At 44.1% G+C, this 72,089-nt stretch overlaps 1 protein-coding gene across 1 annotated transcript; it reads left to right on the top strand.

The window, feature by feature from the left end:
• The first annotated feature begins 19,634 nt into the window (after positions 1-19,634).
• LOC121544736 (leucine-rich repeat and fibronectin type-III domain-containing protein 5-like) lies at positions 19,635-68,397 on the top strand. The gene is made up of 3 exons (XM_041854845.1): positions 19,635-20,607; positions 62,652-64,059; positions 67,348-68,397. The coding sequence occupies exons 2-3, from the start codon at positions 62,672-62,674 to the stop codon at positions 68,333-68,335; spliced, it is 2,376 nt and encodes a 791-aa protein (XP_041710779.1). The 5' UTR covers positions 19,635-20,607; positions 62,652-62,671; the 3' UTR covers positions 68,336-68,397.
• Positions 68,398-72,089: the final 3,692 nt, after the last annotated feature.

Raw genomic sequence — 72,089 nt, 5'->3', positions numbered from 1 at the left:
CACTCAGACCACTCCCAGACAGTCCTAGCAAAATTCTTGCTTGAGAAAATGCGCTTTGCTAAGAAGCTATTTTTGTTTCTTTTTGACCATTTTAATTGAAAACAATCACAGTAAGGTAATTAATTGTTACCCAGAAATGAATTAATATTGAGATTAAAATATGGCCGCATTGGACCTTTAAGGAAATCAGATGAGATGAGTTTGAAGACCACAGGTGTGTGAGTGAAGGCACCATGTTGGTGTGTCTGATTAATAGGACAGGTACGTGATTTACAGTTATTTTTCCCAATCTCCCTCCCTGTTTGTGATATGTCTTTCCATGAGCAGAACACACACATGTTAATGTAATTCCTTACAATACGGCTTTTATTTCATCATGTGACGGTATTGCCGCAGCATACACTGCATAAAATGGCCTGTTTCCAAGTGTGTATAGATGTATCAACATGTATTTAATCATAACCAGCCAGCCTTTACTTACAGTGCCTTTCAAAACTATTCATCCCCCTTGGCGTTTTTCCTATTTTGTTGCATTACAACCTGTATTTAAATTTATTTTTATTTGGATTTCATGTAATGGACATACACAAAATAGTCCAAATTGGTGAAGTGAAATTCAAAAAATCAATTGTTTCAGAAAATTCAAAAAGATCTATAACAGAAAAGTGGTGCGTGCGTATGTATTCACCCCCTTTGCTATGAAGCCCCTAAATAAGATCTGGTGCAACCAATTACCTTCAGAAGTCACATAATTAGTTAAATAAAGTCCACCTGTGTGCAATCAAAGTGTCACATGATCTCAGTATATATACACCTGTTCTGAAAGGCCCCAGAGTCTGCAACACCACTAAGCAAGGGGCACCACCAAGCAAGCGGCACCATGAAGACCAAGGAGCTCTCCAAACAGGTCAGGGACAAAGTTGTGGAGAAGTACAGATCAGTGTTGGGTTATAAAAAAATATCTGAAACTTTGAACATCCCACTGAGCACCATTAAATCCATTATAAAAAAATGGAAAGAATACGGCACAACAACAAACCTGCCAAGAGAGGGCCACCCACCAAAACTCACGGACCAGGCAAGGAGGGCATTAATCAGAGAGGCAACAAAGAGACCAAAGATAACCCTGAAGGAGCTGCAAAGCTCCACAGCGGAGATTGGAGTATCTGTCCATAGGACCACTTTAAGCCGTACACTCCACAGAGCTGGGCTTTACGGAAGAGTGGCCAGAAAAAAGCCATTGCTTAAAGAAAAAAATAAACAAACACGTTTGGTGTTCACCAAAAGGCATGTGGGAGACTCCCCAAACATATGGAAGAAGGTACTCTGGTCAGATGAGACTAAAATTGAGCTTTTTGGCCATCAAGGAAAATGCTATGTCTGGGCGCAAACCAAACACCTCTCATCACCCCGAGGACCACATCCCCACAGTGAAGCATGGTGGTGGCAGCATCATGCTGTGGAGATGTTTTTCATCTGCAGGGACTGGGAAACTGGTCAGAATTGAAGGAATGATGGATGGTGCTAAATACAGGGAAATTCTTGAGGGAAACCTGTTTCAGTCATCCAGAGATTTGAGACTGGGACGGAGGTTCACCTTCCAGCAGGACAATGACCCTAAGCATACTGCTAAAGCAACACTCGAGTGGTTTAAGGGGAAACATGTCTTGGAATGGCCTAGTCAAAGCCTAGACCTCAATCCAATTGAGAATCTGTGGTATGACTTAAAGATTGCTGTACACCAGCGGAACCCATCCAACTTGAAGGAGTTGAGCAGTTTTGCCTTGAAGAATGGACAAAAATCCCAGTGACTAGATGTGCCAAGTTTATAGAGACATACCCCAAGAGACTTGCAGCTGTAATTGCTGTAAAAGGTGGCTCTACAAAGTATTGACTTTGGGGGGGTGAATAGTTATTCACGCTCAAGTTTTCTAAATTGTTGTGTTATTTCTTGTTTGTTCACAATAAAATATATTTTGCATCTTCAAAGTGGTAGGCATGTTGTGTAAATCAAATGAAACACACCCCCAAAAAATAAATTTTAATTCCAGGTTGTAAGGCAACAAAATAGGAAAAATGCCAAGGGGGGTGAAACCTTTGAAAGCCACTGTATTGGAAGTCGTCTTGCGAACAATTTTCAAGAGTCAGCTATTGGTTATCTCACTGACTCTCTAACCACGTGATGTAGTGATGTGGTTAGTTATCTAATTGATACAGCTTACTCTAAAGTAGCCAAGCACTTTGTCTTTCCAGTATTGTCTATACAATTAGTCTCTATAATGTAATTAACCATAACCTTGTGTCAATTGTTTTGAGAAGAACTGATGTGTCATCGTTTACACTGTAGCTCCAATTTATAGAATGGGAGAGAAAAATACACAATGATATACAGTCCATGACCTATTGTGAAACTACCGATGATCTGCTGTAAGAACGGCACTGGAGGGGATGACTGCTGTTTTACGGGCTCCTAACCAACTGTGCTATTTTGTGTGTTTTTTCGCATTGTTTGTAACTCATTTTCTCTTATGACCGAAAATAGCTTCTGGATATCAGAACAACGATTACTCACCTCGAACTGGACAAAGATTTTTTCTTTATCCTCTTAAGGATCTGACCTTTTTTTTCTCAATTTTCACCTAAAATGACATACCCAAATCTAACTGCCTGTAGCTAAGGACTTGAAGCAAGGATATGCAGATTCTTGATACCATTTGAAAGAAAACACTTTGAAGTGTGTGGAAATGTGAAATTAATGTAGAAGAATATAACACATACGATCTGGTAAAAGATAATACAAACAAAAAAAACATGACTTTTTTTAAATTATTTTTTTCCATCATCTTTGAAATGCATGAGAAAGGCCACAATATAATATTGCAGTTAGGCGCAATTTGGATTTCGGACACTAGATGGCAGCAGTGTGTGTGCAAAGTTTCAGATTGATCCAGTGAAGCATTGCAATACCGGACTATTTTGCATCAAGTCTGCCCATATGTGCCGAATTGGTCAATTGATACATTTTCAAGTACATAAATATAGAGAACACATAAAAATGATATGGTAATCCAAAATGTAAGTTTACACACTCCCAGGAATGTCATTCATGATGGATCATTAGCTTATACACTAACTTTCACACATCTAGATGGCCGGGGGGGTGGGTGTGGAGCCAGAGACAGCAGGTGTTCAAACTGTGGAACCCAGTTCCTACATTTGAATATAAAAATTGATTTTATCAAACAAAACTATGCTACATTATATATCTGGGACCCTTAGGATGACAAATCAGAGCAAGATTACTGAATGTAAGTACATTATTTACCTTCAGGGGTGAATGTATCAAACCAGTTGTCGTGATAGGTTTTTTGTTGTATATATACCAATAGCATGGTATTTTTTCACTGTAATAGCTACTGTAAATTGGACAGTGCAGTTAGATTAACAAGAATTTAAGCTTTCTGCCCATATAAGACATGTCTATGTCCTGGAAAGTTTGCTGTTACTTACAACAGTCTTGCGAATCAAATTAGCGCAAGTTAGCTCAACTGTCCTGTATTCGGTAGAGGTTAATGAGTCCGATGCAACGGATACACTGCTTCTCCAAGACCAGGCCCAAATCCCCGTCATTCGCGTGAAGAAAAGACCGAAATACAGGGGGCGATCGGGATGACCTGTGAGAATTCGTCAGCGAGTGGATAACCCGCCTCTACTATCCATTCTATTGGCCAACGTGCAATCACTGGAGAATGAACTGGATGATCTCCGTTCGAAACTATCCTACCAATGGGACTTTAAAAACGGTAATATCTTATGTTTCACCGAGTCGTGGCTGAACAACTACACGGATAATATACAGTTGGCTGGGTTTTCCGTGCATCGGCTGGACAGAACAGCTACGTCTCGTAAGACGATAGGTGGGGGTGTGTGTCTGTTTGTCAATAACAGCTGGTGTGCGATGTCTAATATTAAGGAAGTCTCGAGGTATTGCTCGCCTTAGGTAGAGTACCTCATGATAAGCTGTATACATCTATACCATCTACCAAGAGAGTTTTCATCTATATTTTCCGTAGCCGTCTATTTACCACCACAAACCGATGCTGGCACTAAGACCGCACTCAATGAGCTGTATAAGGCCATAAGCAAATAAAGAAAGTGCTCATCCAGAAGCGGCACTCCTGGTGGCCGGGGACTTTAATGCAGGCAAACTTAAGTCCGTTTTACCTAATTTCTACCAGCATGTCACATGTGCAACCAGAGGAAAACAAACTCTAGACCAACTTTACTCCACACACAGAGACGTATACAAAGCTCTCCCTCGCCCTCCATTTGGCAAATCTGACCATAATTCTATCCTCCTGATTCCTGCTTACAAGCAAAAACTAAAGCAGGAAGTACCAGTGACTCACTCAATACGGAAGCGGTCAGATGACGCAGATGCTACGCTACAGGACTGTTTGACTCAGTACCGGAACCCCCTGTATATAGCCAAGTTATTGTTATTTTATTGTGTTATTTAGTAAATATTTTCTTAACTCTAATTCTTGATCTGCATTGTTGGTTAAGGGCTTGTAAGTAAGCATTTCAAGGTAAGGTCTACACCTGTTGTATTCGGTGCATGTGACAAATTAAATTTGATTTGATTTTCTCTCTCAGGATGTTTGAGTACAATATACAGTACCAGTCAAAAGTTTGAACACACCTACTCATTCAAGGGTTTTTCTTTATTTTTACTATTTTCTACATTGTTGAATAATAGTGAACACATCAAAACTATGAAATAACACATATGGAATCATGTAGTAACCCAAAAAATATTTTATATTTGAGATTCTTCAAATAGCCACCCTTTGCCTTGATGACAGCTTTGCACACTCTTGGCATTCTCTCAACCAGCTTCACCTGGAATGCTTTTCCAATAGTCTTGAAGGAGTTCCCACATATGCTTACCACTTGTTGTCTAATTTCCTTCACTCTGCCGTCCGACTCATCCCAAACCATCTAAATTGGGTTGAGGTTGGGGGATTGTGGAGGCCAGGTGATCTGATGCAGCACTCCATCACTCTCCTTCTTGGTCAAATAGCCCTTACACAGCCTGGAGGCGTGTAAAAACAAATGATAGTCCCACTAAACTAAAACCAGATGGGATGGCGTATTGCTACAGAATGCTGTGATAGCCATGTTGGTTAAGTGTACCTTGAATTCTAAATAAATCACAGACAGTGTCACCATTAAAGCACCCCCACACCATAACACTTCCTCCTCCATGCTTTACAGTGGGAACTACACATGCGGAGATCATCCGTTCACCCACACCGCGTCTCACAAAGACACAGTGGTTGTAACCAAAAATCTCAAATTTGAACTCCAGACCAAAGGACACATTTCCACCGGTCTAATGTCCATTGCTCGTGTTTCTTGGCCTAAGCAGGTCTCATCTTCTTATTGGTGTCCTTTAGTAGTGGTTTCTTTGCAGAAATTCGACCATGAAGGCCTGATTCACACAGTGTCCTCTGAACAGTTGATGTTGAGATGTGTCTGTGACTTGAACTCTGTGAAGCATTTATTTGGGATGCAATTTCTGAGGCTGGTAACTCTAATGAACTTATCCTCTGCAGCAGAGGTATCTCTGGGTCTTCCATTCCTGTGGCGGTCCTCATGAGAGCCAGTTTCATCATAGCGCTTGATGGTTTTTGTGACTGCACTTGAAGAAACTTTCAAAGTTCTTGAAATGTTCCTGATTGACTGACCTTCATGTCTTAAAGTAATGATGGACTGTCGTTTCTTTTTGCTTATTTGAGCTGTTCTTGCCATAATATGGACTTGGTCTTTTACCAAATAGGGCTATCTTCTGTTCAGTTCCCATGTATAATCATAATGAGGAGACTTTCAGGTTTCACTGTATCTCTTTCATTGTATGCATAACACAACATATGCAATACTATAATGGATTGCCTAAACCTGTGCTGTAAGGAAAGCCTGTGTGCTGCCAGCTTCATGAGATCATGTTGATGGCATTGAACTAAGGAACTCTGACAGTGACTCTTTTTATTCATCAAACCATAATGAGGAGACTTTCAAGCTACTCTAAATGGTATCAGTTTAATTGGTGTGCCAGATGTATGTGCACCTTTTCAATATAGCATAACATCATTAAAGTCCTACACCGGCTGTGAGGAAAGCCTGAGGAGCATGTGTGCTGTCCATGGTGCTGAATCACTCATGGTTGTGAATCCACTATGCATTAATGAAGTCACTGTAAACAGTGTATTTTCACCAAGTTAACATAGGTGATACACTGTGCATTGGAAAGTATTCAGACCCCTTCACTTTTTCCACATTTTGTTACATTACAGCCTTATTCTAAAATGGATTAAATAAAAAGTTTTACTCATCAATCTACACACAATACCCCATAATGACAAAACAATAACTGTTTTTTAAAGATTTTTGCAAATGTATTACAAATTAAAAACAGAAATGCCTTATTTACATAGATATTCAGACCCTTTGCTATGAAACTCGAAATTGAGCTCAGGTGCATCCTCTTTCCGTTTATTATCCTTGAGATGTTTCGACAACTTAATTCGAGTCCACCTGTGGTAAATGTAATTGATTGGACACACCTGTCTATATAAGGTCCCACAGTTGACAGCGCATGTCAGAGCAAAAACCAAACCTTGAGGTTGAAGGAATTGTCCGTAGAGCTACGAGACAGGATTGTGTCGAGGCACAGATCTGGGGAAGGGTATCAAAAACTGTCTGCAGCATTGAAGGTCCCCAAGAACACATTGGCTTCCATCATTCTTAAATGGGAGAAGTTTGGAACCACCAAGACTCTTCCTAGAGCTGGCCGCCCGGCCAAACTGTGCAATTGGGGGAGAAGGGCCTTGTTCAGGGAGGTGACCAAGAACCTGATGGTCACTCTGACAGAGCTCCAGAGTTCCATTGTGGAGATGGGAGAACCTTCCAGAAGGACAACCATCTCTGCAGCACTCCACCAATCAGGCCTTTATGGTAGAGTGGCCAGACGGAAGCCACTCCTCAGTAAAAGGCATATGACAGCCCACTTGGAGTTTGCCAAAAGGCACCTAAAGGACTCTCAGACCATGTGAAAAAAGAATTTTGTTTTGTCATTTTAGCAGACGCTCTTATCCAGAGCAACTTACAGTTAATGCATACATTTATTTATTTGTTATTTTTATTTTTTTCCATACCCCCTGTGGGAATCAAACCCACAACCCTGGCGTTGCAAACGCCATGCTCTATCAACTGAGCTACATCCCTGCCGGCCATTCCCTCCCCTACCCTGGACGACGCTGGGCCAATTGCGCGCCGCCCCATTGGTCTCCCGGTCGCGGCCGGCTATGACAGAGCCTGGATTCGAACCAGGATCTCTAGTGGAACAGCTAGCACTGCGATGCAGTGCCTTAGACCACTGCGCTGCGCTGGTCTGATGAAACCAAGATTGAACTCTTGGCCTGAATGCCAAGCGTCACGTATGGAGGAAACCTGGCACAATCCCTAGGGTGAAGCATGGTGGTGGCAGCATCATGCTGTGGGGATGTTTTTCAGCGGCAGGGATTGGGAGACTAGTCAGGCTTGAGGGAAAGATTAGCAAAGTACAGAGAGATCCTTGATGAAAACCTGCTCCAGAGCGCTCAGGACCTCAGACTGGGGGCGAAGGTTCACCTTCCAACAGGACAACGACCCTAAGCACACAGCCAAGACAAAGCAGGAGTGGCTTCGGGACAAGTCTCTGAATGTCCTTGAGAAGCCCAGCCAGAGCCTGGACTTGAATCCGATCAAACATCTCTGGAGAGACCTGAAAATAGCTGCGCAACGACGCTCCCCATCCAACCTGACAGAGCTTGGCAGGATCTGCAGAGAAGAATGGGAGAAACTCCCCCAATACAGGTGTGCCAAGCTTGTAGCGTCGTACCCAAGAAGACTCGAGGCTGTAATCGCTGCCAAAGGTGCTTCAATAAAGTACTGAGTAAAGGGTCTGAATACTTATGTAAATATGATTTTTTTTAAAGTGTTTTATTTCGTATACATTTGCAAACATTTCTAAAAACCTGTTTTTACTTTGTCATTACATTTACATTTTAGTCATTTAGCAGACGCTCTTATCCAGAGCAACTTACATCATTTTTTTATACTCAAACCCACAACCCTGGCGTTGCAAACGCCATGCTCTATCAACTGAGCTACATCCCTGCCGGCCATTCCCTCCCCTACCCTGGACAACGCTGGGCCAATTGTGCGCCGCCCATGAGTCTCCCGGTCGCGGCCGGCTGCGACAGAGCCTGGATTCGAACCAGGATCTCTAGTGGCACAGTTAACACTGCGATGCAGTGCCTTAGACCACTGCGCCACTCAGGAGACATTATTGGGGTATTGTGTGTAGATTGATGAAGAAAAAAAACAATGTAATCAATTTTAGAATAAGGCTGTAAAGTAACAAAATTTGGAACAAGTCAAGGCGTCTGAATACTTTCCGAATGCGGTGTAACATAGCCATGGCCATAATAACTGTACTGTGGCTGCTATAACCCATTTGTGTGGAGAGGTCTTGAGAGCGTGTTGTATGGAAACTACACAACTCTGAGAAGAGGTGGTCTGTAATATATTATTCTATCCGTGTGGAAAAAGCCCCCTTTCCTTTAATTATTGTCTAGGAATTGTAATATCATCATCATGAGTCTCTGTTTTTGCCGGTGATGATTGAGTATTTGTGACAGAGATCTGCAGAGGAGGCTCATGGGAGGAGCTATAGGAGGACAGGCTCGTTGTAACGGCTGGAATGGAATTAATGGAATGGTATCAAACACATCAAACATGGAAACCACATGTTTGACTCCTTTCCATTAATTCCATTCCAGCCATTACAATGAGGCTGTCCTCCTATAGCTCCAGCCTCCACTGGAGTATTGTTTTAAGACAAAAGAGACTAAAGTTTCACAGTAGTTTGATCACAGGTACAGTATGTCAGTCCAATACATTTGTTTTCTTCCAGGAAGTGTTCTTCCAGGAAGTCTCCCGAGTGGCGCAGTGGTCTAAGGCACTGCATCACAGTGCTAACTGTGCCCCTAGAGATCCTGGTTCGAATCCAGGCTCTGTCGCAGCAGGCCGCGACCGGGAGACTCATGGGTGGCGCACAATTGGCCCAGCGTCGTCCAGGGTAGGGGAGGGAATGGCCGGCAGGGATGTAGCTCAGTTGATAGAGCATGGCGTTTGCAACGCCAGGGTTGTGGGTTCGATTCCCACGGGGGGCCAGTATAAAAAAATATATATATATGTATTCACTAACTGTAAGTCGCTCTGGATAAGAGCGTCTGCTAAATGACTAAAATGTAAAAATGTAATGTAAATGTAAATGTAAAAATGTTCTTTGTGAGCCAGTGTTCCGTATTACAACAGCTCTCCCATCTCACCACATCTGTCAGTGTTCAGGCACCGCAGACCGACACTGAGACAGTCCGCAGGGTAACTCATTAAAATAACCGTCAATGGGTAATCTTTTGACGGTTTAATGACTTGAAAATCCCCAGTAGAGACCATGTAATCAATACAAATAGAGAACCTGGAAGCTCATTGACATAGAATGTACAAGTATCTGATGTAAAATGTGTTGTATAACAAGCACCAATGAGAAAACAGGGAATCCACTTGTGCAGGGTTTCCCAAACTCGGTCCTGGGGACCCCAAGGGGTGCACATTTTGGTTTTTGCCCTAACACTACACAGCTGATTCAAATAATCAACTAATCATCAAGCTTTGATCATTTGAATCAGCTGTGTAGTGTTAGGACAAAAACCCAAACATGCACCACTTGGGTTCCCGAGGACTGACTTTGGGAAACCCTGCACTAGTGCTTGACAAATTTAGGTGATTGCAGAATCTTAATACGTCATTGAACATTAGTTTACACTGATGTGTTCATGAGGCAATGCGACAAAAATGTGCTTAGAAAATGCAGAAACCTTTAGGATGTTAAAATAATATATCCAAGTTCTATACTCGAGTCCCTTGATGCCGTTGTAGAAGTTGGCGCTGTCCCTGGTGCTTAATCGCTCGTGATACTCCAGTATTGAAAAAGCATGGTGTAGAGGTTAGTTCAGTCCATGGTGCTGAATCCCTCGAGCTAGTGGCTCGAGTGTTACAGTTAGCAATTCATTGATGAAGTCCTTGTAAACTGAGTAAATTTCAACAGGTTAACATAGGTTGTACAAGGTTAAAACAGGTTAGTAGAACCTGTCTAGACTCTATGGTCATAATAACTCCACCGTAGATGTAGTTCCCGGCTGCATGTTCCTTCTGAGTGGAGAGGCCTTGGCTTGAAGGCACTCAAATCAAATCAAATTGTATTGGTCACATATACATGTTTAGCAGATGTTATTGCGGGTGTAGCGAAATGCTTGTGTTTCTAGCTCCAACAGTGCAGTAATATCTAACAAGTAATATCTAACAAATTCACAACAATACACACAATACACACTAATCTAAAGTAAAGGAATGGAATTAAGAATATATAAATATTTGGATGAGCAATGTCAGAGCGGCATAGACTAAGATACAGTAGAATAGAATAGAATACAGTATATACAGTTGAAGTCAGAAGTTTACATACACTTAGGTTGGAGTCATTAAAACTCGTTTTTCAACCACTCCACAAATGTCTTGTTAACAAACTATAGTTTTGGCAAGTCGGTTAGGACATCTACTTTGTGCATGACACAAGTAATTTTTCCAACAATTGTTTACAGACTGATTATTTCACTTATAATTCACTGTATCACAATTCCAGTGGGTCAGAAGTTTACATACACTAAGTTGACTGTGCCATTAAACAGCTTGGAAAATTCCAGAAAATGATGTAATGGCTTTAGAAGCTTCTGATAGGCTAATTGACATCATTTGAGTCAATTGGAGGTGTACCTGTGGATGTATTTCAACGCCTACGTTCAAACTCAGTGCCTCTTTGCTTGACATCATGGGAAAATCAAAATAAAAATATTTTTTGACCTCCACAAGTCCGGTTCATCCTTGGGAGCAATTTCCAAACGCCTTAAGGTACCACGTTCATCTGTACAAACAATAGTATGCAAGTATTAACACCATGGGACCAAGCAACAGTCATACCGCTCAGGAAGAGAGACACATTCTGTCTCCTAGAGATGAAGGTACTTTGGTGCCAAAAGTGCAAATCAATCCCAGAACAACAGCAAAGGACTTTGTGAAGACGCAGGAGGAAACAGGTACAAAAGTATCTATATTGTCACGCCCTGGCTCTGGGGACTCTAGTATGTTGAGCCAGGGTGTGAGTTTTCATGTGTGTGGGTATTCTAGTTTTTTGTATATCTATGTTGGCCAGGGTGGCTCCCAATCAGAGACGGCTGTAGCTCGTTGTCTCTGATTGGGAGTCATACTTAGGTAGCCGTTAGGCATTCATTGGGTGTGGTTTCTTGTTCCGTGTTGGTTCGTGTATGTAACCAGGGACGTCACGTTTTCGTTTTGTTGTTTTGTTCGTGTGTTCATTCAAATTAAATAAAATGTTCGCATTCCACGCTGCGCCTTGGTCCTCCTCTGTTCCCGACGAGCGTGACATATATCCACAGTATAACGAGTCCTATATCGACATAACCTGAAAGGCCGCTCAACAAGGAAGAAGCCACTGCTCCAAAACCTCCATAAAAAAGACAGACTACGGTTTGTAGCTGCATATGGGGACAAAGATCGTACTTTTTGGAGAAATGTCCTCTGGTCTGATGAAACACAAATAGAACTGTTTGGCCATAATGAACATCGTTATGTTTGGAGGAAAAAGGGGGGCCTTGCAAGCCGAAGAACACCATCCCAACCGTGAAGCACGAGGGTGGCAGCATCATGCTATGGGGGTGCTTTGCTGCAGGAGGGACTGGTGCACTTCACAAAATAGATGGCATCATTAGGTAGGAATATTATGTCTCAAGATGTCTCAAGGTAGGAATATTACATCTCAAGGTATCAGTCAGGAAGTTAAAGCTTGGTCGCAAATGGGTCTTCCAAATGGACAATGACCCCAAGCACACTTCCAAAGTTGTGGCAAAATGGTTTAAGGACAACAAAGTCAAGGTTGTGAAAGGCTGCCCGAAACGTTTGACCCAAGTTAAACAATTTAAAGGCAACGCTACCAAATACTAATTGAATGTACGTAAACTTCTGACCCACTGGGAATGTGATGAAATAAATAAAAGCTGAAATAAATCATTATCTCTACTATTATTCTGACATTTCACATTCTTAAAATTAAGTGGTGATCCTACCTGACCTAAGACAGGGAATTTTTACTAGGTTTAAATGTCAGGAATTGTGTAAAACTGAATTTAAATGTATTTGGCTAAGGTGTTGTGATGAGTGTGATGTAAAGGAGTCAGGCGCAGGAGGTTAATCACCAAATACAGAGTTTATTCCTTCGTAGACACACAAATGCGCTCAAATAGCGATCAACGAAACAGGCACAAGGGAAACTATCATCCCTGTTAAATACACTGTAACGGATATCCAATAATACATAGGCACAGGGGAAAATCTACCCTGGCAACACAATGTTATGAGTAGCTCCACCCTACTCTCACAAATAACAATCACCCACAAGGACAAAGGGGCAGAGCGAAGACTTATACACAGACTAATGAGGGGATTAGGACCAGGTGTGTGTGATTGACAAGACAAGAGAAATGTGATGATGATTGGGGAGGCAGTGGTTAGTAAGCCGGTGACGACGAACGCCGAAGCCTGCCCCGAACAAGAAGGGGAGGCCGAAGTCGTGACAGTACCCCCCCGTTGACGCACAGCTCCAGCAGCGCGCCGACCCCGGCCTCGGGGACAGCCAGGAGGATGCGGAGCAGGGCGAGCCGGATGGCGACGGTGGAAATCCAGCAACAGGGAGGGATCGAGGATATCCCTCACCGGGACCCAGCACCGTTCCTCCGGACCGTACCCCTCCCACTCCACGAGGTACTGAAGGCCCCCCACCCGACGCCTCGAATACAGGATGGAGCGGACAGAGTACGCCGGGGCCCCCTCAAAGTCCAGAGGAGGTGGAGGAACCTCCCGCACCTCAGACTCCTGGAGCGGAGCAACCACAACTGGCCTGAGGAGAGACACATGAAACGAGGAGTTAATACGGTAATAAGGGGGAAATAATAACCTATATGTGACCTCGTTGATTCTCCTCAGGACGTTGAACGGCCCAACAAACTGCGGGCTCAGCTTCTGGCAGGCCAGGCGGAGGGGCAGATTCCGGGTTGAGAGCCAGACCCGATACCCCGGTACGAAAACAGGAGCCTCACTGCGGTGGACGCGTCCACCTCCAGCGCGCCGTGCATCGTCAGAAGGCTAACGCTGACAGCGTCCCACGTCTCCTGCGCGCGACTGAAACCAGTCATCCACCGCAGGAGCCTTGGTCTGGCTCTGGTGCCACGGTGCCAGAACCGGTTGGTAACCTAAAACACATTGGAATTGTGTTAGGTTAGTAGAGGAGTGGCGGAGAGAGTTCTGGACATATTCTGCCCATGGCAAGAACACCAACCACTCCCCCGGCCGGTCCTGGCAGTAGGACCGCAGGAACCTACCCACATCCTGATTTAACCGTTCCACCTGCCCATTTGACTCGGGGTGGAACCCAGAGGTCAGACTGACTGAGACACGCAGACGTTCCATGAACGCCTTCAAAACCTTGGACGTGAACTGGGGACCTCGGTCGGACACTATATCCTCTGGCAACCCGTAGTTCCGGAAGACGTGAGTAAACAGGGCCTCCGCAGTCTGCAAGGCAGTGGGGAGACCGGGCAGAGGAAGGAGGCGGCAGGACTTGGAGAAGCGGTCTACAACGACCAGGATGGTGGTGTTACTTTGGGAGAGGGGAAGATCAGTCAAAAAATCTATACTAAGGTGAGACCATGGTCGTTGTGGAACTGGTAAAGGTTGTAGCTTACCCGCTGGCAGGTGCCTAGGTGCCTTACTCTGGGCGCACACCGAGCAGGAGGAGACGTACACCCTCACGTCCTTAGCCAAGGTAGGCCACAAGTACTTTCCGATCAAGAAGCGCACTGTACGACCAATACCTGGGTGACCAGAGGAGGATGACGTGTGTGCCCAGAAGATCAGATCACGGATACGGATAAGAGCAGGCACTTACAGCTGGACACTGCGGTGGAGATGGATCTGTGCGTAATGCCTGCTCTATATCCGCGTCCATCGCCCATACTACCGGCGCCACAATGCAGGAGGCCGGGAGTTTGGGGGTGTTGTCTCTGGGCCTCTCCTCTGTGTCATACAGTCGGGACAGTGCGTCTGCCTTCATGTTCTTCGTACCCGGATTGTATGACAGTGTAAAATAAAACCGGGGGAAGAATAGCGCCCACCTGGCCTGGCGAGGATTCATCCTCCTCGCTGCCCGGATGTACTCCATGTTACGGTATCCGTCCAGACGAGGAAAGGGTGTTTCGCCCCTTCGAGCAAATGCCTCCACACGGTCAAAGCTCGGACAACAGCCAACAGCTCCCAATCACCAACGTCGTAGTTCTGCTCCGCGGGGCTAAGCTTCTTAGAGAAGAAGGCACAGGGGCGGAGCTTAGGTGGCGTGCCCGAGCGTTGGGACAGGACAGCGCCTATCCCTACCTCAGACGCATCCACCTCCACTACGAACGGTAGTGATGGATCGGGGTGGGCCAGTACCGGAGCTGAGGTGAACAGACCCCACAGGTCAGCCTCAGCAGACCAGCGGAGCCGGGACGGCTCACCCTTCAACAGGGATGTAATGGGAGCTGCAACCTTGCCAAAGCCCCGGATAAACCTCCGATAGTAGTTGGCAAAGCCAAGGAACCGCAGCGCCCCCTTAAACGTGGTTGGAGTCAGCCAATTACTCATGGCTGAAATGCGATCTCCCTCCATCTCCACATCTGAGGTGGTAATGCGGTATCCGAGGAAGGAGACGGACTGCTGGAAAACCATACACTTCCATGGCTTGGCATGAAGGTCATTTTCCAACAGTCGGGCCAGCACTTTGCGAACCAGGGACACATGCTCGGCGCGAGTAGAGGAATACACCAGGATGTCATCGATGTAGACCACCACACCGCGATCAAGCATGTCCCGAAACACCTTGTTCACAAAGGACTGGAAGATGGATGGAGCATTCATCAAACCGTAGGGTATCACCAGGTATTCAAAATGCCCCGTGGTTGTGCTGAATGCTGTCTTCCACTCATCCCCCTCCCGAACACGCACCAGGTTGTATGCACTCCTGAGATATAGCTTAGTGAAGAAGCGCGCCCCATGAATTGACTCAATCACTGAAGGAATGAGGGGGAGAGGATAACTAAATCTAATCGTCTTTTTGTTCAGTGATCGATAATCAATGCACGGGCGCAGACCACCGTCTTTCTTTTTCACAAAGAAGAAACTAGAGGACGCAGGTGAAGTGGAGGGACGTACAGTGGGGAAAAAAAGTATTTAGTCAGCCACCAATTGTGCAAGTTCTCCCACTTAAAAAGATGAGAGAGGCCTGTAATTTTCATCATAGGTACACGTCAACTATGACAGACAAATTGAGGGAAAAAAATCCAGAAAATCACATTGTAGGATTTTTAATGAATTTATTTGCAAATTATGGTGGAAAATAAGTATTTGGTCACCTACAAACAAGCAAGATTTCTGGCTCTCACAGACCTGTAACTTCTTCTTTAAGAGGCTCCTCTGTCCTCCACTCGTTACCTGTATTAATGGCACCTGTTTGAACTTGTAATCAGTATAAAAGACACCTGTCCTCAACCTCAAACAGTCACACTCCAAACTCCACTATGGCCAAGACCAAAGAGCTGTCAAAGGACACCAGAAACACAATTGTAGACCTGCACCAGGCTGGGAAGACTGAATCTGCAATAGGTAAGCAGCTTGGTTTGAAGAAATCAACTGTTGGAGCAATTATTAGGAAATGGAAGACATACAAGACCACTGATAATCTCCCTCGATCTGGGGCTCCACGCAAGATCTCACCCCGTGGGGTCAAAATTATCACAAGAACGGTGAGCAAAAATCCCGGAACCACACGGGGCGACCTAGTGAATGACCTGCAGAGAGCTGGGACCAAAGTAACAAAACCTACCATCAGTAACACACTACGCCGCCAGGGACTCAAATCCTGCAGTGCCAGACGTGTCCCCCTGCTTAAGCCAGTACATGTCCAGGCCCGTCTGAAGTTTGCTAGAGTGCATTTGGATGATCCAGAATAGGATTGGGAGAATGTCATATGGTCAGATGAAACCAAAATAGAACTCTTTGGTAAAAACTCAACTCGTCGTGTTTGGAGGACAAAGAATGCTGAGTTGCATCCAAAGAACACCATACCTTATGTGAAGCATGGGGGTGGAAACATCATGCTTTGGGGCTGTTTTTCTGCAAAGGGACCAGGACGACTGATCCGTGTAAAGGAAAGAATGAATGGGGCCATGTATCGTGAGATTTTGAGTGAAAACCTCCTTCCATCAGCAAGGGCATTGAAGATGAAACGTGGCTGGGTCTTTCAGCATGACAATGATCCCAAACACACCGCCCGGGCAACGAAGGAGTGGCTTCGTAAGAAGCATTTCAAGGTCCTGGAGTGGCCTAGCCAGTCTCCAGATCTCAACCCCATAGAAAATCTTTGGAGGGAGTTGAAAATCCGTGTTGCCCCAGCGACAGCCGCAAAACATCACTGCTCTAGAGGAGATCTGCATGGAGGAATGGGCTAAAATACCAGCAACAGTGTGTGAAAACCTTGTGAAGACTTACAGAAAACGTTTGACCTGTGTCATTGCCAACAAAGGGTGTATAACAAAATATTGAGAAACTTTTGTTATTGACCAAATACTTATTTTCCACCATAATTTGCATGGCCCCATTCATTCTTTCCTTTACACGGATCAGTCGTCCTGGTCCCTTTGCAGAAAAACAGCCCAAAAGCATGATGTTTCCACCCCCATGCTTCACAGTAGGTATGGTGTTCTTTGGATGCAACTCAGCATTCTTTGTCCTCCAAACACGACGAGTTGAGTTTTTACCAAAAAGTTATATTTTGGTTTCATCTGACCATATGACATTCTCCCAATCCTCTTCTGGATCATCCAAATGCACTCTAGCAAACTTCAGATGGGCCTGGACATGTACTGGCTTCAGCAGGGGGACACATCTGGCACTGCAGGATTTGAGTCCCAGGCGGCGTAGTGTGTTGCTGATGGTAGGCTTTGTTACTTTGGTCCCAGCTCTCTGCAGGTCCTTCACTAGGTCCCCCCGTGTGGTTCCGGGATTTTTGCTCACCGTTCTTGTGATCATTTTGACTCCACGGGGTGAGATCTTGCGTGGAGCCCCAGATCGAGGGAGATTATCAGTGGTCTTGTATGTCTTCCATTTCCTAATAATTGCTCCAACAGTTGATTTCTTCAAACCAAGCTGCTTACCTATTGCAGATTCAGTCTTCCCAGCCTGGTGCAGGTCTACAATTTTGTTTCTGGTGTCCTTTGACAGCTCTTTGGTCTTGGCCATAGTGGAGTTTGGAGTGTGACTGTTTGAGGTTGTGGACAGGTGTCTTTTATACTGATAACAAGTTCAAACAGGTGCCATTAATACAGGTAACGAGTGGAGGACAGAGGAGCCTCTTAAAGAAGAAGTTGCAGGTCTGTGAGAGCCAGAAATCTTGCTTGTTTGTAGGTGACCAAATACTTATTTTCCAACATAATTTGCAAATAAATTAATAAAAAATCCTACAATGTGATTTTCTGGATTTTTTTTCTCTCAATTTGTCTGTCATAGTTGACGTGTACCTATGATGAAAATTACAGGCCTCTCTCATCTTTTTAAGTGGGAGAACTTGCACAATTGGTGGCTGACTAAATAATTTTTTTCCCCACTGTATCCCAGTCCACGTGATCAAAACAATCTTGAAGCGTGGATTCCGATTGGTCAGACCAGCGTTGAATAATCCTTAGCACGGGTACTTCCTGTTTGAGTTTCTGCCTATTGGAAGGGAGGAGCAAAATGGATTCGTGATCAGATTTGCCGAATGGAGGCATCCGGAAGTTGGAGTAGCAGTGGTTGAGTGTTTTAGCAACACGAGTACAACAGTCAGGATATGTGGTTTCCAGTTTGCATAAAGTCCGGTGGAGTTCTTTGAGGACCGTCGTGGTATCGGCTTGAGGGGGAATATACACGGCTGTGACTATAATCGAAGAGAATTCTCTTGGGAGGTAATACGGTCGGCATTTGATTGTGAAGTATTCTAGGTCGGGTGAAGAAAAGGACTTGAGTTCCTGTATGTTATCACAATCACACCATGAGTAGTTAATCATTAAACATACCCCCCCCCCCCCCCCACCCTTCTTCTTCCCGGAGAGATCTTTATTTCTGTCTGCGCGATGAACTGAGAACCCAACTGGCTGTACGGACTCAGACAATATATCCCGAGAGAGCCATGTTTCGTGAAACAGAGTATGTTACAATCCCTGATGCCTCGCTGGAAGGAAATCCTCGCCCTGAGCTCGTTAACTTTATTATCCAGAGACTGAACATCAGCGAGTAATATACTCGGAAGCGGTGGGTGGTGTGCACATCTCCTGACTTGGACTAGAAGACCACTCCGAATACCTCTTCTCCGCCGGCTGTGTTTTTGATCAGCCTCTGGAATCAGTTAAATTGCCCTGGGGGGAACTAACAAAGGATCCGATTCGGGAAAGTCGTATTCCTGGTCGTAATGCTGGTTATGCTGGTGAGTTACTGCCGCTCTGATATCCAAAAGTTATTGCTGGCTGTACGTAATAACACAACACATTTTCTGGGCTAATAATGTAAGAAATAACACATACAAAAACAAAATACTGCAAAGTTGCCCAGGAGCTAGAAGCACAGCGCTCTATCTATCAGCACCATCTTTTCAACACTGAGTTGCATCCAATGAAATTTATTTATTGTAAGAGCTCAAGTTTCTACTGAGAAGCATAAACTTGCGATATTACAATAGCAGTACATTCCGTCCTCCAAAACGGAAAATCTGTGAAAATGTTTAAACCTATTCTACAACACTAGACAAGGTGTGGAGATCATCTGAAACCTGGCACCCCACTCAAAAATGACGTCAGACTCCCATGTTCTCAGCATTGCTGTGGGTTTGAATTGCATATGGCAGGGTATACATAAACATCAGGTGTGTTGTTAGAGGAGCCAATAGCCTACTCTTGCAATATTCAGTGCAGTACAATATTCAGTGCAGTTACCCAATAGACTTCAGTTGCCATTGCTACATTTTAGCAAATGTTTTATCAACTACGTAAAGGCATGAAGTCTGCGAAGACTATAAACTATATTCTAGTCAGTATCCCTCTTAATTGTTAGTGAAAAAATACAACAGTTGTATTAATCATAGTCAATTGTAAAAGTTACGCAACAAAAGAGTCGGGTGCTTGCAGTCTTTTTCCTCCAAGATTATGCACGGGATCCTATTCTTTGACATTAAAGCCGGTCCTATTGGCCATGTGGCTTCGTTCTTTAGGCATACCTCTTTTGTTCATTGCAATACTATCCCGTCTTCGCTGCAAAGGCTCTACCGGTCCCACGGAGTGACAGGCTGAATCAAGGATTGCGAACGAACGTGAGTCTGAGCCAATCCGCGATGACTTCCTCCATTTTTTTTCCAGTCGAAAGGAGAGGGAAAATAGCAACCATCACATGTCCCAGTAACTGCTGCTAAAGCTCGTAGTTTGTTAAATCTTCTCGAATGGTAGAACTGAGCTTTGGGGGTGGTGGGGGAAAGCACAACGATGGCAATGGGGGAGAACCGTTCATTTGTGCAGTGAGCAGCATATATACCATTGAGCAGCATATATTTGGATAATAAAGCGCTGTTGCGGGGCTGAATAGCTGAGAATCAACTGAAGAGGGACTGAAGGAACAAGCCTTTTGATAACTTGGATGGAGGGCAAGCGGCACTCAGTCACTCTGTGGATTAACTCAGTGTAGAGGCAGAGCGGGGGGAAGTGCGTGTAAGGTGCAGAGGTGCAAAGGTCTCCCTGCTGAGATTTGATCCGAGTTCCCCATAGCAGCCACTTTATCGCACTCGGCTGCAGAGACGTGCGCTCAGCTAAATAGAGCAAGCCGGTGTTACTGCGGAGGAAAGCCTCTACTGTTGTGAGGTGTGTCGACGAGCCGCAGGAGAATGACAAGGTCTTTAGCGAGTCTGAGGGAAAAGCAAACGCCCGTTTTTCAGCAAAGGATTCTGTCGAACCGCGTTGGAATTTGACTGTCTCTCCGTGTTGGTTTTATTGGATCTTTTATTTTAAACTCGGAAGAAAAGGAGCACAAGTGGATTGGATTCTGAATGGTACAAACCGATGGCATATTACTCGGGCACACTGAATAGATGGGCTGTGCGGAATTGTGCGCTATGAAATCCAGCGCACCTTGTATCTATATAATTTAGTCAAAATCCAATGGGGCAAAACAAAATAGGAACATGGGAAAATATGAAATGTGAGAAAATTCTATTCCCCTGACCCTCGGTGATCAGAGCAGGACTGGCGTTCCTTCTTCAAGGTAAACTTTTACTGTTTAAATGTTAAGAATGTTTGTACATTTTCATCAGTACTTTTATGTTCTTTAGTTCGTCGTTCGTCAACATACAGAACAAAACAGTGTTACGATGTAGGCTACCATTGTCAAGGCTGAACCTATTGGGTTCCAAAGCAAGATAACCTGCAGGATGTTGTTGAAAACTAGGTATGAGCAGTATAACCATGTATTCAGGTACATCGCAAGGTCAAAAACGAGCCTTAAATAATGGTTTGTTTTAAGGAATTCAGTCTGTCTGACTGCAATATGATCAATTTGAGTGTCTGAGCGTAGATCAAAATTACGCAGTGGGATATTTGTTTTGCCAGGTCGCTGGTTGAAATGTTATACATAGGATCAGTTGTGGTGCTGTGTTGGCTATCTATCGTTAGGACTGTTCTAGCTCTAATTGATTTGGGTGAATGTGGTATATTGGTATTTTACTAGGATCCCCATTATTTATTAGGATCACACCTGGGGTCAAAAATGTGGTTGTATACTTGGGTGGTGGTAATGATGGTGTGTGTGTATGGTATTTGGGTGTGTTAAAGCAGACACCCTCTTTTCATGCCTCACCCTGTCACGAGGGGCTAGACTGAAATCACCTCAATTTATATGCAAGCTGAGTTCCCATGCCAATTCAGCCTGATAGATAACTCCGCTAAATGTCCCCCCTGAAATGTGTGTACTAAATGTAAGCTACCAATGCATGTTACAATAGTCCTCAACCTTGGCATAGGTTCAAATGATTATAGAGGATTTAGGCGTCGTCATCTTCTTGCCCCGTCCTAGGCGATATATCATGCTCACTACCATGGCACCACTGGCTGGCTGCTGGATATATTATATAGTTATAACCACCCACATATGCTTGATGCACTGGCATTACATGTATAGAGATCATACGTAAATGAGCAAAATTATTCTATAATAGTCATTTGGTGAGGCATATGGAGTTTATATTTGCTATGGATAGGTAAAGGCAATGTATGGATGTTACATAGAATGGCAACGATGTGTCCTAGGAAATTCACACCTAACGCAGTGCTCTTGCGCGCGTACTTGTGTTTGAGTTACCTTTATGTATTTGTGGTACCATTTGTGCATCCGAACTATGGCATCTAGTGCGTACAATAGTCTACGTCAATGCCCATTTAAATTCCATATCACAAGGCGTTTCTTTGATTTCAGCAATGCTGGTTGTCGGGTAGGCTATCTTTACGCACGTGCGCTTCTATAAATCGAATCTGATAAACACGACATATTCCAATAGTTCAGACCCTACGACATGTCATCCTTAATGGGGCAGGGTAGCTGTCGTGGCATTGGTTTCAACAATGTGTTTGTTGTGCTTTATAGTCAACATTATGCTATTTTATGGCGTCATTATAAGGAGACAATGACACGTCTCTGTATTCTGATGAGGTTTACCTGCGCATGTTTATCCATTGACATGTCTCTCACACGTGTCACATGAACGCATATGGGCAAAGCACTATTATTACCATATATGAAGTTGATATACACGTTTACTTGTAGATGGCAGGGGAATAGAAAACCAGCAGCCCCTGTCAATTCCTAAACTGCTCTTAGAAATGGTTGAAATAGTCATTTGTTTTTGAAAGCACAGTGTGATATGCTATATAATTTATTGCACTTAATAAACAGTAGTTATGTAATGTAGAGTAATGTACAGTTCTATGTACTGTATGTAAGGGTATTCTGTATTCCATATCCTCTGACCAAGTATATAGGTAAACTGAGCTGCAGCTCCACTTCCAGTGGCTGGTGGTGCTATAATTCAATTTATGCTACCTCCAAGTCCATACTGCTGCCTGCTGCAGCGCTTAGGGGCTGGGCAGCACTGAGGACCGACCACAGCGTAACCCTAAAAACCTATAGGCCTAAGGGTGGAGTGGAGAATGGAATGCACTTTTGGTAAACAAATAAGCATGTATTCAAAATAAAATAGAGTATAGTGCATTAGGTATTCATTTTAGACCCATGGACTTCTTCAATTGTTGTGATAGAATTGGAAAGATCTGTATTTTTTAAATCAGGGAGGGATTTTGCCCATTGGAGATGTAGTGGCAGCGGTCCCTGTAGCTTTGAGACGTGTTTTAATTACACTAGCAGTGCTTAAGACCCCGTGATGTCGCGAGCCCGAGCCAAGGAAGCAAAGTGCACGGTGTGATGATCCTGCATGTTAGTGTAATAGAGGGACTGAGGGAATCAAACACCGCAAAACAACATCCTCCCCCAGGCAGGATTAGCACCACACTCTACCTGGGTGCTCAACAAGTACATACCCTCTAGTCTACTACAACATTTTGCCTTTGATATGCCCTCTAGGTACAGGTGTGAGGAGTTACCATGACATACAGTATTTTAACACAGTTACAGCCAACATTACTTGTTCTTACAGAGAGCATGCGATCAGCAAGTACTTACAGTCCTCTACTACACCATCTTTATGCCTTTGATATGCGTGTTATTTTTCCCTCTGTGTGTGTGAAGACGTACCATGCCAGGTTTTATTGATACCTGAGACATGAGACATGTATGTCTCAGATAAGTGTCAGCAGATGTGTGACTTGACAGCTCTGGTGGGATGAAACCTGGATAGGGTCGAGCTTTAAACTAGACATAGCACTCAGCTAAAAATCATGTGACCCATGTATGCTGAGTTAGTGTAACCCAAGATGCCTGTTTCATTTCTAGAGATGTTATGTTTTAACATGATGTGGTATACGCTCTATGCTGTGTTTACCAAATGTTGCATATCAATGTGTCTTTTTTGCATCATATACTGTCAATGAAACTGGTGATGTGGGGACTGGTATAGTTTGGTCAAGAGTTCAGCACCATGGACAGTTACAAGTGAGATTGTGTCAGAAGTTTGGGAGGCTAGAAGTGTTATTGTGTCAGAACCATGGACAGCTCCTCACTCTTGATCTGGGTTATGCGTGGTAGAGTGCACACAACAGGGTAGCTCAGCTGGTAGAGCATGTCGCCTTGCGAAGTGAAGGTTGTAGGTTCGATTCCCATGGGGGACATGTATGAAAATGTAATTAAATGTATGCAGTTGCTCTGGATGTATGGCTAAAATGTAAATGTTTCAAGCTCATTCATCAAACCGTTTGCTTGAATATACTGTAGGTTTTGCTGCTTCTAAAACAGCTTTGATATGATGCTTATGAGAGAGATTTATTTATAATGTATCTGACCTTTATGTGATGTTCTCATTGGATTTTGTGATAATAATTTATCTTAGCATTTAATTATCTACTGTGTTTATATTGTTTAAGGATGTCTTAGTTTTTATGATTTGTTAATTGCTGAACAAGGAGTTGATTGTTGAGTCAATTTTAAAAGTCACCAGGCAGCATTGCATTTAAACACGAGGTTAATAGAGATTGGGCCAAAGTGGATTGCTGGATATGTACATTTAATTAAGAATAATGTAATTAAATACCAATCAGAGGATCAGGTCTACTAGGCTCTGTAGAAGCTGCAGATCCAGATGGGATGTAAATAACATCTTATAGTTTAGATAAACCCTGGTGGTCCGTTTAACCCGTGACAGACTGGCTAGACACCTAGTATGGCAATAGATTCCTCTACTGATACTAAATCCAGGATCACCTTGAAAGATGACACAATACTTTTACAGCATTGAATCAGACCGGCATAGATCGTTGCCAAGGAAGCTGTGGAGTCCTAACGCTTCTGGAGGATCCCAAAACAAATCAGGAGTTATTGTTCATTAGTGTAGGAGAAAACTTCAGCTCGTGACAACTAATCAAAATCATCAGGTATTTCAATGTTTTAATTTCCTTAATTTGGTGTTTCTCAAGTTGTTGATGCAGGGTGAGCTTTGTGTCAGTGTGTCGTTGTAATGTGGTGACTAGAATGGGCTCCTCTGTTTGTCTGTGAGTGGGAGTGACTTTGAGGGGTGTTTGTCTGTGATAATGAGCTGTCAAGGCGACAGCGTGGGTTGTTTTGATCTTGCTACCACCCGCTGGTTTAATAAACAGGAGAAAAGTGGCAGTCAGGAATGGTAATAGTTTCTGAGATGAAGGCCAGTGAGTCTGTAATGCGGTTACGTATTTGACTGACGAGGCACTGATCCCTAGTTACTAAAATATTGATAGATTGATATGCACTGGGGTAAATCCCAAATGAAATGACAGTAGAACTTAATGTTCTGTTATTTTTACAGCAGAGACACCAGGGATGAGCACATACAATTTGGATGTAAATTATTTATTAGTTTACCTTCAGACAACATGTAAAACCACAGTAAGTGAGTCTATGGGAGCAAGACCCATGAAAGGATTATGGATTGAGACCCCAAAGGCAATTCAACTCAGAAGACCTGCCAAACACAAGAGCAGGGGGAAGTTTGGATGTTGTATAGCATGGGCTATGTATAGGAAAGGAAACATTAAGCGAGTTCCACTGCTGATTTTTATTCTTCCAATCGAATCAAGGACTGATCGAGACCTGGGACACCAGGTGGGTGCAATTAATTATCAGGTAGAATAGAAAACCAGCAGTACTCCGGACCTCCAGCTCGGATTTGAATACCCTTGTTCTATAGCATGGGATATGCATAGGAAATGAACATTTAAACCCACTAAGAAACATATGTATTCTGTTTACAGGGCAGTAGAGTTAACCTGTCTTAATCAATACAGAGGAAGAAAATAGTTTAGTAATATCCCAGGACTTTGTAAATACAGTATTTACCAAGGAGGGTCAAGAACCAGGCCTGTTATTCACACAGTTGATGTAATTTTCTGTTTTCATTCAATTTTTCCATTTCTAGTTTCCAATATCAATTTTTTTGGGATTATAGCTTTAATTTGATGACACAAAATCAGCAGAGCTGTCCTGGTGGTACATTATTAGCAATTTGCCTTTGGGAAAATATTACCAGAAGTAGATTTATGGATGAGAGAGTGTATTTAGTGAAGCTATAGTAGAAAGGGATAAAACAATGATTTGCTATTAAATAGGTAGATTTATACATTCATAAAAACACTATATGACATGACACATATAACTGGGACTTTTCAGGTAGTCAGTTATTTAATGTTTGAAAAATTAGTTCCTGTTTGAAAAAGTGAATATTCATCAAGAAGATCTGGACAGTTTAACGAGCAAAAATGACACTATTTCAAGCTAATGGACTAGCCTCTTTCATGATTTGTAGTCTAGCCACTTTCAGTTAAAACATTAATATTCTAATTATTATCTTAGCCATTTAGGTGTTTGTAAATACAAACATATCATAATGCTATCTTCATATAATCTCAATGCATTTTAGGCAGCTATCAGCTTTTTGTGACTGTGAGTAAACAGTCCAATGTGTAGCACCCACCTGGGTGAAGCATGGCGACCATTTTTGTGCCAGAACGTTCACCACACACCAGCTATCGGGTGGAGAGGTGAGGAGTGATTTATGCCAATTAGGAATGAGGCTTTGGCTGTGATAGAGGCAGAGCTACAGGAAACTACAGAGCCATTTTGGCTCACAACAGCACCGCCACACAGTGTTCCCAGCAGCCGCCACCTCCTCTTAATCATATTACTCTAAAGGGCAGATTATATTTTAAAAAATAACCTTTTTGTGATTTCAGTTTCAATGCAATTAGCCAAACCACACATTGATTTTAATAGCTGTTTTATGTATTGCATCTTCCAAGCAACCAACAAGAAGATCAGTGGTTGAAACCATATGGATCACTGATGGTGCTTTGATCTGGTTGGGGTGGTGCTTTGATTTGGTTAGGGTATGTTCTCAGAACATTCTTGTTGTGATTACACAGCTGATGTATAGCTATATATAGCTGTGTGTATATCAGTGTAATAGCCAGACTGCTAAATAGTCAATTAATGATACCCAAACTATCTGCATTGACTCTTTCTTGCACTGACCCTACGCACACTCACTAGACTATATATACACACCATATACACACTCACTCACACACACTACACTGTCACTCCCACACAAATCCCTCACACATTCAAACACTACATGCGCTCACGCACACACACGCATACCGACACAACACAAACAAACATACATACACACACACACTTTTACACTCATCATTTGCTGCTGCTATTCTGTTCTTTATTTACTCAGGACACTGCTAATGATGCATGTTGAGGTAGCCAGTCTGGTACAGTGTACAGTGTGTATGTCATGCATCATGTTTAGTGAGATGGAGCATGCAACCTTAATCCCCAACTCTTATGAGGTGGCAGCCATCTGCCCTGGCTGGCTTGTGTTCTATTATTAAAACCCTTTCCTGCAGTCAAATTACCTAGTGGCCTCATGGGTGGAATGCTATTCATATTTTTCATAATTTCATAATTAATAAACATTACTTTTCTTTAACTGCCGAAAATCTGGTGTTTCTATGTCAAATAAACTCAACGTCCCTTTTTCATGACCCTGTCTTTCAAAGATAATTCGTAAAAATCAAAATAACTATAAGGGTTTAAACACAGTTTCCCATGCTTGTTTGATGAACCATAAACAATTAATGAACATGCACCTGTGGAACGGTCGTTAAGACACTAACAGCTTACAGACAGTAGGCAATTAAGGTCACAGTTATGAAAACTTAGGACACTAAAGAGGCCTTTCTACTGACTCTGAAAAACACCAAAAGAAAGATGCCCAGGGTCCCTGCTCATCTGCGTGAACGTGCCTTAGGCATGCTGCAAGGAGGCATGAGGACTGCAGATGTGGCCAGGGCAATAAATTGCAATGTCCGTACTGTGAAACGCCTAAGACAGCGCTACAGGGAGACAGCTGATCGTCCTCACAGTGGCAGACCACGTGTAACAACACCTGCACAGGATCGGTACATCCGAACATCACACCTGTGGGACAGGTACAGGATGGCAACAACAACTGCCCGAGTTACACCAGGAACGCACAATCCCTCCATCAGTGCTCAAACTGTCTGCAATAGGCTGAGAGAGGCTGGACTGAGGGCTTGTAGGCCTGTTGTAAGGCAGGTCCTCACCAGACATTACCGGCAACAACGTCGCCTATGGACACAAACCCACCGTCGCTGGACCAGACAGGACTGGCAAAAAGTGCTCTATACTGACAAGTCGCGGTTTTGTCTCACCAGGGGTGATGGTCGGATTCGCGTTTATCGTTGAAGCAATGAGCGTTACACCGAGGCCTGTACTCTGGAGCGGGATCGATTTGGAGGTGGAGGATCCGTCATGGTCTGGGGCGGTGTGTCACAGCATCATCGGACTGAGCTTGTTGTCATTGCAAGCAATCTCAACGTTGTGCGTTACAGGGAAGACATCCTCCTCCATTATGTGGTACCCTTCCTGCAGGCTCATCCTGACATGACCCTCCAGCATGACAATGCCACCAGCCATACTGCTCGTTCTGTGAGTGATTTCCTGCAAGACAGGAATGTCAGTTTTCTGCCTTGGCCAGCGAAGAGCCCGGATCTCAATCCCATTGAGCACGTCTGGAACCTGTTGGATCGGAGGGTGAGGGCTAGGGCCATTCCCCCCAGAAATGTCTGGGAACTTGCAGGTGCCTTGGTGGAAGAGGGGGGTAACATCACAGCAAGAACTGGCAAATCTGGTGCAGTCCATGAGGAGGAGATGCACTGCAGTACTTAATGCAGCTGGTGGCCACACCAGATACTGACAGTTACTTTTGATTTTGACCCTCCCTTTGTTCATACAAATATTTACACATGTTAAGTTTGCTGAAAATAAATGCAGTTGACAGTGAGAGGACATTTCTTTTTTTGCTGAGTTTAGTTTTGTTATATTTCAGTCTTCTGCGATGTATATAAAGTGTAATTGTGATGAGTGTGATTAGAAGGAGTCAGGCGCAGGAGGGTAAATCACCGAATACAGAGAGTATTCCGTCGTACACAGTTGCGCTGGATTGCGACAACAAAATACAGGCACAGTGGAACAATCTACCCCGGCAATACAAGGTATGGGTAGCTCCAACAAAATACAGGCACAGGGGAATAATCTACCCTGGCAATACAAGGTACGAGAAGCTCAACCGAGCTACACTCAACTCACAAAACAATCACCCACAAGGACAACGGGGCAGAGGGAACAATTATACACAGAGTAATGAGGGGATATGTGTGTAATTGACAAGACAAGACAAATGGAATGATGATATATGGAGCGGCAGTGGCTAGTAAGCCGGTGACGACGAACGCCGAGGCCTGCCCGAACAAGGAGGGGAGGCAGCCTCGGCGGAAGTCGTGACAGTAATACTGGGATGCAAACTGAAAATGTAATACATTTCAACTCTATATCTGACATGGTACAGGTGTCTTCTTTTTTTGAAGCCCATATCCATGTGTGTGAGGTGTATACTTTCGTTTCAATGTAGATTTGTTTAAGTCTACAAAGAAACACTCTGTGTGACTCTTATTTACCCCACTGCAGTAAAAGGTTAATGCCTGCTGTGGATTGACAGAATGGCTAATTATGTGGTGATGTAGCCTATAACACAATTCAGACATGCAGTGTATTTATCAGAGATTAGATCGAATAACAACATAAAGGCAAAATAAGAGTTTTTGGGCTGGATTCAATCCGTATCGCCGAAGTGAAGGTAATTGCAGATTGAGCCAAAATATGCAGCATTTACCGTGAATGTGGTCTGCGACTTTAGGAACATTGCCTTTATTTGTCAATTGGGCTATAAAGTATATTTTCAGTGCTACGGATTGAATAGAGCCCTACATCTAGATTCCAATGATATTTAGATATTCCTAATGCGTTGTGATAACGGAGGTTGGGTTTCAGGTTTTATGGTGCATCTGATCTGAGGGATCTCTGAGAGCAACCCCTTATATTGCTCCACACACAGTAATGAATTGGAATAGCTTTGTGCACATCTGTATTCAGCATGGAGGCCACAGTGTGATACTATAATGGTGTCTCTTGCTTCAATGAGGATAGGCTCATTCCAGTTGTAAGCCTGCAGACAGTTGTGCTGAATACAAATGTAGGTTCCTGCACCATCTCTCTCATTTAATTAAAAACGATTGCTCAAACACCAACTATTTTTTTATTCTCTGAGCATTCTCTGAGCATGCACTCAACCAGGTTCATTTCATATATTCTGTGACCCTAAGTTACAGTTTGATACAATACTTCATGTAATGTATCATATTCTTTCCCTGATGCACTTAAAGACAAACACACAGAAAAGGACAAAGAGTCGCCAGAAGATTTGAGATGAATAATTAAGGAAGCCAAATATCTCGGGAGAGATAGAGATAACGTTAATGCCTTGGTGGTGGTGGGGATATTTGATGTATTTATTGCATTAGAGATGAGGAAAGTGTCTAGAGGAGCCCAACTAGTTAGGGTATTGAGTTGAATAAACCCAAGAGTGCAGATAAAAGGATGATAGGACAGTCTCCACTCCCCAGTATTTGCTCTGTATATTCGATATATTACATAACGTTAGATTGGGCTTTTATCAAACCTAATGCCAGTGTGTTATTGTGAAGCTATAAACTGGGTAAGTACCCATATGAAGGGGGGAGGGAGAGGGAGGGAGAGAGAGGGGGAATGGGAGAGAGAGAAGGAAAGGGAGAGAGAGAGGAGAGAGAGGGAGAAGGAGAGAGAGAGGAGAGAGGGAAAGGGAGAGCTAGAGGAGAGAGAGGGAGAGAGAGGAGAGAGAGGGAAAAGGAGAGTGAGAGGAGAGAGAGGGAAAGGGAGAGAGAGTGAAAGGGAAAGAGAGAGAGAAAGGAGAGAGGGAAAGGGAGAGAGAGAGGAGAGAGAGGGAAAGGGAGAGAGAGGAGAGAGGGAGAGAGAGAGGAGCGAGAGGGAAAAGGAGAGCGAGAGAGGAGAGAGGGAAAGGGAGAGAGAGGGAGGAGAGAGAGGGAAAGGGAGAGAGAGAGGAGAGGGAGGGAAAAGGAGAGAGAGGGAAAGGGAGAGAGAGAGGGGAAAGTCTAGCTTCCTATACCAATCACCCACAGAGATGTGCTAGTGCAGGCTATGTATTCGACTCCCATTACAAGGTAAATGTTTCAACCGTAAAGATTCAATTAAACACTTGGTCATTTGCACAGCGGGAGGCAAAACATGGCCAGACTGTCACTATGAGTTTATTTTTGTTTATATTCATAGGCAGTGGGATTGGGAAAGGTGGACAGATGCTGTTCACCATCACACCTTCCAGAGAGGAAGGAGATGAGATGAGAGGGAGTAGAGGGAAGAGAGGAGAGGAGGGAGGAGAGGAGGGGGAGAAGAGGGAAAAGAGGAAAGGAGGGAGGAGAGGAGGGGGAGTAGAGGGAAAAGAGGAGAGGAGAGAGGAGAGGAGGGGGAGTAGAGGGAAAAGAGGAAAGAAGGGATGAGAGGAGGGGGAGTAGAGGGAAAGAGGAGAGGGGAGGAGAGGAAGGGGAGTAGAGGGAAAAGAGGGAAAATAGGAAAGGAGGGAGGAGAGGAGGGGGAGTAGAGGGAAAAGAAGAAAGGAGGGAGGAGAGGAGGGGAGTAGAGGGAAAAGAGGAAAGGAGGAAGGAGAGGAGGGGGAGTAGAGGGAAAAGAGGAAAAGAGGGAGGAGAGGAGGGGGAGTAGAGGGAAAAGAGGAGAGGAGGGAGGAGAGGAGGGGGAGTAGAGGGAAAAGAGGAAAGGAGGAAGGAGAGGAGGGGGAGTAGAGGGAAAATAGGAAAAGAGGGAGGAGAGGAGGGGGAGTAGAGGGAAAAGAGGAGAGGAGGGAGGAGAGGAGGGGGGAGTAGAGGGAAAATAGGAAAGGAGGGAGGAGAGGAGGGGGAGTAGAGGGAAAAGAGGAGAGGAGGGAGGAGAGGAGGGGGAGTAGAGGGAAAATAGGAGAGGAGGGGGAGTAGAGGGAAATGAGGAAAGGAGGGAGGAGAGGAGGGGGAGTAGTGGGAAAAGAGGAGAGGAGGGAGGAGAGGAGGGGGAGTAGAGGGAAAAGAGGAGAGGAGGGAGGAGAGGAGGGGGGAGTAGAGGGAAAAGAGGAGAGGAGGGAGGAGAGGAGGGAGGAGAGGAGGGGGAGTAGAGGGAAAAGAGGAAAGGAGGGAGGAGAGGATGGGGAGTAGAGGGAAAAGAGGAGAGGAGGGAGGAGAGAAGAGGAGGGGGAGTAGAGGGAAAAGAGGAGAGGAGGGAGGATAGGAGGGGGAGTAGAGGGAAAAGACGAGAGGAGGGAGGAGAGGAGGGGGAGTAGAGGGAAAAGAGGAAAGGAGGGAGGAGAGGAGGGGGGGGGTGGAGGGAAAAGAGGAAAGGAGGGAGGAGAGGAGGGGGAGTAGAGGGGAAAGTGGAAAGGAGGGAGGATTGGAGGGGGTGTAGAGGGGATAGAGGAAAGGAGGGAGGACAGGAGGGGGAGTAGAGGGAAAAGAGGAAAGGAGGGAGGAGAGGAGAGGAGGGGGAGTAGAGGGAAAAGAGGAGAGGAGGGATGAGAGGAGGGGGAAAAGAGGGAAAAGAGGAGAGGAGGGAGGAAATGAGGAAGCAGAGGTATAGGAAGGGCAGGGAGGAGATCTGTTCATTAGAGGACAGGAGAGGAGCCTTATGCCACTGAAACAGCAATGGAGAGAGGTCAGGAGAGACAGAGAAGCATGTGGGACTATGTTAGTCAGAGCCAAGCTGAAGTACAGTATAAGGTAGAGTTGAGTTGAGGAGTTAAACACATCACAAAATGGTTGCCTTGCTGGGTCCTCGGTTCTATTCTCTGTTAGAATGGCTTCATCTGCCATGCTGCAATACCTTTATATCTATTGATATAACATATTTTTATACAGTATTTGTTATATCTATCTACAGTGCTATGAAAAAGTACTTGCCCCCTTTCCAATTTTCTCTACTTTTGGATATTTGTGATACTGAATGTTATCAGATCTTCATCCAAAACCTAATATTAGAGAAAGGGAACATACGTGAACAAATAACACAACAATTACATATTTATTTCATTTATTTCATAAACAAAGTTATGCAACACCCAATTCCCCTGTGTGAAAAAGTAATTGCCCCCTTATACTCAATAACTGGTTGTGCCACCTTTAGCTGCAATGACTCCAACCAAATGCTTCCTGTAGTTGTTGCCAGGCATAATGGGACCCATCTCGTCCAAAAAGTTGACTCAAGTTTGCCAAAAAGCACCTGGATGATCATCAAGACTCTTGGAAGAACGTTCTATGGACAGATGATTCAAAAGTATAACTTTTTGGACGACATGGTTCCAGTAATGCCTGGCGAAAACCAAACTCTGCATTTCACAGTAAGAACATCATACCAAAGTTCAAGCATGGTGGTGGTGGTGTGATGGTTTGGGGATGCTTTGCTGCCTCAGGACCTGGACGACTTGCCTTAATAGAATGAACCATGAATTCTGCTCTGTATCAGAGAATTCTACAGGAGAATGTCAGACCATCCGTCTGTGAGCTGAAGCTGAAGCGCAGCTGGGTCATGCAGCATGACAATTATCTAAAACACACAATCAAGTCTACATGAAAATAGCTAAAAAGCAACAAATTGGAAGTTTTGGAATGGCCTAGTCAAAGTCCAGACCTAATCCCAATTGAGATGTTGTGGCAGGACTTGAAACGAGCAGTTCATACTTGAAAACCCACACGTCACTGAGTTAAAGCAGTTCTGCATGGAAGAGTGGGCCAAAATTCCTCCACAGCGACGTGAGAGACTGATCAACAACTACAGGAAGCATTTGGTTGGAGTCATTGCAGCTAAAGGTGGCACAACCAGTTATTGAGTGTAAGGGGGGCAATTACTTTTCACACAGGGGAATTGGGTGTTGCATAACTTTGTTTATGAAATAAATATGTAATTGTTGTGTTATTTGTTCACTTATGTTCCCTTTATCTAATATTAGGTTTTGGTTGAAGATCTGATAACATTCAGTATTACAAATATGCAAAAGTAGAAAAAATTAGAAAGGGGGCAAATACTTTTTCATAGCACTGTATGTACAATGGGTTAATCATGCTAAGTGCAATTAATTTGTTTTACTTCTGTTGGCCATTCTCTGCTCATTTAGTGTGGGATTCCTTTCTGTTCTTAGTGACTTACAGTAGTTCTATCGTTCACAACTAGTTATCTAGGCGTACTGTGAGTGAGTGGCACAAGGAGGAGGGAGGGAGAGACGAGAGACTGCAACCAACCTAGCCGACTCGCCCTATATTTGACTAATAGCTGCCATAGCTAGGTTATTTATCATCAAATATGATTACGTAGTACATGTCTTGGACTGCATCAAACCAGGAGATGCTAGTTAAGCTAGCTAATGTTAGCTAGCTAGGCTAATTGAGGCTGCAGTGCATGTGCTTTCTAATCCTACAGTTACAAATAACAACAACTCCATTCAGAATATTAAGTAGCAGCCTACCTGTTGGCTGTTGATCGTTGTAACCTATCCTTCTCCTTTAACTTTTAAATACGTCATTTTAATTCCATCTTCATCTCCTAAATTTTGCCACACACAGAGGTCTCGGGTATTCGGGTACAGTCGGATCCATGAAGAACTCTACTTCAAGCCCATTCCTACTTATTGTGAATTAGCATTGCTTTGATATTAGTTTTTCACAAAAACAAAATTCATCCACTCTCTAATTACCTCCCAGGGAGATTTGAAATATTGGAAGGGATGAAATATACCAATTAATGACAAACATACAAACTCACACACAGAGAGAGAGAGAGAGAGAGAGAGAGAGAGAGAGAGAGAGAGAGAGAGAGAGAGAGAGAGAGAGAGAGAGAGAGAGAGAGAGAGAGAGAGAGAGAGAGAGAGAGAGAGAGAGAGAGAGAGAGAGAGAGAGAGAGAGAGAGAGAGAGAGAGAGAGAGAGAGAGAGAGAGAGAGAGAGAGAGAGAGAGAGAGAGAGAGAGAGAGAGAGAGAGAGAGACAAACATACAAACACACCCTTCCACAGCTGGCAGGCTGAATGGGATCTCAGACAGAGAATATAACCATTCTATTGCAGTAGAGACAGCTTTCTATCTCAGCCGCTTGGCAAATGACTATCATCCCTCCCTACGTCTCTCCTCCAGCAAGTGAGTGTGTCTCATGGCAGAAAGAGAGAGACAGATAGAGAGAGAGCGAGAGAAAGAGCGAGGGAGAGAGATAGGGGGAGAGAGAGAGCGAGGGAGACAGAGAGAGAGACAGAGAGAGAGAGAGAGAGAAGGAGAGAGAGAGAGTGATAATGGGAGAGAGAGAGTGTTAGTGACAGTGCCAATACTCCCATAATTACCCTTTAATGAGGCCCTGCATGTATTGGATAAGCCCATAGTGCGTCCATCTCTATTCTCCTCCTTCACTGCTTTCTATTACGTTCCATCACCAGTCATTTGCAGGTTGTCTGCTTGACCTTCAGAGGAAGGTAATCATTAGCATGCACCAGTTTTATTGATTAAGAGAGAGAAAGAGAGAGGGCTTTGCTGGGAAATTGTTTCACAGCGCAGACGGGAGTATGCTTTTGAGTTTCATCGAGGCTGGGTGGGATGGGTGGGGAGATTGGCAGATTGATGAGCTAGGTTGGATGATTGGTGGGTTGTTGTTGGTGGGGGCATGTGTAATGACTCGAGAGGAGAGTCTTTGTGACATGTTGCATGTTGGGATGGGACGTCAGCATGGCATGGTGTGCTGTAGTTATGCGCCAGGCACACAGAGATAGAGAGCAGTGGCTGCCTGTACACACCAGAACAAACTTTTAGCACATTTAGCACTGTTCAGGCCCAAGACTGTGAAACGCAAGGACAACATTTCTTAGATCTGAGGAGTTAGAGTTTTAAACTCTCCAAACTCTCAGTTAAATACAGAAATGTCTCAGTAGCTTCACCTCTACCATCGGAATTGACAGAAAGCATATTGTAGTACAGTTGAAGTCGGAAGTTTACATACACCTTAGCCAAATACATTTAAACTCAGTTTTTCACAATTCCTGACATTTAATCCTAGTAAAAATTCCCTGTCTTAGGTCAGGTAGGATCACCACTTTATTTTAAGAATGTGAAATGTCAGAATAATAGTAGAGAGTGATTTATTTCAGCTTTTATTTCTTTCATCACATTCCCAGTGGGTCAGAAGTTTACATACACTAAATTAGAATTTGGTAGCATTGCCTTTAAATTGTTTAACTTGGGTCAAACGTTTCGGGTAGCCTTCCACAAGCTTCCCACAATAAGTTGGGTGAATTTTGGCCCGTTCCTCCTGACAGAGCTGGTGTAACTGAGTCAGGTTTGTAGGCCTCCTTGCTCGCACACGCTTTTTCAGTTGACCTCAATCCTATAGAACATTTGTGGGCAGAACTGAAAAAGCGTGTGCGAGCAAGGAGGCCTACAAGAGTCAATGTGTGGGGCCACCGGTTAGTCGAGGTAATTGAGGTAATACAGTGAGGGAAAAAAGTATTTGATCCCCTGCTGATTTTGTACGTTTGCCCACTGACAAAGAAATGATGAGTCTATCATTTTAATGGTAGGTTTATTTGAACAGTGAGAGACAGAATAACAACAAAAATATCCAGAAAGACGCATGTCAAAAATGTTATAAATTGATTTGCATTTTAATGTGGGAAACAAGTATTTGACCCCCTCTCAATCAGAAAGATTTCCCATGTGTCTTTTATAGAGGTAACGAGCTGAGATTAGGAGCACACTCTTAAAGGGAGTGCTCCTAATCTCAGCTTGATACCTGTATAAAAGACACCTGGCCACAGAAGCAATCAATCAATCAGATTCCAAACTCTCCACCATGGCCAAGACCAAAGAGCTCTCCACGGATGTCAGGGACAAGATTGTAGACCTACAAAAGGCTGGAATGGGCTACAAGACCATCGCCAAGCAGCTTAGTGAGAAGGTGACAACAGTTGGTGCGATTATTCGCAAATGGAAGAAACACAAAATAACTGTCAATCTCCCTCGGCCTGGGTAGCCATTTGATTAGATATTCAGGAGTCTCATGGCTTGGGGGTAGAAGTTGTTTAGAAGCCTCTTGGACCTAGACTTGGCACTCCGGTACCGCTTGCCGTGCGGTAGCAGAGAGAACAGTCGATGACTAGGGTGGCTGGAGTCTTTGACAATTTTTAGGGCCTTCCTCTGACACCGCCTGGTACAGAGGTCCTGGATGGCAGGAAGCTTGGCCCAGTGATGTACTGGGCCGTACGCACCACCCTCTGTAGTGCCTTGCTGTCGGAGGCCGAGCAGTTGCCATACCAGGCAGTGATGCAAACAGTCAGGATGCTCTCGATGGTGTAGTAATAGAACCTTTGAGGATCTGAGGACCCATGCCAAATATTTTCAGTCTCCTGAGGGGGATAAGGTTTTGTCGTGCCCTCCTCACTACTGTCTTGGTGTGCTTGGACCATGTTAGTTTGTCTCCTTTGTCTTGATCACGTTGAGGGAGAGGTTTTTGTCCTGGTACCACATGGCCAGGTCTCTGCCCTCCTCCCTATAGGTTGTCTCTTCATTTTCGACTGGCCATGCAGTCATGAGTGAACAGGATGTACAGAAGGGGACTGAGCACGCACCCCTGAGTGGTCCCCGTGTTGAGGATCAGCGTGGCGGATGTGTTGTTACCTACCCTTACCACCTGGGGGCGGCCCCTCAGTTAGTCCAGGATCCAGTTGTAGAGGGAGGTGTTTAGTCCCAGGGTCCTTAGCTTGGTGATGAGCTCTGAGGGCACTATGGTGTTGAACGCTGAGCTGTAGTCAATGAATAGCATTCTCACATAGGTGTTCCTTTTGTCCATGTGTGAAAGGGCAGACGTGAGTGCTACGGGTCGGTAGTCATTTAGGCAGGTTACCTTAGTGTTCTTGGGCACAGGGACTATGGTGGTCTGCTTGAAACATGTTGGTATTACAGACTCAGACAGGGAGTGGTTGAAAATGTCAGTGAAGTCACTTGCCAGTTGGTCAGCGCATGCTCGGAGTACATGTCCTGGTAATCCGTCTGGCCCTGCTGCCTTGTGAATGTTGACCTGTTTAAAGGTCTTACTCACATCGGCTATGGAGAGCGTGATGACACAGCCGTCCGGAACAGCTGACGCTCTCATGCATGTTTCAGTGTTTACTTGCCTCGACACGAGCATAGAAGTAATTTAGCTCGTCTGGTAGGCTCGTGTCACTGGGCAGCTCGTGTCACTGGGCTGTGCTTCCCTTTGTAGTCTGTAATAGTTTGCAAGCCCTGTCACATCTGACGAGCGTCTGATCGGGTGTAGTATGATTCGATCATAGTCCTGTATTGACGCTTTGCCTGTTTGATGGTTCGTCGGAGGGCATAGCAGGATTTCATATAAGGTTCCGGGTTAGAGTCCCGCTCCTTGAAAGTGGCAGCTCTACCCTTTAGCTCAGTGCGGATGTTGCCTGTAATCCATGGCTTCTGGTTGGGGTATGTATAGTGGGGAGAACAAGTATTTGATACACTGCCGATTTTGCAGGTTTTCCTACTTACAAAGCATGTAGAGGTCTGTAATTTTTATCATAGGTACACTTCAACTGTGAGAGACGGAATCTAAAACAAAAATCCAGAAAATCACATTGTATGATTTTTAAGTAATTAATTTGCATTTTATTGCATGACATAAGTATTTGATACATCAGAAAAGCAGAACTTAATATTTGGTACAGAAACCTTTGTAATTACAGAGATCATACGTATCCTGTAGGTCTTGACCAGGTTTGCACATACTGCAGCAGGGATTTTGGCCCTAACAGGTCTGTGAGAGCCGGATGCAGATTGTATTTTTTCTTGCATTCTCGAAGACAGATACCGAGGCACAGCACACTGCAGTGGGAATAGGTCATCTGTCATGACATTTTATGGCTTTTCATACATATTCAGGCTATGTAACCTGAACAGGATGCACATCATACATCATAAGCGACCAGAGGGCCATTAAAGACAGTCGTTATTAATTATCACGCCTCTCTCCTTCACACACAGAGAACCCAACATGGCCGCCAAAAATATGTGCCTCTATACGAAGATCAATACAGGTCGTGAATTCTCTGTAGTTTGAGTTTATTATTCGGCCTTAGATCACAATCCTTGCCTTGCTCAGCCAGTAGCCTCAGCTGCAGTGCAAAGTCAAATAGGGTGACATCACACACAGATCCAATTAACCTCAGGAATATTGTTTTCAAACAAACCAGCTAGTTATAGCTGGCACTGTATGGCTTTTGCACTGTGGTTGATGTTTTCTCATCTTGATAATTAAAAAGAAAACACACAGAACCTCGCTATAACATCACATACTTCTGATTAGAATTGTGTAATACTGTAGCTGTGCCTGTTGTTATCTATAACTATTTATCTTATCTTTCTGTGAGAGCATGGTAGCTGCCCACCTCTGTCCTTTGAAGGGCTATGTAGCAAAGGCTGTTGTATGGGGGATTGCACAAATTGAATTAAGCCTATGAAGTTTTGAAGATGGCCGTTAGAGATAGCACAGACACAGACTGTAGAATCAGCGGTTGCGCTTGTTTGAGGCTTGTAGAAAGTAATGTATTTTGAAAGGCGAGTGGAATGACCTCTCAACGACTGTGTGGTGAGTCAATGACAGCTGCCCTATCACAGCCATGCATTGCACGCTATAGACTAATATGGGACCTGACCTCAACACAACAACAGAAAACTCTGCTGGACTGTCTGGGCGAATACTATTCTGTCTGGGCGAATACTATTGTAAATAGCTAAGTGAGTTAAATATACACAGAGCTGCATGTTGTCCACAAACTTTAATCCAGGGCTTGTGTAATCATATGATCTCCATGATTGATCTAGACCTTGGCACACAGCCCTACAGCTCTGCTCTGCTAAACAGAGCTCCAACTCTGGCTCCCCTCCTTGTTGGGACATCTTTAGCATTCTGTACGGGTGCCAAGGTAAAATATATGATGGCCTACTTCTCAGCAGAATAAGGGGATGTGTGTCAATAACATAGAGAGTTGAGGTAGCTAGCTAAGAGAGAGCTGAGAGAGCAGCCATACAGTCACTGAATGGACTTCTAGAATCATAATTCAGAACATAAAGACCACTTCCACCAGCTAGATAGATCAAAGAGACCCACCCTGTCCTGTTCCGTAGCCGACATCTCTTTAGAGCCTCTTTTGAGGCTCACACCTTTCAGCCTCCCACCTGGCAGCAAAACTTCGTTATGGAGAGAGTTGGCTGAAATAGTTTCCAACCAGGAGAGCAGAGCAGAACAGCAGGGGTAGATAGGGCCACTTAAATGAGGGGTGTATGCTGCTTCCATCTGCACAGCCAACGGTTACCCCCCCTAGGGGCAGCAGCCACACCCAGGGCTGTTTTTTCCAGGGACAGGGCATGAATAGACGGTTTGTGGATGTATTTAAGGTGCTTCCAGAGCAGACATATCTTGTCTCAAGGACAGGGCATCGACTAGACCAAGGGGGGGGGCAAAGTACGGCCCGCGGCCGTATCCGGCTACATTTAAAAAATGTATTAAATATTATTATATTTGCCCTAATATTATTACGATTTTTGCCCTAAAATTACTCATTCCATGATATACAAACAACCTCCAATAGATGGTGCTGTAGCCTGGCAGTGCGCTCTGTATTTGGGCATACATTCAGATTCATAATGTGCTCAGTCATCATAGCCACTTCATTGCTTGACGACTTTTGACGTGAAAAATGAGTGCTGCGAAAATAAGAAAAGTGGACTCTGAATGTCGAAGCAGATGGCTTCGATCTTTTTTCAATAGCTCTGGATGAGAGTGGTGACATCAGAGACACCGCTCAACTTAACATTTTTGTCAGAGGAATAAATGAGAACTTTGAAATAACAGAGGAACTTATTGCGATGGAATCAATGATGGGAACAAACAGGGGCTCTGACTTATATGATAGGGTGTCTGCCTGCTTGGAAAAAATGAATCTACCGTGGAGCAAACTGACAAACGTCACAACAGATGGATCACCAAATCTAACCGGTAAAAACATTGGCCTACTAAAAAGATTACAAGACAAAGTAAAAGAAGAATGCCCTAACTCGGAGGAATTGATATTTCTTCACGGTATTATTCATCAGGAAGCCCTGTGTAATAATAATTATATGCCATTTAGCAGACGCTTTTATCCAAAGTGACTTACAGTCATGTGTGCATACATTTTTACGTATGGGTGATCCCGGGGATCGAACCCACTACCCTGGCGTTACAAGTGCCATGCTCTACCAATTGAGCTACAGAGGACCAGTGTGTAAAAGTGTGTTAAAGCTGGAAAGTATATCGCCATGTGTGGGAACTGAGAGGGGAGATAGGTATGTTCCTTGATACGGTTGGTAAAGCTGACGACTTCTCCGAGTTGAAAGACACAGACTGGCTGGGCGACTTTGCTTTCGGTGTTGACATATTGGGGCATCTGAACGATCTAAATGTGAACCTGCAGGGAAATGGTGTTTTTGTGCATGAACTGTATTCCGACGTGAAAGCATTCAAGGTCAAACTTATGTTGTTCTCCAGACAAATGAGCAGCCGGTCTCGCGCTCATTTTCCGACACTGGCCGCACTGAACGCGCCCACATCGCAGTGCTGCACTGAGACATACAGTAGCACTTTGATCGACCTGCATGCTGAGTTTTCCCGCTGCTTCTCAGACTTCACCAAGATTGAGACTGAGCTGGAGCTTGTATCATGCCACCAGACACACAATTGGAGCTCATCGACATCCAATGTGACAGTGCTTTGAAGGAGAAGTACAAAACAGCAACAATAGACCAGTTCTATGGCTCACTGAATGAAACACATTTTCCAAGCATTAAAAAGCATGCCCAAAGGATGCTTGTTTTATTCGGGTCCACATGTGTGTGTGAACAAACGTTCTCAGTCATGAATTACAACAAATCCCATCACAGGTCAAATTTAACAAATGACCACTTGTCAGCTGTTCTGAGAATCTCTACATCAAAGATGACAGCAGACTTTGATGCCCTTGCCAAGAGAGGTGACCAGACCCATTGTTCACATTAAGACTCAAATAACTGTGACTGGGGTAGGCAAGGATTATGCTTTTTCATGGTGATGGTTATGCAGTGAGAATTATCCAGCAATGCACTTGGATACAGGTAATAACTAATCAGTCAGATTTGGGCTGAGGTGATTGGATAACTGTAAATATGGCTCACAATGGAGATGAGAATTGTTCCTTAATATGCTTTCAAAAACAGAATATTCCAAATGAAACGGATGCTCTTACCATATGTTTCACATCTGCTGTTACATTTTGCATGTCTCCAGTCATATAATATATATCTATTTTTAAGTTAGCATATTATGACTGTAAGTTTGATTGTACTTTACAAGGGTAGAGATGCAGGATCTGTGTGTGTGTTTGACTGTGTCTGTGATATTATAAATGGTATCCATTTTGTGAAAATTGAATAAAGGCTTCACATGTTTTGTCACGCATATAGTATGTGGCCCGTCACTTGGTTTCAAAAACTCCAAAAAGGTTTGCTCACCAAAAGGTTTGCTCACCCCTGGGCTAGACTGTCTGGCTGGATGGATGTATCCGTTAGGCTAGCTAGACAGTCATTGATATCACAATGGCAAACCGTGAAGTGATACATTTCCATATTCTCCTTTGCTTTGAATATACACTGATCAAGAGTGTCATTTCAGCTAAACCTAGGGTATGGCCAAGTTACATTTTTATAAAGTTGAAGCTTATTTACTGCATTTCTACGCAATTTAAGAAATTCTAAATGTAATTTGGAGAACAGCAAAATTGACTCCAGCCATTATAACTTGTTGCTGTAGCTTCATTCACCTCAGTCAATAGGGGACTTAACATTCTACAAACACATGTCATACAAGAATTAGCAGCTACGCACTAGCTCAGCACCGGGATTAAACCTCTAGTTTAGTTTCATGTCAATCTAATACTTCTAAACTGCATGTTCCGTTTAATCGGGATTAGAATGATTTTAGCAGCCTATTTTCATTGATGCCCCTGACACTGATTATCACTGTTCACTAAAAACTGCATTCTTAGCATGATATATTCAAACCTGCTTCTATCATTATTAACAAATCATGCCATTGCCCCTGTATGCAAATTACATGGTATTATTATGTCTAGCCCTAGCAGCAGCTGACCTGAAAGCACTGAGGTTTTAGATTTAACCAAAACAATATCAGCTGGAAAGGAGAGCTATAGCCTATAGACAATTTAGACTGATTATAGGTGTGATAGCATTCAATCAACAGGTCCAGGAACAGCCATAGACTGATTATACACTACCGGTCAAAAGTTTTAGAACACCTACTAAGGGTTTTTCTTTATTTTTACTATTTTCAACATTGTAGAATAATAGTGAAGACATCAAAACTAGTAAATAACACATATGAAATCATGTAGTAACAAAAAAAGCCACCCTTTGCCTTGATGACAGCTTTGCACACTCTTGGCATTCTCTCAACCAGCTTCATGAGGTAGTCACCTGGAATACATTTCAATTAACAGATGTGCCTTCTAAAAAGTTAATTTGTGGAATTTCTTTCCTTCTTAATGCGTTTGAGCCAATCAGGGGTTGTGACAAGGTAGGGGGGGGTATACAGAAGATAGCCCTATTTGGTAAAAGACCAAGTCCATATTATGGCAAGAACAGCTCAAATAAGCAAAGAGAAACGACAGTCCATCATTACTTTAAGACATGAAGGTCAGCCAATACGGAACATTTCAAGAACTTTGAAAGTTTCTTCAAGTGCAGTCGCAAAAACCATCAAGCGCTATGATGAAACTGGCTCTCATGAGGACCGCCACAGGAATGGAAGTCCCAGAGTTACCTCTGCTGCAGAGAATAAGTTCATTAGTTACCAGCTTCAGAAATTGTAGCCGAAATAAATGCTTCACAGAGTTCAAGTAACAGACACATCTCAACTGTTCAGAGGAGACTGTGTGAATCAGGACTTCATGGTCGATTTGCTGCAAAGAAACCACTACTAAAGGACACCAATAATAAGAAGAGACTTGCTTGGGCCAAGAAACACGAGCAATGGACATTACACCGGTGGAAATTTGTCCTTTGGTCTGGAGTCCAAATTTGAGATTTCTGGTTCCAACCGCCGTGTCTTTGTGAGACGCGGTGTGGGTGAACGGATGATCTCTGCATGTGTATTTTCCACCATGAAGCATGGAGGAGGAGGTGTTATGGTGTGGGGATGCTTTGCTGGTGACACTGTCTGTCATTTATTTAGAATTCAAGGCACACTTAACCAGCATGGCTACCACAGCATTCTGCAGCGATACGCCATCCCATCTGGTTTGGGCTTAGTGGGACTATCATTTGTTTTTAAAAACGGACAATGACCCAACACACCTCCAGGCTGTGTAAGGGCTATTTGACCAAGAAGGGGAGTGATGGAGTGCTGCATCAGATGACCTGGCCTCCACAATCCTCCGACCTCAACCAAATTGAGATGGTTTGGGATGAGTTGGACCGCAGAGTGAAGGAAAAGCAGCCAACAAGTGCTCAGCATATGTGGGAACTCCTTCAAGACTGTTGGAAAAGCATTCCAGGTGAAGCTGGTTGAGAGAATGCCAAGCGTGTGCAAAGCTGTCATCAAGGCAAAGGGTGGCTTTTTTTGTTACTACATGATTTCATATGTGTTATTTACTAGTTTTGATGTCTTCATTATTATTCTACAATGTAGAAAATAGTAAAAATAAACAAAAACCCTTGAATGGATAGGTGTTCTAAAACTTTTGACTGGTAGTGTAGGTGTGATCACCTTGTATCAGCAGGTCCAGGGTCAACTATAGATTATAGGCCTAGGTGTGATACAGATGTTGGATCGTAATTTGAGCCATTTTGCTACAGCAGGAATATAATCCTGCAGCAACAGAATATGTAAATTATTATGATGATTATAATAATGTACATTTTTCTAGGGGTCCTGCAACAGGGTAATCAAATTAAGATCCTATATCTGTATATGATTGCTTTGTGTGCCTCCTGCTGCTAGGCAGTGGACACACAGATGGAGGAGGAGAGAGATTTTGAGTGGTTGCCCATTAGGCCCTGCATTAATCCCTAAATGTGAAATCAATACAGGAAGTGAAATGAGAGTGGAATAAAAAGGCAGGGGGATCAGGTAAAGGCTATACAGTATGCTTGCCGTTGGATCAAATAGAAATCAATGACAAATAGAAACGTAATGGTTGCAGTTGCACATCATTATTGTATTATAAAACATGATGTTGAAAAGCCGTTCGATGCATTTCTGAAAGCCAAAGTCATAGTTTAGTAACAACAAACCAATGAATATTATGTTTTGATTTAATCTCACTCCCAAGGAATGTGAAGTCAAAAAGCAGTAGGTTTTGTCAGTCAGTGCCATGTAATTGCTTGTAGCTGCCTCATACTGTAGATGCATTATGCATACAATGTGTACTGTATACCATGGGTGAAAGTAAGGCGGTACGGTCCGGTACGGCGTCCCGGCAAAATAAATAGTGGGGGTATGCCGTACCTGTAAAACTTGAGCCTATCACAATAAATACAACATGTCCAAAAAACTCTAGGCTATTACACAATTATTTAACATTACTGCATGTCAGCTACATGAAAAAATTGCGAATGGACTGAAAACCGGCTGGTATACGCTCCAAATTGCATTGAGGTTTGAGGAGAACACTTACATTTTGCCAAGGCAGAGATTAGTGGCCGAGACGCTCGTGGACAAGGCAGAGATGAGTGGTCGAGACCGAGGCGCGCGTGGACAACAGTGGATGCATCAATTCAGGCTACAAGTGTAGGCCTAATGACAAATCGCAGAATTTCATTACAATACACGTAGGTGTTTCGTAACAGATGTCTCTTTCCATTCATGAAATTGCGGGTGCATAATGCACTGTTGGGGTTTTGATGCTGAAATTATTTTGTGAGTGGACGAATGTGCATGGGTAGCCTACAGGAGCGCCTTTGTTAAGGGATTGTTTGACAATCAGATGAAAACACCATGACTGGTTGTGTTTCTGCTACATTAAAAGGCATAGGTGGTGTGTCCATAAGGCTAGGGGAAGCTTTCCCTAAAGTAAATTGAATTAAATTGCCAAAAGTATATAGCCTAATTAGCTTACTCCTGTCTATACAGAAATAAATAAAATCATTCAAAATAGGCTACTACACCAGAAAGCATGATTTCGCAACAGAGGATCATTAGCTTAAAATAAATAAGCTGTGAATTGTTTTAAATCGCATAGCCTACAGTCGGAAGGGCCAGAAATTTGGCCAGCCGCTCTGCAAATACCAAGTAGATGATTGTTGAGTTGCGACTGTCAATGAAAAGCAGAGAGACCCAGCTAGGCATATCGCAATATAAAAAAATACAATTGTGGAAAAACTGTTTGGAATGCAAATGGCTATTGCTATAAAGAGATGACAATGAAAATACTCTAATCTGTTTTTTAGCTATCAAAATTCTTAACTTAATTGAGCAAACAGTAGCAGAGAACATCGGCCATATCCGATGTGCATATTCACTATCTTTATCATCGGGTCAGTGCCACTTTTGTTTGTTTTTGGACAATAATTTCCTCCTCCAGTTTAAATGGGCGTCATATTGTATTTGTGTCTTCCCTTTTCGTAGGCCTATTATATGTATCAGACAACATCATTTTTATTTATCTGTTTGTCAGTGTCAGCAGAGTAGGCTACCCTGTAATTTTTGTAATATTAAAAGAAAATGCGTGCGCGCACTTGGGTGTCCTGTACCGGTAAGATATTAAATCTACTTTCACCCATGCTGTATACTGTAGTGTAGATCTTTCTGTCATCCATATCCATGGGTAACAGACATGTGGAACTGGCAGTATTTTTTAATTTATTTTACATTTATTTATTAAGGATCCCCATTAGTTGTTGCCAAGGCAGCAGCTACTCTTCCTGGGATCCAGCAACATTAAGGCAGTTATATACTGTACAATTTAAAATATTACATGACATTACATTTCATAACACTTTACACAATACATTAAGTGTGTTCCCTCAGGCCACTACTCTACTATCACATACAGTATCTACAATACAACATACAGGTGTACTTGTGTGTAGAGTGTATGTCTTATCATGTGTATGTGTGTCTGTGCCTGTGTGTGTGTCTCTTCACAGTCCCCGCTGTTCCATAAGGTGTATTTCTATCTGGTTTTTAAAATCAGATTCTACTGCTTGCATCAGTTACCTGATGTGGAATAGAGTTCCATGTAACCATGGCTCTATGTAGTACTGTGCACCTCCCATAGTATGTTCTTGACTTGGGGATTGTGAAGAGACCTTTGGTGGCATGTCTTGTGGGGTATGCATGGGTGTCCGAGCTGTGTGCCTGATATACATACTGCTGTAGGCCTATCCAAATGTATAGTACAGGCATTCTATACTTAAGCCATAAGGCCCGAGGGGGTGTGGTATATGGCCATTATACCACGGCTGTTCTTATGCATGATCCAGTGCCTGGATACAGCTCTTAGAACCACAAACCCCAGAGGTACTAAATGATTAGGCCTAGGCCAGGGATGCTGCCCCTAGTTTGAAATGAGGTGCCTTTGCTGCTTGGTACAGTACCGTCTTGGAATAAGTATTGGAAAAACAAACAAACAGCACATTCAATAGACATCATTGTCTACCACCTAGCTATAATAACACCTTATATTCATGCAACAATCAGTCTGATTTGTCTCGTCTCATAATGAGGCTACAGGAATTGGGTCATTTTTCTCTTTCTGGATCCCATACAAGGTTCATGAGAGCAGCAGAGACACAGCCACTATCGTCTACAAATGGGTCTTCCAAATGGACAATGACCCCAAGCATACTTCCAAAGTTGTGGCAAAATGGCTTAAGGACAACAAAGTCAAGGTATTGGAGTGGCCATCACAAAGCCCTGACCTCAATCCTATAGAACATTTGTGGGCAGAACTGAAAAAGTGTGTGCGAGCAAGGAGGCCTACAAACCTGACTCAGTTACACCAGCTCTGTCAGGAGGAACGCGCCAAAATTCACCCAACTTATTGTGGGAAGCTTGTGGAAGGCTACCCGAAACGTTTGACCCAAGTTAAACAATTTAAAGGCAATGCTACCAAATACTAATTGAGTGTATGTAAACTTCTGACCCACTGGGAATGTGATGAAAGAAATAAAAGCTGAAATAAATCATTCTCTCTACTATTATTCTGACATTTCACATTCTTAAACTAAAGTGGTGATCCTAACTGACCTAAGACAGGGAATTTTTACTAGGATTAAATGTCAGGAATTGTGAAAAACAGAGTTTAAATGTATCTGGCAAAGGTGTATTTAAACTTCCGACTTCAAATGTATATGCTGCTGCCAATCTAACTGGAGAAATAACTCTGAACTCTGGACCCGTCCATCTGTTGTGTGGTGTCATGGTAGACAGGCCAGGCAGGGAGGCAGCCGGTGTTTTTGAGAGAGAACTGGACAGGAAGCGTGTGTGTGTGTCTGTGTGTCTGCGGAAAAGCCCTACTCTCTACACTAGCACCACAAACAGACAGATGGCCTCAGTAGATGGTCCGCTAAGTTGAGACATTTGGGGTTAAGCTCCAAAGTTATTCTCATGACTTTGCCTCGCAGCAAACGCACATCCTATTTTTCTCAGACAAGAGGATTTACAGATTTAACTAGAAAAAGTAAACAAATAGAATGACGGGGTAGATGAAGGGAGGGATGGAGGGTGGCTGACCGGGCTGCCTGAATGAGCCTAGCCCCCCCACACACACACACACAAACACACACAAACACACACAATGTGCACTACAGAACATCATTTCAGAGGTGTTCGGTTCTGCATGCACGACAGTGTGCACACATAGTTAGATAAGCAGAATGTTCTGTCTGCTGCGTCTGTTAAGGGTCATCAGCCAGCCCACTTCATCTATAACAAAAACGAATCCAAAATTAATGGACAAATTTAATTGCCACCACCCTTCATGAAAGAGTTTCCATGCATTTCTAAGTGCTTATTTGTTTTTGCATTATTCATGTCTGTTTAATTGCACAGGCCTCCTGATCTAGTGTAGTTAGTGTGCTGTCTATTCTACACTGTTTGAATTATTCAGAGGTGCGACTGGCTGGGTCTGTTTTCTCTTTTTAACCAGGCGCTGCACACAGAGAGAGAGAGAGAGAGAGAGAGAGAGAGAGAGAGAGAGAGAGAGGTCGATAGTCATACATGTGTAGCAGCTGTGTGTTCTATTACATGCCTGTAGTCTCAGGCACATTGAGGATGTATACAGTGTTTGAAGGAACAGCTCTTCACAGTTTCACGTGTGAAGGCTCCACACATACACTACACACAGGCAGACACGCACGCACACACACTTATGAATCGTCCCAGGGGTGTTCCTGCCTGTCTCATGTATGAGGACGTTTTTCCCAAATGTAGCGAGAGATGACAAGGGAAAGAACAATAGCCACAGATAGACGACCCTTCCGTTGTGGAGAAATGATTATTCTTCTAACATGGGCAGGTGATGAGATTATGTTTATTGATTTACATTTTAGTCGTTTAGCAGACGCTCTTGTCCAGAGCAACTTACAGTTAGTGAGTGCATACATTTTTCATACTGGCCCCCCATGGGAATCAAACCCACAACCCTGGCGTTGCAAGCGCCATGCTCTACCAACTGAGCTACATGGGGGGCCTGTTGATTACAACAGATGGCGTTTAATCTCTGCTGGGAATCCATATAGAGAAAATGTAAAGAACATTTAACTGTCAAGGTTTACTCATAGATCATTTAACTTCAGATGGGTTTTACTCCGTAAAAGAGAGTGGCACTTGACCGGATCGGGAGTTGTTGTATTTTCTTCAAATGCCAAAGCCATTCCTCATTTCAGAGCATAATTAAAAAGTCCTCCCCTTTCTTGGAGCTTTGGGGAGATTCAGTTTAAGTCTGTATAGATAACATGTTGTGGTACATTATTCTCATGTATGTTTGTGCTGCAGGACATGCACAGTATGTCATAGACAACTCTATCATTGTCCTCCCAAGCACAGTGTGGACTCGAGTCACATGACTTGGACTCAAGTCTGACTCGAGTCTCAAATTTGATCATGACTTGATAGCATTTAAAAAAAACTTGAGACTTGACTTGGACTTGGAGTCTCAAGACTCAAGATTCGACATTGACTTGAGACTGATGACTTAAAATTATCTGGCCAGGTCTTGTCATGTTTTGTCACTCATTTTGTGGCACAGAGTCTCCTGTGGATTACTCTCCACGCAGCCAGAGACAATAGCCGCAGCATCGCACTTGCAAAAAAAACGTGCAAAAGATTGGCTAGTGAAACGCACACTAGGTCCTATGATTGGACCAGCAAACTGTCAATCAACCCAGGTTGACTGAGCTAGCGAACAGATTGCTGATTTGCTGTACAGCTATAGGATCGGGTGCAGCGCAAACGTCAAATTGTAGGGAGAGAGAATTGCCATAAATAAATATGCAGCTCCAAAAATGTTTAATACTTCAAAGGGCTGTCTAGTAGCCTCAATAAATAGACAAAGATTTGCAGTTGAACAAGTCATTGCATGTATAGACTTTTTTTAAAACTTGTCTTGAGACTTGACTTGAAAAAACTTGTGACTCGTCTAGACTTTCTCTTAGAATGCACGACTTGGACTTGACTCATTCTACTTGGGACTCGACTTGAGACTTGGACCTTGTGACTTGAGACTTGCTTGTGACTTGAATAATAGTTACTTGGTCCCACCTCTGCCATAACATAACAATGACACGTAATGTTGTTTAAGCTCAATTTTAGGGTTCAAATGTTAAAATGTTGTATTTTTCTCTCGTGATTGTTATATAATCCCACCATGCTTAGCCAGGCTCTCGGTAGAGTTGTCTGCATGAGGTAATCAGCTCCAGTTGATAGGTGGTGTGCTGCCGCTGCCTTCTCCACTCTCTTATAAATATCAGAGCCATTCTGCAAAGTTGAAGCTATTGATCCATATACACTCTAGCCTCTTAGCTATGTCAGCTATAAAGTGTATGCTACTCTGCTCTCTACTGTATATATATTCAGCAGCTGGAGACACTTATCTCCCTCACTAACTTTAAGCATCAGTTGTCAGAGCACCTTACCGATCACTGCACCTGTACACAGCCCATCTGAAATTAGCCCGCCCAACTACCTCATCCCTATATTGTTATTTATTTTGCTCATTTGTACCCCAGTATCTCTATTTGCACATCATCTCTTGCACATCTATCATTCCAGTGTTAATACTAATTGTAATTATTTTGCACTATAGCCTATTTATTGCCTTACCTCCATAACTTGCTACATTTGCACACACTGTATATATATGTATTTCTGTTGTATTTTTTACTTTGTTTTGTTTTACCCCATATGTAACTCTGTGTTGTTGTTTTTATCGCACTGCTTTGCTTTATCTTGCACAGGTCGCAGTTGTAAATGAGAACTTGTTCTCAACTGGTTTACCTGGTTAAATAAAGGTGAAATAAAAATAAATAAAAAAGGCCAGGTTTCTTTACAGGACACTAGAGATGTAAGTTACTGTAGCATACATCCAATGTTAGGTTGGTTGTAGCAGAAAACTGCATTGACAGACTATTAGAAGACTATTAGAAGATGGTGTGGCACATAATGCTGGGGTAAATACAAAGACAATGAACACAAATTGTGACTTGGGACATTTAGTCTTATTTTAGGAGAGGACAGTGAACATAATATGATGTTTGAAAAGGTATGGTGTGGCATTAGTGGGACATTTAGTCTTATTTTAGGAGAGGACAGTGAACATATGATGTTTGAAAGGGTATGGTGTGGCATTAGTGGGACATTTTGTCGTATTTTAGGAGAGGACAGTGAACATATGATGTTTGAAAAGGTATGGTGTGGCATTAGTGGGACATTTAGTCTTATTTTAGGAGAGGACAGTGAACATAATATGATGTTTGAAAAGGTATGGTGTGGCATTAGTGGGACATTTAGTCTTATTTTAGGAGAGGACAGTGAACATATGATGTTTGAAAAGGTATGGTGTGGCATTAGTGGGACATTTTGTCTTATTTTAGGAGAGGACAGTGAACATAATATGATGTTTGAAAAGGTATGGTGTGGCATTAGTGGGACATTTTGTCTTATTTTAGGAGAGGACAGTGAACATATGATGTTTGAAAAGGTATGGTGTGGCATTAGTGGGACATTTTGTCTTATTTTAGGAGAGGACAGTGAACATATGATGTTTGAAAAGGTATGGTGTGGCATTAGTGGCATGAGTAGAAAACAAAGTAAAAGGCAACAAGCATTGATGTGAGACTGTAACAAAATACAAATTGAAATAATGATACTTCATTATTGATTTATCCTTTGGTAACGAGGCATAGCTACTGTACAAATGGGTAATTGTCTCCATTGTGGTTTAATAAGTGTGATGTCATCATATAAACTGCTAATGGATTTGTTTTAGTAATGATAATGGTGAGCTAAGCTGTTTTCCATGCTAGTCATTACAAATCCAGGGCAATTGATTTCACTTCTCTGAAAGCGGGATATATCAAAAAGCTGCTTAAACCCTGTTACAAAATGAAATGGATCCCTTTGCAGTCAGACGCACGGTGTCCGTCGGTGGGGGGAAAAACAGCCTTAAACGTAATCTCACAGTGAATAGCATTCATATGTGCAACCACAGTGGAATTTGCCAAAATACCATACTATTGGCCTACTGTACTGTAGGCTTCTCACATCCTATTCAGCCAGTCAGTCCCAGCTTAGTCCCAGGCTCTGGGCATGGATGCTGTCTTGTTTAATTGTCCTATCTCAGGAGATAGGGTTGTGGGATTGGCGATAAGCAGGCCTGGGGTCAGGGGGAAAGCTACTCAGCACATTATCGGCCCATCTAAGCGGCCCGCCTGCCTGGAGGCTGGAGGCTGCCTTCCATCTCTATCCGCTCCTCCTCTCATCTCATATGGGTCCTCATCCAGATTCCCACATCAGATCATCCATGGATGTTGTCTGCTGGCTGCTGAGCTCAACTTGGTGCCATTATTTCAACTTCACCCAAGAACAGTTCAGGGAGAGTATTTTACAGGCTTACAGTGCATGTAATTAGGCGTAAGGTGCTGAGGTGAAAAGAGACAGAGAAAGTGAAGGCAAGGTATTTGAACCCATTACCCTCGCGGCTACCCATCTCTGCACCACCTGCTTCTCAGCTGGAGTGTTCTGGCTGTGGTCGCGACTCAGATCAAAGCTGCCGTTGACCCCCGTTCCCCCAACACTGTTCAAAGCACAGGGGTCACGGAGGCTAGTAGTGATTGAGGCAGCAGTTTTCTGGAAACCCCTCGCCTCGTCGTCATCACGCACTGAGAGCTCCTTCCTCCTGGGCTAGAACACTGGCAGCGTGGTGTCAGTCTGTTCTGATCAGACCCACCAGACTGAGGGTTTGTAGCAGGGGGGCTGTGCTCTCCTGGGGAGATGAAAGATGAGCTTAGGGAGGCCTGGCTGCTCGTTGGGCCTGGAGGAGGCCAGCTATACTGTATATATATGGATCACTAGGCAGCCTGTTCCCCTTGCCCTCTCCACGGCTCTCCACCGCGCCGGCCGCTTAACATATGGGCCCGCTGGTGGTTCTCTCCCCAGCAAAGCCTGCTGGGATGCTGGGGCCTCCGGCTCCTCCACTGACTCTCATGTACTGCTGGAGGCCCTGGACCACACAACAGCTACACATCACCCCATGCCAACACACACAGACGCACACACGCATGCACACATATACACACACACACACACACACACACACACACACACATATTCTACTTTGTGAAACACAGGCAGGGGGAAGGGGACAGGTTCAACTGTCCTGGATGGTAACCTGCGATTCAGTGACCAGTAAACAACATGTCTAAGGAACCATGGGAAATCAGGTCGGTAGCCCGACAAGCTTCATCACAGTGTCATGAGCTGCTTCAACCTGTTTATTAATATGCATCTCATTACATGCAGCGCTGGATTCATGTTCCTTTACAACTAAAAGGCCAGAGTGGACAGGCAAACAGGTTCACGCACCCATGCACGTACACACATACGCTCACACACACACACACACACACACACACACACACAAACACACACACACACACACAGTCTTGCGCAGCTAACGTTGTGGGGACATACAATTCAGTCCCATTCAAAATTATATTTTCTTTAACCCCTAACCCATACCCTAACCTGTACCCTTACCCTAACCTTAATCCTAACCCTAAACCTAACCCTAGCTCCTAACCCTAACACTAAAACTAAGCCTAGCTCCTAACCCTAAACCTAATTCTTACCCTAACACTAATTCTAACCTTAACCCTAAACCCCCTAGAAAGAGCATTTGACCTTGTGGGAACTTCTGGTCCCCACAAGTATAGTTAAACATGTCCATACACACACACACACACACACACAGTCGCACACTGGCACACGCATGTATACACAAACACACTCACACAGTGTGGTCTAGTGTTACTCATGCTGAACAGTGTTGTTCCTCTCTTGTTATTGATGCTCCCCAAGCATTGCTGCAGAAAAGAGGGAAGTGGTGCGAATGAAATAGGGATATGGGTAAACTGTCGACTACGTATTTGTTTACTTTTGACTTTTTTTACCCCCCAACTTACCATCACAAATAGCTGACAAGATAACAATTGTATATTTAAACTAGCAAATATGGAAAGAGAGATGGCGAGAGAGAGAGAGAAAGAGAGAGCGAGAGAGAGAGTGAGATGGAGAGAGAGAGAATGGAAGAAAAAGGAGGAGAGGTAAAAGAGAGTCTGTGTGACTCAGAGCGCCTTCCTTCCAGAACGCTCCATCGTCTCCTTGTGATGAAAGTCTCTGAGGGAGCAGGGCAGGGAGAGGCTGTTCCTGCTTTATACAGCACAGTGGCGGATGCTGCTGCCTGGATCTTGGGGGAGCAACCTTTTGCAGCATGCAGTGCTGGGTTTCAGCTCATGTTACCTCTCTAAGATGCTGATTTATGTGAAATATTATATTTTCATCCCGAAAGTCCTCACCTAAGTAAAGCTACGTCTTCAGCTGTTTGAAAATAGATAAAGACATACATTGAATGTACAAAACATTAGGAACACCTTCTTAATAGTGAGTTGCACCCCCTTTTACCCTCAGAACAGCCTCAATTCGTTGGGGCCTGGACTCTACAAGGTGTTCCACAGGGATGCGTGCCCATGTTGAAGCCAATTCTTCCCACAGTTGTGTCAAGTTGGCTGGATGTCCTTTGGGTGGTGGACCATTCTGATACACACAGGAAACTGTTGAGCGTGAAAAACCCAGCAGCGTTGCAGTTCTTGACACACTCAAACCGGTGCGCCTACCATACCCCATTCAAAGGCACTTAAATATTTTGTCTTGCCCATTCACCCTCTGAATGACACACATACACAATCCATGTCTCAATTGTCTCAAGGCTTAAAAATCCTTCTTTAACCTGTCTCCTCCCCTTCATCTACACGGATTGAAGTGGATTTAACAGGTGACATCAATAAGGAATCATAGCTTTCACCTGGATTCACCTGGTCAGTCTATGTCATGGAAAGAGCAGGTGTTCCTAATGTTCTGTACACTCTGTGTATACTGTAGCGCTTTAGAAGGTATTAGCAGTGTAGAAGCAGCTTGAAGCTATGTTCACTCTGGAAATAGGAATAGAATAGTCAAATATGTTCTTAGCACCTCGTACTATTCTACTTTGCAATGCAAAAAGATGTCAAAGCCATGCAGACAGACAATAAAAAATTGCAAATGCAAATGTTCCTCCAAAGGAAACTGAAAGAAATACCAGGTCATTTGTTCTGGGAAAGAATGAATCAAACTTTTTGTCTAGTCTGGCTCAGCAGCTTCATTATGTCTTACTATGTCTACAACAAAAGCCAAAGCCAGGAACAGTGCATATATTTATCAGAAAGGTGATATATCTGCATTGGTTTCTATATTTATTAACATACAGTACAGTCTCATGCCTTTTTGTCACTTGTTCCAAATCGTAATTTCAGTATATTTCATATTGACGATCTTTTGCTCAGGATTATATTAGGATTTGGGTTAAGGTATGATAAGGCTTACGGTTAGTGGTTAGGGGTTGGGGTTAGGGGTTAGGGGTTTAAGGTTATGCTTCGGTTACATTGAGGTAAGAGGTAAATATGATCCATAACACTTTGAAAATAAATGTATTAAAGAATTGGCTTGTGATGAAATCAATGTGGGACCAGGTTATTACAGGTTAAACGTCAACACGTTGATGTAATTCAACTGTGGGTATTTTAGGGACCGTGACACAATACCAGCCTAACTCCAGTTGACATTCATGTCAACGCTCTCACTGTCCTGAGGGCCAGCTGCCAAGCCACATGACTCTTTCATCGATCTCCTCATCCCCCCTTTCTGTGTACCCCAGCCCACCTGCACGTGTGTTGACATATCTTAAACATTTAGGATCATATTTTGAGTGTGATGGAAACGTCCCCTTTGAGAGCACATAAAATATTCACGTGTGCGTTGTATCAAATTTGATCAGTGTGAAATATAGAGGAGTATTCATGTTTTGGCTGTGTGCATAATTCATCGGGTGGAGTGTCTTCCACACTTCGCTCCCCTAATGCTCCCCCTGAAGTTCTGTTTGCACTCCACTGCACAGTCAGTCAGCCATCTTTTATTGATGAACAGGATACAGAAACAGAAACAGAATGGTACCTCTTGCACATCTCCACCTTGTCTTTAACATTGAGTGTGACTGTATGTTGGCGCCGACGAAGATGGCGGCCTCGCGACCAGCTCTTAGGAAACGTTGCAGTATTTTGTTTTTTTTTTGTATTATTTTTTACATTATTAGCTCAGAAAGTGTTTTGCATCATTACATACAGCCGGGAAAAACTATTGGATATCAGAGTGGCGTTAACTCACCAGCATTACGACCAGGAATACGACTTTCCCGAAGCAGATCCTTTGTTTGCTCTCCCCAGGGCAACTGAACTGATTCCAGCGGCTGACCCAAAACATCGCCGGCGGAGGAGAGGCACTCGGAGCGGCCTGCTGGTTCGACTTAGGAGGTGCGCACACCACCCACCGCTTCCAAGTATTCTACTCGCTAATGTTCAGTCTTTGGTTAACAAGCTCGACGAACTACGGGCAAGGATTTCCTTCCAGAGAGACGGAAACATGGCTCTCTTGGGATATTCTGTTGGAATCAGTCCAGCCAGATGGGTTCTCAGTTCATCACGCAGACAGGAATAAATATCTCTCCGGAAAGCAGAAGGGCGGAGGTGTGTGTTTCATGATTAATGACTCATGGTGTAATTGTAGTAACATAGAGGAACTCGAGTCCTTCTGTTCACCCGACCTAGAATATCTCACAATCAAATGCCGACCATATTATCTCCCAAGATAACTTTCTTCGGTTATAGTTAAGGCCGTGTATATCCCCCCTCAAGCCGATACCAAGACGGCCCTCAAAGAACTTCACTGGACCTTATGCAAACTGGAAACCACATATCCTGAGGCTGCATTTATTGTAGCCGGGGATTTTAACAAAGTAAATTTGAGGACTAGGCTGCCGAAGTTCTATCAACATATCGACTGTTGTACTCGCGCTGCTAAAATCCTCGACCATTGCTATTCAAACTTCCAGGATGGTTATAAGGCCCTCCCCCGCCCTCCTTTCGGCAAATCTGACCACGACTCCATTTTGCTTCTCCCTTCCTATAGGCAGAAACTCAAACAGGAAGTACCCGTGCTAAGGACTATTCAGCTGGTCTGACCAATCAGAATCCACGCTTCAAGATTGTTTTGATCATGCAGACTGGGATATGTTCTGGGTAGCTTCTGAAAATAATTTAGACGTATACACTGAAACGGTGAGTGAGTTTATCAGGAAGTGTATAGGTGATGTTGTGCCCACTGTGACTATTAAAACCTACCCTACCCAGAAACCGTGGATAGATGGCAGCATTCGCGCAAATCTGAAAGCGCGAACCACCGCATTCAACCATGGCAAGGTGACTGGGAATATGGCAGAATACAAACAGTGTAGCTACTCACTCCGCAAGGCAATTAAACTGGCAAAACATCAGTATTGAGACAAAGTGGAGTCGCAATTCAATGGCTCAGACACGAGACGTATGTGGCAGGGTCTACAGACAATCACGAACTACAAAAGGAAAACCAGCCACGTCGCCGACGTGTCTCGCTTCCAGACAAGCTAAACACCTTCTTTGCCCGCTTTGAGGATAACACAGTGCCACTGACGAGGCCCACTACAAAGGACTGTGGCCTCTCCTTCTCCATGGCCGACGTGATTAAGACATTTAAGCATGTTAACCCCCGCAAGGCTGCCGGCCCAAACGGCATCCCTAGCCGCGTCCTCAGAGCATGCGCAGACCAGATGGCTGGTGTGTTTACGGACATATTCAATCTCTCCCTTTCCCAGTCTGCTGTTCACACATGCTTCAAGATGGCCACCATTGTTCCTTTATCACCGCCTGGTACGGCAACTGCACCGCCCACAACCGCAGGGCTCTCCAGAGGGTGGTGCGGTCTGCCGAACGCATTACCGGGGGCAAACTACCCACCCTCCAAGACACATCAACCACCCGATCCACTGCCTGTTCACCCCGCTATCATCCAGAAGGCGAGGTCAGTACAGGTGCATCAAAGCTGGGACCAAGAGAATGAAAAACAGCTTCTATCTCAAGGACATCAGACTGTTAAATAGCCATCACTAGCACATTAGAGGCTGCTGCTGCCTATTGAAATCACTGGCCACTTTAAGAAATGGAACACTAGTCACTTTAGTAATGTTTACATATCTTGGACTACTCATCTCATATGTATATACTGCATTCTATTCTATAATATTCTACTGTATCTTAGTCCATGCCGCTCTGTCATTGCTTGTCCATATATATATATATATATATTCTTAAATCCCATTCCTTACTAGTTTTGTGTGTATTGGGTATATGTTGTGAAATTGTTAGATATTACTTGTTAGATATTACTGCACTGTCGGAGCTAGAGGCACAAGCATTTCGCTACACCCGCTATAACATCTGCTAAACACGTGTATGTGACAAATACAATTTGATTTGATTTGATTTGTTGGTGAATGGGCTTTTTAGTAACTAGTCATTGTTGCTTGTGTTTGAGTGCTGTGCTAGAGGTAATTTCATAAGCCATTGTTGTTGTGCTCTTAAAATGTAGAATGCTCTTAATATGAACACTGTAGTTTAGTTAGAAGGCTGAAGGCAGGCGTGCTGTAAAACAGAAGAGCATTTTTATTTTACAGAGTTATGAAGGGTTATTGTATGGCTGTGTAATAAATTGGGACTTTACCATTCTGAATACTACTTTTGTTCAGATGTTTTCCTAGTTTAATAGGAGATGGAAGTAACTGAAAGTAGGTAAAACATGCCTTTCTAATCTGCCTCAATCTCTCTGAGTGTTAAATAAAGGACCCTTTCAGACTGTATAAATTAGCATGGACTTCCTGAACTTTTGCTTTTTTCAGTCCTTTTTCAGCAGACGCTCTTATCCAGAGCATACATTTTTCATACTGGTCCCCGTGGGAATTGAACCCACAACCCTGGCATTGCAAGCGCCATGCTCTACCAACTGAGCTACAGGAGAATGTAATAATATCGCAGTAATTGCATTGACACTCTTGTGGTTAATTGCACATTCGGGACAAACACAATGTTCCATCATGAAAGGAAGGCGATAATGTTATGTTTTCAATGCTCTAGTACTTCCTATTCTGGATTCTGTAACCCCTTATAATTTGCTTATACGTAAACAAACAACAAACATCCTGCTAGCAGAGCGTTGCATTGGAGAATGTGACTTGCACCCATAAAGAATACCCATCTAAATTGCATAATCCTGCCTCCACTTGCCTCAAGGACAAATCTGACAATATCATACTCTTCTCTCTTTCTCTCTCTCTCTCTCTCTCTCTCTCTCTCTCTCTCTCTCTCTCTCTCTCTCTCTCTCTCTCTCTCTCTCTCTTCTCTCTCTCTCTCTATCTCTCTCTCGCTCTCTCTCTCTCTCGCTTCTCTCTCTCTCGCTCTCTCTCTCTCGCTCTCTCTTTCTCTCTCTCTCTCGCTCTCTCTTTCTCTCTCTCTCTTCTCTCTCTCTCTCTATCTCTCTCTCGCTCTCTCTCTCTCTCGCTTCTCTCTCTCTCGCTCTCTCTCTCTCTCTCTCGCTCTCTCTTTCTCTCTCTCTCTCGCTCTCTCTTTCTCTCTCTCATCAATATCAAGTAGATGTCATGAACATGCTCCAATAATGTTTATGTGCATCCAATAATGATGTTGGCATACTCCTCAACATTGATCAGGGAGTCATAGTGTGCTCAGCTCAACTACCTAATTACAACTGCTATACTAACAATAATTCCTGGCTGCATCGCTGGCTATGTGCCACACAGTCTCATCAGTCTGAAAATAGTTCTGGTTGGTTTCCAGTGACACGGTTACAAGGATGTGCCCTAAATGGAACTCTATTCCTTATGTAGTGCACTATTTTTGGCCAGAGCCCTATGGGCCCTGGTCAAAAGTATTGCACTAAATAGGGAATAGGGTGCTATTTGGGATTTACAGTGCAGACAGGATAGACAGGAGTGTATCTACTGTGTCTCTGCAGGGAGTCAGGCCATTAGTCTCAAAGTGCCTACTTTACCTGATATTCTCATATCTGATTTTATGGGCAATCATCAAACAATGCTTTTTGAAGGTTCTCTGCAGTCTCTCTGTGTATAAATGCTATTTTTAAACCACCACTCGTAGCTGTCCCTGAGAGATTGCATTGAGGTTTTAGCCACAGTAAAAACAGCTACTAATTTATATGCATGGGTATATTTGCATAGGTGTGACATTCTTTGTTTGCAATCCAATGCATGTAGAAAATGTGTTGATTGATGGACCATTCCCCTACTGTACATATTCTCTGTCTTTCTTAGACTTGTGATTTAGCTATAGGATTTAGATGATATTGTATTGATATTGTAGGTTCTTGTTCATGGATATAGAGTTATGAACACCACCTAAACCATCTTTAAGTTTGTCCTGGCATTCCACCATGGCAATTGACTTCCTTAAGCATCACGTGTTAACCATGATGCATCATGTTCAGTGGGATGTTCAGATCTACCCAGCTATGAATCAGATATGTAATGTTCCACTGCAGATCTGTATATGCAATACAGACTGCAGAGAGAGAGAGAGAGAGAGAGAGAGAGAGAGAGAGAGAGAGAGAGAGAGAGAGAGAGAGAGAGAGAGAGAGAGAGAGAGAGAGAGAGAGAGAGAGAGCACTCTCTTCATTACAATCTCATATTTCTCTCCTCATCCTCATTATTTTTAGTCCCTCACACACACACACAAACAGCAGTATGTATAGCCTGGAAAGGAAAATCCATGGTAAAGAATTACAGTGTGGTAATGAACATGATCCTGCTGTCTGCTCTGTGAGTGGGCAGCAGTGTTGCTTTCATTACCCTGTGGTGGGATGACCTTCCTGTGTGCTCTGGAGACAAGACTAGAAAATTAGATAATCACACAGGCTGCCATGCCATGCAAGTTCACTGGACCTGCATGTCATGTGATTCATTGTGTCCCAGATGGCACCATATTCCCTATACAGTACACTATGGACCCTGGTTAAAAGTATTGTACTATATAGGGAATAGGGACAGTAGGGTGTTATTTGGGATGCAGATATTGGCTCTTTACCTACCTTTAGTAGCCTGTCATGTGACGAGTACCTCTTCTCCTTCATAAAAATAACATACTGTATCATGCCAGATCATCCTATAGGCTAAATTAGGCCTTTTCCAAACGTGAGGTAATCATAAGTGCATACGTCAGGCAGTGGTTTTGGCATGTGTCAGTGTCAAGTATGGTCTGGCTGACTATGATGATAGACTGTTATGTCTACATGATCCCATTCACTCTATGTCACGAAATGAAATTCTCCTGTCAGGATTTTTCACACCTCATCACATTGACTTTATTTAATTTACCCATCATCCTTCCTTTGTAGCCAGGCAGGCAGGCAGCCAGGCAGCCATGCAGGCAGGCAGGCAGCCAGGCAGCCAGCCAGGTAGCCAGGCAGGCAGCCAGGCTGAGTGAGTAGCGAGACACTTATCTTCTCATTCCATACTTTCCTCAGTGTAATTACGGCGGTGATACCTTCCTGCGTGTAAGGGTAATGTGCTAGATGTGTCTGCTGCAGTCCGCAGATCAGGCTTAAGCAAGATGAAACAGCTCCTCTGTTCTGCACCCCCACACACTTCTAATTCTGAGTGAGTGACCCCAACACAGGGATAACATGACTCACTCTGGGTGTAGAGGAGAGGAGAGCAGCAGGGGATGTGTTTTAAAGTAAAAAGCTCTGTTCGGAACTATGGTGTATGGACAGGCTAATGATGCATGTAAACATACATTTATTATTTATGTTAGAATATTTAACCAGTTATTAGTTGTACTGACGTTATTTAACCAGTTTCTAGTTGTACTGACATTATTTAACCAGTTTTTTGTTGTGCTGACGTCATTTCAACCCGTTTATAGTTGTACTGATGTCATTTCAACCAGTTTATAGTTGTACTGATGTCATTTCAACCAGTTTATAGTTGTACTGACGTAATTTCAACCAGTTTCTAATTATACTGGTGTCATTTCAACCAGTTTATAGTTGTACTGACCTCAATTAATCAGTTTATAGTTATAATGGTGTCATTTCAACCAGTTTATAGTTGTACTGACGTCATTTCAACAAGTTTTGACCCCTGGGTATTGTCCTACTAAATGGCCACATTATACAAATGGATTTTCAAGGCTGGGGTGGAATATAACTAAGTATCAGAGCATCTGTTAGTGTCACTGCTGGGGTCAATTTTGGTGGTGAATGTAATGATCCAGTTCAGATGATAAACTATCTATTTTCTCTCCCTCTCTCTGTCCTATGTTGCAGGTGTTTGAACCTGACTTACAATGGAAAAACTGCTGGTCTGTCTGTTGGTTATTGGAATGGCAGTGAAGGCCCAGATCTGTCCGAAGCGCTGTGTCTGTCAAATACTATCTCCCAACCTCGCAACCCTCTGTGCCAAAAAAGGGCTCCTCTTTACCCCCCCGAACATTGACAGGCACACCGTGGAGCTGCGGCTGGCCGACAACTTCGTCACCAGCATCAAAAGGAAAGACTTTGCCAACATGACCAGGCTGCAGGACCTCACCCTGTCCAGGAATACCATTAGCTTCATCACGCCGCACGCGTTCGCTGACCTGGAGAACCTCCGCGCCTTGCACCTGAATAGCAACCGTCTGACCCGGATAGCCAATGACACCTTCAGCGGCATGTCCAAACTGCACCACCTGATCCTTAACAACAACCAGCTGACGTTGATCCACCTGGGGGCCTTCAATGACCTGCTGGCCCTGGAGGAGCTGGATCTGTCCTACAACAACCTGGAGTCCATCCCCTGGGAGGCTATCCAAAGGATGACCAGCCTTGCCACCCTCAGCCTGGACCACAACATGATCGACTACATTCCTGAGGGGACCTTCTCTCTTCTCCAAAAGCTCAACCGCTTGGACGTAACCTCTAATAAGTTACAGAAGCTCCCTCCTGATCCTCTGTTCCAGCGGGCCCAGATTTTGGCCACGTCTGGGATCATGAACCCTCCCTCGTTCGCGCTGAGCTTTGGTGGAAACCCACTGCACTGCAACTGTGAGCTGCTGTGGTTGAGGCGCCTGAGCCGAGAGGATGATCTGGAGACGTGCGCCTCACCGCAGCATCTCTCCGGACGCTACTTCTGGTCTATCCCTGAGGAGGAGTTCCTGTGTGAACCTCCTCTCATCACCCGGCACTCCCATGAGATGCGGGTGCTGGAAGGGCAGAGGGTGGTCCTGAGGTGCAAGGCCAGGGGGGACCCTGAGCCTGCCATACACTGGATCTCCCCAGAGGGGAAGCTGGTGGCGAACTCCTCCCGGACGCTTGTGTACACCAACGGCACCCTGGACATTCTGATCAGCACAGTGAAGGACACGGGATCCTTCACCTGTATCTCGTCCAACCCAGCGGGTGAGGCACATCAGACTGTGGAGCTGCTGATTATCAAACTCCCACACATCTCCAACAGCACCAACAACATCCAGGAGCCTGACCCTGGCTCCTCTGACATCTCCACGTCCACCAGGGCTGGGGCCAACGGCAGCAACCACACTGGGGACACCAAAACTAGCACAGATAAACAGGTGGTCATCGCTGAGGCCACGTCCTCCACTGCGCTCATCAAGTTCAACTTCCAGAGGAATATACCTGGGATCCGCATGTTCCAGATTCAGTACAATGGCAGTTATGATGACTCTCTCGTTTACAGGTAGGTTCCGTTCAATCCCCTCTTGGTGATTTTATTGACCGGATTTCTGTATGAAATTCATGGTGAAATTAGTAATGGCCCTAATGGATTTAATTTCAATCATCAAGTGCACTTATAGTATTGGTTCAGATATGTTTTTATGCATAAAAACATGTTTGTCTCAATCATATTCACAGACCATGCAAACCCTAAATGATGTTTTATAGGCTTTCAACCACTTCTTTATAAAATCAATGATGGTGACCATCTTTATTAAGCAACGCATTAAACTAAACAACCAATATTCAATTGCTAAGCAATTACGGTAGCCACGATCTGAGATTTAAAAGCTATTTAGCTAGTAGCTCATGCTAGATTTGTGTGATTGTAATCTATTACATTTCATGTTCGACTATTGTACAGTGAGTGATTGTATTTGCACAACAGAATTGAGTAAACATACAAATATTTACAAGAAATACATGTGAGTGGAATTACAAAAACAAACAATAATTTTAATCTAAAATCCCAATGTTATTACATCTGTTTTAGATCCACTGTAATCCTTAAAAATGAATTAGTAAAAACCCCTGCAAAGCAAAACTCACATCCCCACATTGGCTCAGAGCAGGCAGGCTGTGTGACAGAGGGATCAAAGAAAGACAGCAGTCTCTCAGTCATGATCTCATATAGATTAAGATGAGCTGAACTCTGCATTGTGAAGCAACACATAACCACCCTGTTTTCTCTGTGATGTGAATAGGAGATTATTGGATTTCAAAGAGGTCGTCAGTAAAATGGCCAGTTTTAGTCAGTTCCACACTAACTAATTCAGTCTCAACAACTACAACTAACTGGAACTGCAATGGGCACATACAGTACATTGATTAAGTCTAAATAACAAACAATTGGCTGGAACTCCAATGGGCAGGAGGAAACCATCTGGGGTTCATTAACGAAAACATCTGTCACTTTTTTATGTTGATCTAATAGGAAAGGATCAATCCCTTTGCTCTCTTTGCCTGTAGAGGCACAAATGGAAACCAATCCTATATCTGAGGAAGGGAGGAACGCTGTTCTTTTGAGCATCGGGCGTATAATGGCTGGCTGCAGCATCTATCCTCAGAGAGTAGGGAGTGATGAACACCATGTTTCTTTTGAAAGGGTTTCTAACATTAGCGTATCTTCAGATTTTGCATTGAACAGTATTACTAATTTTCCACTAATATAGTCTTACAAATATTTTTTTGTAAAGCTTCACACAACTACAAAGCCACATTATACCCTCTCACTAGTCCTGAGTTTGTGTTCTTGTGTTGATATGAAGGATCACCAATAGTCTCTGGGGTACATTGACCTTTTGAATAGCATGTCTCCTGTCAATATATCCCAGAAGCACAGACCATTTCAGTTTTACTATAGCTTTCTCTATAGTTGTGTCCAGGGGCGCAACTTTCACTGGGAACGGGGGGGATATGTCCCAAACGGGGCAACGGTGTGCTTTAGGACAATGCGGTCGGGTAGGCTGTTTGGAGTGTTTATCCGACTGGATTAAAAAATATATATAATAATAATAATAATGTCCCCCCCACTTCTAAAACAAAAGTTGCGCCCCTGGTTGTTTCACCTGCACACAGTCATTTTCCTTTCAAGCATATTTATTACTCAATGGGGTTGTGATTAAAAAATCTGGGCAATTGTGCAGCAAGTTTTTATGTGCACACAAATCAGGAGAATGAGCCTCTTTTAAAGCACTCCAACATGGGCAATTTTAGCCAGCAAAAAGCCCTATGGGGAAGGTAATACCTGGCTCAGATGTGCTTAAGGCATGAAAGAAACAGCTTTATTCAAATTAAATGGTCCCAATGTCTATTTTATTGTCCAATAAACACACCCAGGCTAACATAACAATCTTGTTAAAATTATATGTTGTCTGTCTCTCACAAGATTTTAAATGGGTTTAAACTAAAAGAAGAAAAACATTCCATTAGCTGTAGATTTAGATGACATGGCTGGATGGAGATGTGCTGTGCACTTTGCCCGATGACTGTTGGTGGATGTCAAGGTTGTCAACCTGCATGTGTAGTCAGCCTACGTTAAGTTATCTTGGTTTTAGACCCTCGGCTCAGCAAATGTTAATAGTAAATAAATCAGTGGAAGTGTTGTTTACCCTTTGGGCGCTGTTGTTTTTATCATTTATATTTTAAGGGCTTAACACAGTAATTTTCTTGACAATGTACAGCAAAGGTAGAGAGCCACATTATGTGCCTGTCATAAGCTACGTTTTCTGCATGAAAGCATTCAATTAATTGAATTTATTTGGCAATGCAATCAGTTCCATATGGTTTTGAGCGTCGCAAAATCATAATCAACAAAGAAAGGACTAAAAAATAGTGTATTTACTGGTATTCTGTAAAGGTCACAGTTTGAAAGTTCGATATCGCTAAGCATTTTTAAATGACAATGACAATCTCTGCCATGTAGTGTTGTTGTAACTCCTTTTTGTATAGTGATGGATGTGTATACACTCACTACTGTAAGTCGCTCTGGATAAGAGCATCTGCTAAATGACTCAAATGTAAATGTAAAAATTGATATATATATATCCCTTCACTCAAAATTTACCATGATTGGCCTAAAGTCTTTCCATCGTCAGCCATTTCTAGACTTTATCAATGTGTTAACTGTTCAGAATTTTCCGGCAGTTATTTAAGATCTTTAAATTCTCCAGATATTTGTCAGAAGATGGTAAAAAAAAAGAGGGAAGGAATGGACAGCCCTGTTCATTAAATGAGTCCTTGCTGGTTCTTAGAGTGAACAGTCCTGGGCAGACATTGCGATGACAACTTTAATAAGAGTTAATAACACATCTAGCCACCAATAAATGCTGCTTTCTTAGCCACTTTCTTCCAAATAAATAAACACCACAATGGCAAAGACAACATTAGAGGTCAAACGATATTCAGGAATATAAATTACATTAGCATTCACCTAGTCAATGTATGCTGTCTAATGTTATACAGGAATATTGCACACACAATGCTGTAACATCTTGAGATTGTTTGTGTTGTCTTTGAACATTTTAGGTTTCATTGCTCTCCAAAAATATATTCATTTTGATTAGCCTTGTAGTTTTGGTATAATTAGATATGAAACTTTATTTATAAAATGCAGCAACTAGCATTGTTTTAAGTCTATAGGAAATTGCTTGTCAGAAGCAGAAGTACATTTTGAACAATTGGTAAGAAAAGAGTATGCATTAATGACATTAATTGTCTTTATAACACATTTTTCCTTCTCTCCTCTCAGAATGATTCCCCCCACAAGCAAAAACTTCCTAGTCAACAACCTGGCTGCTGGGACGTCGTACGACCTGTGTGTTCTGGCCATCTACGACGACGGTATCACCTCCCTCACTGCCACCCGTGTGGTGGGCTGCGTCCAGTTCACCACCGAGTCTGAGTACCTGCGCTGTCACTTCATGCAGTCCCAGTTCCTGGGAGGCACCATGATCATCATCATCGGCGGCATCATCGTGGCCTCCGTCCTCGTCTTCATCATCATCCTCATGATCCGCTACAAGGTCTGCAACACCAGTGACTCGGGCAAAGGCACCCTTGTCACCAATGTCCACTCACAGACCAACGGGGCGCAGTCTCAGGGGTGCACCGTCACACCCTCTGTGTCCAAGCAGGCCATGGGAGGGTCAGAGGGAGGGGGTGGAGGGTGTCTAAAGGCCGCTGGGCATGCGACGGACACGCTAACGCACTCGTCCGAGACCTCTCTCCCAGACTGCTCCACTGCTACGTCCCTGGTGACCCAGAGCTGGAACACACCTGGATCCTCAGGGTCTCTGAAGCCAAAGCGCAAGCCTGCACCAAAGCCCTACACTGCTGCTGCTGCCACCCCTGAGCCCAAGATAGAGGCCCTCCCCAATGCTGAGACCCACAACACCAACCGCAACAACTCCACGGCTCTGCAGCAGCCCTCCGCCCCAGTATTCCACTCCCCCCTACCCTCCTCGCGCGTCAAGGACACCCCCATATTGAGACGCGCACACCCCAGACCCTCCTCCAAGTACCTGACCTTACCGGTGGAAGGGGTGAGGGCCAAACGTAGGTACTCTCTAAACGAGGACTTGTCCAAGCACCACTGCTACATTGGGACAACACAATTTAGGAATATGTGGTCTAAGCGGAGTATGTCCATGAACGGGATTCTACTTCAACAGGAAGATATAGACAGTGGCAAGGCCACCTTTTCCAGTTCAGAGTGGATTCTAGAAAGCACTGTGTGACTGTTCTGTTTGTGTGTGTGTGTGTGTGTGTGTGTGTGTGTGTGTGTGTGTGTGTGTGTGTGTGTGTGTGTGTGTGTGTGTGTGTGAGTTGGGAAATCTGTTTTTCAACCATTTTTTATTTTTTTCTCCTTGAGTTTCAGTTTACTTTTATTTTTATTTTCAAAGACCAACAGTAAAACGGATGCTTGCCTTGTAGGAATCAGAATTGCATCCCTGCTTTCCTCCGATGGAGAGAATCTCCAGGAGGGCTCGGAGCACAGTGCTCAGCAGTCCATGCAGTGTTTTCATACCCATACAACAAAGAAACGAAAAAGGAAAACATTGAGAAAAAGAAAACCAACACACCTGTCCACTTATACAGTACATAGTCCCATTGTTATAGTTGTGGCAAGAGAAAAGCATTGGTGCCTTCCTCTGCATAACAGTTGTCCTCTTGCCAGGAGCACCAACAGGAATTCAGCTGTCCCTGACACAGGATGTGGGATCAAGAGGAACAAGAGCGATTTCACAAAAAGCCTTTCTATTATAAGGAAATAACATTTCCTGCATATGAGACAATACAAAAAAATAACGATCAGACTTGTTACTGGGACTCTTATTAAATTGATATTTTTTCAAGACAAATTCAAGCTTTCTTTTCAGTGACATTGATATTGCCTTTGTTTTAAGGCACAAAAAAACCCTGTACATAGTTATGTTGTGTAAAATAAAAAATATGAAATAAGTATATTTCAATGGTCTTGTGTTGGTAAATACATTGATAATCTCTTCATCACAGACAGGCATATTCTCAGGCTAGCCCTACCATACACTATATATACAAAAGTATGTGGACACCAAATTAGTGGATTTGGCTATTTCAGCCACACCCGTTGCTGACAGGTGTATAAAATCGAGCACACAGCCATGCAATCTCCATAGACAAACATTGGCAGTAGAATGGCCTGACTGAAGAGCTCAGTGACTTTCAACGTCGCCCCATCATAGGATGCCACCTTTCCAACAAGTCAGTTCGTCAAATTTCTGCCCTGCTAGAGCTGCCCCGGTCAACTGTAAGTGCTCTTATTGTGAGGTGGAAACGTCTAGGAGCAACAACGGCTCAGCCGCAAAGTGGTAGGCCACACAAGTTCACAGAAATGGACTGCCGAGTGCTGAAGCACGTAGCACGCAAAAATAACCGGTCTTCGGTTGCAACACTCAGTAGAGTTCCAAACTGCCTCTCGAAGCAACGTCAGCAGAAGAACTGTTTGTTGGGAGTTTCATGAAATGGGCTTCCATGGGCGAGCAACCGGACACAAGCCTAATATCACCATGTGCAATGCCAAGCGTCGGCTGGAGTGGTGTAAAGCTTGCCGCCATTGGACTCTGGAGCAGTGGAAACGCGTTCTCTGGAGCGATGAGTCACGCTTCACCATCTGGCAGTCTGACGGATGCTACCTGCCCCAATGCCTAGTGCCAACTGTAAAGTTTGGTGGAGGACAAATAATGGTCTGGGGCTGTTTTTCATGGTTCGGGCTAGGCCCCTTAGTTCCAGTGAAGGGAAATCTTAATGCTACAGCATACAATGACATTCTAGACGATTCTGTGCTTCCAACTTTGTGGCAACAGTTCGTTATAGAGGCTCTTATAGAAGCAAATGAGGAGGGACCAACTCCATATTAGTGCCCATTGTTTTGGATTGAGATGTTCGTGTAGTATACCTAAGAAACCCTCTCTAACGTTCAGTGTAACGTCATCCATTAGTCCTCAAACGTTTTTGGGTTCCCATAGCTTGTCAAATGTTCCTCTGACCTACCCTCTGACCTACCCTTTAAACCAAGCAAATGTTTCCAGACGCTATTGTAGGCTTTCGCTGGCGGGACCCACCATTTGGGGAAACACTGACAGATAAGAAAATTGCAGACGTATAGTAATAACATGCTACTATAGTAGGCCTACTTATATGCCATGTCCTGTACCAGTAGAGAGGGATTGACATGTTTTAGTATAATTCAAGAAGGGGTTTATCATTTCTTCCACACGAAACCCCGATATCTTAACCTGGGCCAAAGGTATAATGCTGCTGAACTAATACTGTGGTCAGTGACCTACAATAGGATGAACAGGATCAACTTTAATGTCCCAGAGGGGAAAATGGTTTTACATGCTGACCACACCGCAAGCGTTACGTGCGCGAGCGTTGCAAAATAAATGTACACATACATGTTATTCAATCATTGCACCCACACTGCTCACACGCGTCAACGAGCGTCTGCGTAGCCAGGCACTAAAACTGTCACGATCGTTTAAGGATTTGTGGAACCAAGGCGCAGCGTGATAAGCGTACATTTTATTAAGAACTTAACACACGACAAAACAACAAACAAACGATGCGTGAAGTCCTAGGTTACACAAAACAAACCTTTACGGAACAAGATCCCACACCGACTAGTGCCAAACAGGCTGCCTAAGTATGGGCCCCAATCAGAGACAACGAGATACAGCTGCCTCTGATTGGGAACCACCCTGGCCAACATAGATCTACACGATCTAGAAAACACAACATAGAAAATATGACATAGAAACTCCACACCCTGGCTCAACATTTAAGAGTCCCCAGAGCCAGGGCGTGACAGTACCCCCCCCCAAAGGCGCGGACTGCGACCGCGCCACACAAACACAACAGGGTAGGGGCCGGGTGGGCATTCCGCCTCGGAGGTGGATCCGGCTCCGGGCGTGACCACCACTTTCTCTCCACCTCCCCGTTGCGCCCCTGGTCTGGTCTGGCACCGCTGACTGGAGCTGGATCCGACGACGGTGGATCGATCTGTACAGGCTCCGGACTGGAGCCGCTGGCTGGAGCTGGACTGGGCACCGGTGGAGCGGATTGCTCTGGCTCCGGAGTGGATCCGCTGACAGGAGTTGGACCGGACCCCGGTGGAGCGGATTGCTCTGGCTCCGGAGTGGAGCAACTGACCGATGCCGGACCAGGCACCGGTGGGAAAGGCACGGGCCGTGCCGGACTGGACACACGCACCACTGGCTTGGTGCGGGGAGCAGGAGCGGCCCGGACCGGGCTGACGACGCGCACCACTAGCTTGGAGCGGGGAGCAGGAGCGGGCCGGACCGGGCTGACGACGCGCACCACTGGCTTGGTGCGGGGAGCAGGAATGGGCCGCACCGGGCTGACGACGCGCACCACTGGTTTGGTGCGGGGAGCAGGAACGGGCCGGACCGGGCTGGCGACGCGCACCACTGGCTTGGCGCGAGGGACAGGAACAGGCCGGACCGGGCTGGCAACGCGCACCACTGGCTTGGTGCGAGGGACAGGAACAGGCCGGGCTGGACTGGGAACACGCACCACTGGCTTGGTGCGGGGAACAGGAACAGGCCGGACCGGGCTGGCGGCGCGCACTACTGGCTTGGTGCGAGGTACAGGAACAGGCCGGACCGGCTGGCGACGCGCACCACTGGCTTGGTGCGGGTAGCAGGAACAGGCCGGACCGGACTGGGAACACGCACCACTGGCTTGGTGCGGGGAGCCGGAACGGGCCGGGCCGGACTGTGGAGGCGGACTGGAGGTCTGGAGCGAAGAGCTGACACAACCCGTCCTGGCTGAATGCCTAATTCCACACAATACGTGTGAGGCATCAGCACAGGACGTACGGGGCTGTGCACTCGTACTGGCGCTACAGCACGTGGCACTGGCGCAGGATATACGGGACCGAGGAGGCGTACTGGAGACCACGAGCGTTGAGCCGGCACACCCCGTCCT

Source organism: Coregonus clupeaformis, chromosome 29 (assembly GCF_020615455.1).
Source record: "Coregonus clupeaformis isolate EN_2021a chromosome 29, ASM2061545v1, whole genome shotgun sequence".
NCBI classification, from domain to species: domain Eukaryota; kingdom Metazoa; phylum Chordata; class Actinopteri; order Salmoniformes; family Salmonidae; genus Coregonus; species Coregonus clupeaformis.
This window is presented reverse-complemented; position numbering and strand designations above follow the sequence as displayed.

Bases quoted from the DNA above. Each gene is read 5' to 3' on its own strand.
- LOC121544736 (XM_041854845.1), top strand. From the start codon at position 62,672: ATGGAAAAACTGCTGGTCTGTCTGTTGGTTATTGGAATGGCAGTGAAG. The intron at 64,060-67,347 runs GTAGGTTCCGTT...CTCTCCTCTCAG, and splicing joins GATGACTCTCTCGTTTACAG to AATGATTCCCCCCACAAGCA.